At 39.4% G+C, this 72,089-nt stretch overlaps 2 protein-coding genes across 2 annotated transcripts in view; one reads left to right on the top strand and one right to left on the bottom strand.

The window, feature by feature from the left end:
• The window catches only part of LOC140561869 (uncharacterized), a 7,569-nt gene extending 126 nt beyond the window's left edge, over window positions 1-7,443 (top strand). The window contains exons 2-3 of the mRNA XM_072687120.1: window positions 829-1,608; window positions 5,795-7,443. Of these exons, the coding sequence (XP_072543221.1) occupies window positions 947-1,608; window positions 5,795-6,422 (1,290 nt within the window). The 5' untranslated portion in view covers window positions 829-946 and the 3' untranslated portion in view covers window positions 6,423-7,443. The remainder of the gene's footprint in view (window positions 1-828; window positions 1,609-5,794) is intronic.
• Window positions 7,444-12,088: 4,645 nt separating this feature from the next.
• LOC140562075 (uncharacterized) lies at window positions 12,089-25,788 on the bottom strand. The gene is made up of 5 exons (XM_072687453.1): window positions 25,767-25,788; window positions 23,802-24,777; window positions 20,289-20,328; window positions 19,436-20,214; window positions 12,089-14,861 (listed from the first exon to the last, which is right to left on the bottom strand). Exons 2-5 carry the CDS (start codon window positions 24,630-24,632, stop codon window positions 14,112-14,114), a joined length of 2,400 nt encoding a protein of 799 aa, XP_072543554.1. The 5' UTR covers window positions 24,633-24,777; window positions 25,767-25,788; the 3' UTR covers window positions 12,089-14,111.
• Between the last annotated feature and the right edge of the window lie 46,301 nt (window positions 25,789-72,089).

Here is a 72,089-nt window from a genome sequence, read left to right on the forward strand (position 1 = left end):
TAAGCTCACTGGCTCATGTCACACGCTGTAGTTTCCTCTGGAGAAACTGCATCATCTGAGGAGCCCGTCAGGTGACTGAACAGGAGATAAACAAGACATGAGGGCTGGGGGTTTAATAACAGTGTTGGGCTGCTTTTAAGATGTTCATGAACACAAACGAGACAGACAGACAGTTTCCACCAGCGTTTGATGGCTTCAGATGGTCTAATTAGCTAAAGATGGTCTTTGATGATCAAGGTGGTTGAAAAGCTGGTCACCAGACACTGCTGTAATGTTCAGCTGTTTTCAAGTAGTGTTTTCATCCCATGCTAAATATTGTACTGCTGAGATCCATCACAGTGGATCTGCTCACCTACGATTAGGGCTTTTTCTTAAATCATGATCATATCCCTGGTCTTGCTGGTTATGCTTGTCATGCTGGTTAACCAGCTTGGTCATGCTGGTCATACTGGTTGACCAACGTGGTCTGGTTGGTCATGCTAGTAGATCAGCTAAACCATCAAACTCAGACAAAAACATACCCAGTGTTGGTAAAGAGCCAAGCTGAGTCAACCAAACCATCTTATCCAGCTTTTCCAGCTTGAACTGGGAATGCTGTGTTTTTTCAGCAGCGTTCATTATTAACTTCTTAAGAAGAAATTTCGTATTTCTTAGTATACATATGCTGTTTTTACTAAGATTTTGACTTTCACCAATATGGTTCTTATTTGGGATTGTAAACAATTCTGCACTTTAAAACATGAATCTAACATAGACATTTTGTTAGGACTAGATGACTTTGTGTAGAACAAATTTAGTTTTGAATATTGTTGTTTTTTTCTTCTCCAGAACTGAATGGCATCATCTGGCAAGTAGTCTTCTGCTCCACGTGTCTTCCTACACAATTTTTAATTTGCCTATCAGGAGATATACACTGCTGAGATCAGGAGATATTACAAATGAAAATATGGAATCTATAAGAAGCTCTAGTACTCAGCAGACCTCTGGGCTTCATCACATCGATACATCAGAAAATAAAAGCCTCGAGGGAATCCCTTACTGCTCTTTGTGTGGAAAGTTTTTTTACCAGCAGAGTAACCTCAAAGTACACCAGCGCATTCACACTGGAGAGAAACCGTACTCCTGCTCAGACTGTGGGAGGAGTTTTACTGTACAGCATCATCTCAAAACCCACCAGCGCATTCACACTGGAGAGAAGTCGTATCGCTGCTCAGACTGTGGGAAGAGTTTTACTCTGCAGCATCATCTCCAAACCCACCAGCGCATTCACACTGGAGAGAAACCGTATCAGTGCTCCGAATGTGGAACCAGTTTCAGTCAAATGATTAATCTCCAAACCCACCAGCGTGTTCATACTGGAGAGAAACCCTACCACTGCTTAGAGTGTGGGAAGAGCTTCAATCAAATGACTAATCTCCAACTCCACCAGCGCATTCACACTGGAGAGAAACCGTATCAGTGTTCAGAGTGTGGGAAGAGTTTTAATGTACAGAGCAACCTCCAGAAACACCGACATATTCACACTGGAGAGAAACCGTATTACTGCTCGGACTGTGGGAAGAACTTCAGGCATTTGGGTACTTTAAAGAGACACAAATGCATCAAAAGATGTGGAGAACCTTAAATTTGTTTATCAATTGAATAAATATGCTCATCACAGTTGTTAATATGGATGATCTAATGTGTCCTATTTTGATATTGTGAGGTATTTATTAAGCCTTTACAGTTCCTTTTCAAAAGTATCCAACCCTGTTGTTTATATGTTCCCTATTGACCTTATACCCTTCTAGCCCACACCTGGTATTATTAGACAGCATGGTGCTAATAGGTTCATGTATATCTGCTCCAGAGAGTCCTATTCCATTGAGAGTACCTCTTAACAGGGAACCACCAGCGCATTCCCACTGTAGAGAAACCATATTACTGCTCAGACTGTGAGAAGAACTCAGAACACAACTTTAAAGTACTTTAAAGAAACACAAATGCATCAAGAAGGCTGAAACCTATGCTTTGTTTGTTGTGGTGATGTTGATGTGATTAGTGCACACTCCTGTGCAAAAGTTTTAGTCCCCTAATCACATTATTATAAATCATTTCTCAGATTTGTTTACTGTATGAACTCTAGATCACATTAGACATAAATATTGTAAAAAAGAACATGTACTTCTATTTCTGAAAAAAAGTAGTTGACATCTTGTGAGCTGGTTTAAAGAACAAAGCTTGGTTCCAGATTTCTACTGTACTTCATTAAGCACTTTCTTTACAATATTAAACTTTGTATGACTTGCATGCCTAAATGATTATTATGTGTACTAGGGGTGACGTAACATTTTATCAATTGTCAATATCAACACATATCAAAACATTGCTGATAAAAGCATTTTTTATTCAGTTTTCTGACACAACCCCAATCAACAAAACACACTCCTGTAGTCTGGCTCAACGTCACACCCAACATTCTTGTTGGATTGATACACTTAATTCAAATGACTAACTCCTTATAGCTTAATACTCGTTAAGCTCGTGATAAGATGCTCTTATGCTCTTAACAAGCCCATTTACCACCCTGTTATTTTACCTCAGAATGAATCATGACAGAAGTCACATAGCATAACTTTTGTTTTTAGCACTGTAATAAGAAGATAAATATTTTATTTTGAATTATTCACAAGTCTGGATAGCGCTTGTGTTCTTTCTGTCTCTGCGTAGTGAGTGGTTAGCTATCTGAGGAAATTGTTGCTGGTCCACAGCTGTAGTTTACTAGATCAATTTCATTCGTGTTACAAACTATTACAGGCTTTTGTGGCCTGGTAGTTAAGCCCTGTGCTTGGCAGAACTGTTTTCTGATATTCTGACCATTGTTTATGTATTCTCTGTGCACCCACTTAGATCACATAATATTTTATTTTTGGTGGTGTTATTATTACTATTTATATATATTACAATTTTGTGGCATAACAGCGTTCTGTCCATTAGGCACTGGAATTAAGCAATGGACTTTTAATTAAGTAAGAAATGAAAAATATATATATAAATGTTTATAAATATAAATGAATCAATATAACCATAATCATCAAAAAATCAGTCACCAGGATTAATTGTTTAATAACAATTAATTAAATAAAATAAATTAATTTATTTTGTATTTCTCAGTATTTGCAAATTACTAAGATAAGTGAAAGTAAGGAGATGATTTTGTCTAGCTCTGCAATGTCGAAGGCTTTTATTTTGTTCAGCCGGTGCTTTTGTCCGCAACTCTGCCAGGTTTATTACTCTACAGTTACTACTGCGGTCCAGCAGGTGGCGCTGACTGTGATTGCTGAGTGTTCCTCTAACCCCGGTAGAGCAGAGAAGCAGTAGATACACAGTGCTGCTGGAGGGAGTGGAGCTGGAGCTGGAGCTGGAGCAGGAGCTGGAGCTGAAGGTGGAGCTGGAGCTGAAGGTGGAGCTGGAGCTGAAGGTGAGGAGATCTTCCACAGTCTGTTCACACTGATCCTGGTCCTGAAGCGGTTGAGAGAAGATCTGTAGAGGGTTCGTTCCTGTAGAAATGAAGGCGACACAGCAGCAGCCTTCATCCAGACCTGTCTATAAAGACTACTGTTAGCTCTGTTGTTTATTTGGCAGAAGGGTTTTGCTGAAATCCAGTATTTAGTGCTGTGATGTACTGGAGATCAGAGCAGGTTTGATCTGTTGTCACTTCTGCACACATGATGGAGACCTCATTCATCAGCATGAAAAGAAAGTGTGTTTCCCCACGTGTCTCCAGAAGACCTGTAGGAATGTTTAGCTAGCACAGGGGTTGCAGTGCACTATTTTACTGTGCAGCAATGCATGAACAAGCATGATCTCCATGGAAGATCCATCAGAAGGAAACCTTACCTGCAACCTCAGCACAAAATCCTACAGTCTACCAAACAAGAGGTCATATCCTGCTGAAAGTGCAGTTAGGATATCTGTTAACTGTAGTCTGCAATATTAATAACTTCAATCATATTTTTCATATTAAATAAGTAGTTATAAAATATCTAAAAAAAAAAAAAAGGTGCAAGCTTAGTGTGCAAACTGTGCTGTATTTATGCCCATGCTTATAACCCAAATACTGTGTTTAATACTCTATAATTACAACATGAAATATAATTGATGATAACTATATTATTGTAATTGTATGTTTTACTTTGGGACATGCCGTGAATCTGGCACAGATTTTTAACAATGAATGAACCGATAGAAATGCCTCAAAATTACTTAAATATTAAATTAAATATTTTTTACATTGAGTTGTAATCCTAAAGATTTGACTAATACTTTTGGGGGGTTTCTGAAATCAACACAGGGTCAGAATTATTCATACATGGTTAACAGTATACATACAGTACACCTAATATTTGGTTAAATCTCCCTTAGCAAGTTGCACCTTGACCGAATGCTTTTAATAAAAGGGTTTGGTTTTCTGATACAGACCTGGCTTTTAAGCACAGTACACATTCACTATATGGACTAAAGTATTTGGACATCTGCTCATTCACTGTTTCTTCTGAAATCAAGGGTATTAAAAAGAGCTGATCCTGCTTCTGTTGGAGTAACTGTCTCTGCTGTCCAGAGAAGAAGACTTTCTACTAAATATTGGAGGAGCATTGCTGTGAGTATTTGATAGTTTAAACCCCTCTAGCCCATGCCTGGCATTAGGCAGCATGTTGCCAGTAGGTTCATGTTGATCTGCTCCATAGAGTTCAATTCTATTGGCAGTACCTCTCTACAGGGACTAGACAAGCTGTGTGTGCATTTGCACATCTGTGTCAGCAATGGGTGCAGCTTAAAGTAGCTGAATGGGTTCTTTAGAAGGGGTGTCCACAAACAAAAAGGGCAGAGTACAGAATATAGTGATGCAAAGCCTGCTCTCTTTCCTACTGGTTTCTACATATTCCTTATTGACACCGACAGCTGCATGTTTTCAGAGATACTTATTGATCCCCTTTTCCAGAATAACAATTCTCTCAAAGCACATTCCTTATTGAGTCTTAGATCTGTATCTAGAGAAGTAAAATATTAAGCTTAGTTATATTTATCTCCATAGAAGACACTTGGAAATTTGGTTGGTTGGAACTCAGACCCATGTTTGTCCACATGTATATCATGTAGTCACTTAGTAGGGCAAGTGGGGTCTTAAACTCCCTTGTCTTGTAATGATTTTATTACCATCTGAATCTTAGAGTTTTATAACCGAAGAGATGTGTACATTTTTTATTACAGATGACCGTAACCTGTGATAAACAAATCCAGTACTGGATTTTCAATACAGGGTATTTTCCTTTTATTTTAGTCTTAGTATAGTAGTAAGACTATAGTCTTAATCCAAAGTCGGGATTGGACTGGACTGACATCAAGAAAACCAGTTGAACATTCTCTGATTGTTGTATTTCAGTTCATATTTCACAGTTTCATATTTTTTTCTGTTTTTGTCTCCAGAAATAAATCGTGTCCAAGCGCAAGTCTTCTTTGTCTGCTCTACTGCTCTACCTTCATGCATAGGTTAACCTCACCTCTACCAAACCTTGTGAAACATGGACATGTTTGGAACAAGTGGACAAGTGGAATATGCCACACTGCAGAAATCAGGAGATCTTTCATTTGAGAATGTGAAATCTCAGCAAGGTTCCTCTGGTGCTCTCCACACGAACACATCTCAGGAACAAACCCAGAAAAATGCAAGCGATGAGAAAGTTCACCACTGCTCAGACTGCGGGAAAAGCTTTACTCTACAGTGTCACCTCCTTCGACATCAGCGGATCCACACTGAAGAGAAGCTATATCGCTGCTCAGAGTGTGGGAAGAGCTTTACTCTGCTTAATTATCTAGAACGTCACCGGCGCATTCATACCAGAGAGAAGCTGTATCACTGCTCAGACTGTGGGAAGAGTTTCAATCAGCAGAATAATCTTCAGCTCCACCAGCGCATTCACACAAGAGAGAAACTGTTTTACTGCTCAGAGTGTGGGAAGAGCTTCAATCAACAAAGTAACCTCAAAGCCCACCAGAGAATTCACACTGGAGAGAAACCGTATCACTGCTCAGACTGTGGGAAGAGTTTTAGTCAAAACATCAGTCTCCAAATCCACCGCCGCATTCACAGTGGAGGAAAACCGCATCGCTGCTCAGAGTGTGGGAGGAGATTTACTCTAGAGCGCCATCTGCAGAGACACTGGCTAATTCACACTGGAGAGAAGCCGCATCCCTGCTCTGAGTGTGGGAAGAGTTTTAGAGAAGTAAATACTCTGAGACAACACCAGCGCATTCACACTGGAGAGAAACCGTATTACTGCTCAGAGTGTAGGAAGAGCTTTAGGCATTCGAGTACTTTACGGAGACACAAATGCATTAAGGATGAAGCAGAAACTTTTGACATTTGTTTGACAATTGAATAAACATGCCTTTCTGTATGATTTTTTTAAAGACTGAATATCATTGATTATTTTAACACTGTAAAAAAGGTCCTAATTTTCATCTTTCTTTTTCTTATTTTGTAACTGATCAGCAATAACATTAAAACCACTTGTCCAATGTTGAGTAGGTCCCCCTTGTGCCAGTAAAGCAGATGTGTCCCCTTCGAGACATGGACTCTGTGTCCTGTGGTATCTGGCAGCAGTAGTTCCTGCTCCACCTTATTCAGTGTTGACCATAGGTGGTTGGGTTCCCCTTTTGAGTCTTGGTTCCTCTCCAGCTTTCTTTCTCTCCATCTGAGGTAGTTTTTTGGTAGGTACTGACCACTGCATACCAGGATGACCCCACAAGACCTGTCTGATGTTTTGGAGATGTTCTGACCCTGTCATCTAGAATATCACAGTTCTTGTCAAAGTGACTCAGATTCTTAGGCTTGCCCATATTTGTTGCTTCAACACCTTCAAGAACTGACTGTTCACTCGCTGTCTGATAGATCCACCCCTTAACAGGAGCCACTGGAACCAGATCATCAGTGTTCTTCACTTTACCGATCAGTGATTTTAATGTTATGTCTGATCAGTGTATGTTTGATTTAGTAATTATAATTTTGTAGCTCATTTGTTTCATAAATGAACAACCCTAATGTAAACAAAAATAATAATAAAAAAATGTTCAAATAATGTTTGGTCAAGATTTAAGTTCTGTTGAATTTGAAATATGAACTATGTATCATGCAAACAGTTTAGCTCATGTAGTAAAACATACTTGAATAAATATTTTAAAACATTTTACACTTGAACAAAATCTGTTCTGATTTGTCATAAAGTGATCTTTGGTACATCATTAGGGAAAAGATGTGTACATGTATTAAACTGTGAAACAAAAAATTCTGTTTTCATTTAGGGCTGGTGTTTAAAACGATTTTTTGAGTTCATCTTGAGAGCATTCAAAGCCTATAAAATGCAGTTTGAGCCATTCTTAATTAAAACCAATTCAATAATCTGATATGATTTAATTATTCAACATCTACAGGCTGCGGTGTGTTTGGAACTGTTCACTTGGAGTATATAGTGACTGACCTGAAAATGACCATGAGTTGAGCAGCAGGTCAGAAATGTCTGAAACACTATATGGTACATTTTTACAACCAGTGTCCATTTACTGTAAAGTTAACTGTAAGTGTGTATGAGTTTAGCATGTGCAAGGTCATGATCAATGTACAAGACCAAAAATCTATTTGAAAAATAAAATGTATTTGTCAAGTTGCCGATTTCACTTTGTTTACTAGCTTTTACAAAAACTAATGAGAATAAAAGATGAGAGTAAAGGTTATATAATAATTGTCATGATATGTTATGATATATACATCAGTCATTGTCAGTTTTTATTATTATTATTATTAATAATAATAATAATAATAATCTCCCTTTTCTCATCCTTTTGTATTTTGTACTGGTATTTTTAACAGATTCTAACCAAACCATTCAGATTTCTGCTCAGCAGTCTTTTATACTGGTATGCTAGTATACCAGCACCACACCACTTTGAGTCACTTGGTTTTTGTGCTGGTGTAAAGGTGAGGGGAAAAGTTTGGCACATATTCCCCTACAGCAGTAGAAACATGATTATATACAAAATAAAAAGAATACAGGTTAATATATAATCTGTGAAATATAGAGATGTTTATATTACTATTTATTTACTTATGAGCATTAAGTCTAAGTGTGATTGAGTTTAATTCTTCTGTCTGTAAACTCTTCTGATGAAGCGCCTCTGATTTCTGTGGTCCCTATACTGATGTGAACAGCTTATAAACCAAGGCCAATTGTATGACTGCTGGTATAACCTGCCAGCAAATCATAGCGCTGGAGTTGAGGTTTTGTAGTAATATGGGTGGGGTTAAAAATAAGCCAGATCCATCAGACTGACGTTTTTAGTGTGATTCCCCGGCAGTCCTGTAGATTCTCCTAAATCTACTACAGTGAAGAACATTAGATACAAAGTGGTGTTGGAGGGAGAGGAACAGGAGCTGCTGCTGGAGGTAAGGTGATCTTTTACACTCCTTCACTCTGTCCAAATGTTTGTGGACACTCCTTCTAATGAATGCATTCATCTGCTTCACGTTGCACTCATTGCTGACACAGATGTGCAAATGCACACACACACTGTAGTTAGAATATAATTAATAAAATTAATGATGTCCTGGTGCAAGACATTTGCTTCTCCTCTCAATCTTCTTACACAGTATACCCTGACCTCCACAAACTGAGGAAACTGTGACAAGAGGATTGAGGATTGTATCACACTGCTAAAATCAGGAGGGGTTATATGAATGGAAACAGACAAAAAGATAAAAGATCTAGCAATCTTTTCACATTTAAATATTAGATCAAATTAAAGATTGGCTAAAAATATTAGCAGTAATTAACAGTAAATGGCTGAATATTGAGAAATGTAATGTTTAACAGGTCTCTCGGGTCTTCCATTTCTAGGCAAATTAAGTTATTGTAGACTGAATGGCTGATAGGCTGTCCAGTTGGTATAAAACAATGACTTGCAAAGTCATAAAAACAATGAAAGCATGGACAGTGCAACGTCTGTGAAGCAATCACAGGTATAGCGCCACTGCTGGCTGTTTGCAGTATAATGTGTAGCTCCGACCATCCCCATAGGTTTCAAAACAGCCCATTTTCCATCTCATTGCACAATGTTCCTTATTCTTTTTCAGACTGGCTGGATGTTATTTCACTACAATTTGCTGTAAAAGTATACCCTCTGCTCTACAGTCAAGAAACTGCCCTCTGAAGGAGCTGGACCTCAGTAACAATGACCTGCAGGATTCAGGAGTAGAGCTGCTCTCGGCTGGACTGCAGAGTTCTCACTGTAAACTGGAGACACTCAGGTGACATTTCTGGGAATCTATTCCTAATAGGTCTTAAATTAACAGAAAACAGTGGAATTCTTGATCATTTTCTAAAATTGAGACCGTATTATACAATCTGGGTGTCTACCTTCAACAATGGAGGATATGACTGAGGGTTAGGTTCACCTTTGAGTCAGGATTGTATGCACAGTCTATTTTTAGTGTGATTTGCAAACATATGCTCAGATTTTTGCATTTAGTTTTTTCCTATAAATAACATTGTTATTTATTGTCGTTTTATTGTATAGTATTGTATTATTCTCTTCCTTGGCAATCTAGCTTTCTGTAATTTTGGGGGAAAATCTTGTGAAAGTCTTGGGTCAGCTTTACAACTGGCAAACTCTGTATAATAATGAGCAGGACCTCAGTAACAATGGAATGGATTCAGGAGTGGGGCTTCTCGCTGCTGGACTGAAGAGTTCACACTGTAAACTGGAGATTCTCAGATAAGATTTCTGTCAATTAGTAAATTAATTAAATAATAAAGAAGCTTTGATGTAAAAAGTGTATTTCTTAATGCAAATCTTAAAACCTCCCTGCTTTGCAAGTTTAAATTTGCCAAGTTTACTTTTTAAGTTAAAATATTTATTGTAAAACTGCAACATACAAAGAAGGATTGTAATAAAACATATTTTACATTTCAAAACATTTTGCAAGCTCCTACACGGATTGGTTTGGCTTTGATAAATGAATGCCCATTTCCCATAAGAATGTGTTACCCTCTAACAAAACTCCGAAGCTCAGTTATTTGAGCATGGATGTGGCATCCCTCCCCACCCACTTTATTCTGATAGATTCTGATAAGTCACTTTAGTAAGTGTTTTATGACTGACTGTGCAAAAACATAGTACTTCCTGTCTGTAAAAGTCAATTTGTTCAAGCACAAATGATCTTATAGCGAAATGTTTAATGTATAGGTTTTGGACGCAGATAAGGGCACTACACACTACCTTCAGTTTAGCAAGGGCTTGTTAATGAGCTGATTAGCTTTAAACACCGAACTGTGCATAATAGAGAGTCCTCCAGGACCAGGGCTGAGAAACACTGCTGTAAATAGTTATTAGATCATGTTGCTGAAACGTTGTGAGAATGTCAGAAAAAGAATCCTTTATACCATCTGTGGGACCTTACAAAGTCTAAAGACATCATTCCATTTTTAACATGTTAAGCTTTCCACTATTTAATGTGGTTAACACTTCCAGTCACATTCCATCATCAAAGGGAATATAGTGTGATGCTGTATGCATGATTTGCTTGTAAAGGTTTGAACACTGCTAAAGCAATAAATCATCAAACAAAAGCATTCTGTATTCACTTCATTTCTAGCAGAAGTTAAAAATGAAAGCGATATACTGTACACACACGTAACAGTTCTGACACGCCCCCTGCTTAACGGGGCAGCTTCTAAATGCAGTAACACAGAAAGATGCTGTAACACGGTGAACACCTTAACTGTGTCTTAAGAAACAAATATTGTATACACATACACACAGTCAAAAGTTAGGATTTTTTTTTCTTATTTTCTACATTGTAAATAAATATTGAAGATGTTAATACTATGAAGGAACGCATGAAATTATGTAGTAAATTCACATCATATTCATTTACAACATATTAGCAGAACAGTAAATCTTCTATTAGGGCTGGGCGATATGGTAAAAATATTATATCACAATATTTAAAGACATTTTAATGATTCACACTATTTATCACAGTCTAAGCAAAGCTAGCATTAGACACATCATTAGCAGGGTTAGTGTTCAATCTATTTCCACCTGCCTAGTATTGTGCGGTTCTGACTCATGCATGGAGACTCAACAATCCCTCTGAAAGTGCCCTGAGGTATCTAGAAATATTCAGAAGTTGGCAGCAGATACTTAAAGTCCTGTATGTTCTCATGTGGGACCTCCTTGAGCATCCATAAAGCTTAGGTGCTTTAGACCCTGTCATCGGTTCACCAGTTGTGCTTCCACAGTTGTCTAGAACGTCACAGTTTGGTTCTTGATAATGTGTCCCAGATTCATACGCTTGACCATTTCCCCTGTTTTGACACCTTCAAGAACTGACTGTTCACTTGCTGTGTAATACATTCCCCCCTTTGACAGGAGACACTGGAACCAGATCATCAGTGTTCTTCACTTCACCTGTGTCAAATTGTCCTTTATTTATTCAAGAAAGTCATACAAAAGTCTAAACAGGAAGAAGTTGTTTCAGCTTCTTATCATTACCGTTTCCTGCTGTTTATCCTGAACTGTCAGGTTGTGTCCAAACAACCTAAAGGTCAATCCACAATTAACCTAACTCTAAATCCAGGTCTTCTTCTCAGAGACCTGGAATCAAATTCCAGGTCCAAACACCTGGAGAATTAGCATAGAGTGAGGATACATGAGGATACCCTAAAAAACCGTATAGATTTCAGATAGTATTTTTTTTTTATAAAAAGGTGTCCATGAGCAAAAGCAGATGGTCTGTCCACGTGCAATGACTGCAGACCAGCCGTACCTGAGGCATGCTTTCATGCAAACATTGCGACAGGCTTAGTTAATTTAATCTAAAATCATTATTAAATCTGATGACACTGAAACAGATGACTTCCCCATTCTCACGTGTCTGCTTGTTTGCTTCAAGCTCAGTGACAGAAACAATACCTGTACATTTATGTTCACAGAAACAATATAAAAGGCTGTTAGTGTTCAACTGTGTACCATTAAGGTTCACTACATTTACTTTCCCATCTACAGTGAATTCCCATTTGTCTGATGTCCGTCCCCCAGAGCTCTTACTTGTGAATGACCCTCAGGTAGGATAGTGTAGGGTTAGGTCTTACCCAAGAACTGTTTACCCAGCCAGGGAATCAAACCCTAGTCTGCCATAGAGGGCAATGTTGTTCCTCACTATGCTTCACCAACAGCATCCCGGGGGAAAAGATGCATTTTTGTAATTGTTCTTTTGGTGTTCTGTCACTAAAGGTACTAAAGACATAACCTTGAGGATCCTATCCCAGACAAGTAAGTAAGTTACACTCAGAAACAAATGTACTGAACTTTTAGCAAAGTTTTCAAGGCACAGCTCCAGTTCACACTCACACAACAAAGTGCCAAAAAGTAACACCATAGAAAAAACACATTTGGTTTCCTAAAGGTTAAAAGCACTTAAATATCTTAGTCATTGATAATTTTCTATTTTATTTCATTCATATTTATTTTTGGATAATGTAATTTGTTTTTCCTTAATGTAAATCACTCTGAATGACCTTATACAAATATACCTAAAATACATCTGAAAAACGTAGGTTTAAGAAACCTTTACAGATTCATCCTAAAACATCAAGGCACCCTTTGAGTTTAGCATTATTTTGAGGTTCTTCAAACCTTAAAATTTTCTTCACCCTATCTCTGCTTTTACAAATATTCTCCAAAAACAATACCCTGCACTAATCTTGTTTCCAAGTATTAGAACTTGGCCAGTTGGTAAATCAGGGCAATAATCAGGGTAAAATGCAATATAGTGTTTCTTACACTGGTGCTTCAAAAAATAGTTTTCGTTATGTTTCTCTTGTGAACTCTTGTGACTCTTCAGGATCAGCATCAGAAATAAATATTAAGGAGTGACATTTTTTTGACCAACCAGGCTTTTAAGGCATGTTAATCACAATCATACAATAATCATAAAATAATACATAATCTCTTTTTACAGTATTAACACCTGCTTTCATCAGAAACTCTCATTGCAAAGTTACATCATTCATAACAACCAAATAAATCTAGATCCAGATCTCTCCCGTATAAGGCTTTGCACAATCATATATAACAATGCCATGCAGTGTGGCAGGATAGACTAGTCTGCCAACACATACAGTAAAACTATAAGATCACTTTGTTTTTAGTATGGTACACAATGAAATTCTGATATGTTTTGTTCTTAGTCTACAATTTAAAAATTGGAGTTTCATAACGTGTTCAGTAAATTAAAATTAAAAGACTCTGATGATTTGGCTACCAGTCACTGATTTCACAAGTGTTTAACCAATTTTCATTCATTTCCAATGAAGCGCCACATCTTCTCAAACTGCCACTAACACCACCGCTGGAACTCAACGTGCATAGAGATGGAGAACACTAACTGCTAATTCTGTCAGCTTATAGACGCCTTGCTGGCTAGCATCTCTCTGTAAATATATGTATAATTCATAACATATGTATACTTTTATCTGTTATTTAGTTATTTTCTTTTATTAGTGATAGTATTTAATATTATTATTACTTGCTTTGGCAACAGTTGTTATTTACAATTCATGCCAAAAAAAACTATTTGAATTGAATTGAATTGAATTGAGAGAGCGAGAGTGAGAGTGAGAGCAGTTATGCTCTCTGAGACTTCCAGTCACTGACGGATGGCTGTAGCATCACCAGGGCTTGAACCTGCAACATCCTGATAACAAGACTAAACCACTTCTATTTCTAATATATGTGCACAGTGGTCTACACTCTGGAGCGATGGGTTTTAGTTTCTGTGGGGTACCCATGTTAAATAACAATTTTATAGTGTTATAAATATGCTACCTGCTCAAACACATTATGGTAGCAGCACCTTTCAGTCTTAAAATGGCAGGTTTAAATTAGAGAAGGTCGCCACCTGCAAAACTTAAATGAGCTGAATGCATTTATTTGAAGGGGTGTCCATAAACATTTGTCAATTCGATCAACCTCATGAAAATCTGCATTACTAAAAATATAATTATTATTTAGTTTTACTCAATTGAGTCAGGTGTTTCCTCCTCTGTCTTGGCACATCTGTGAGTCTTTAAAGTACTTAAATGCCTAAAGCATTTCCCACAGTCTGCACAGTAATACGGCTTATCTCCAGTGTGAATGCGCTGGTGAGACTGGAGGCTACTCCGCAGGGCAAAGTTCTTCCCACACTCTGAGCAGGGGTACGGTTTCTCTCCTGTGTGAAGGCGCTGGTGTTTTTTGAGAGTGCCCTTGTCTCTAAAGCTCTTAGCGCAGTATGAACAGTAATGTGGCTTCTCTCCAGTGTGAATGTGCTGGTGCAGCTGGAGATGGCTCTGTTGGGTAAAGCTCCTCCCGCAGTCTGAGCAGTGATAGGGTTTCTCTCCGGTGTGAATGCGCTGGTGGAACTGGAGGTTGTTCCGTTGGTTGAAGCTCTTTCCACACTCAGAGCAGCGGAATGGTTTCTGTCCAGTGTGAATGCGCTGGTGTGTTTGGAGATTTATCAGCTGATGAAAACTCTTCCCACAGTCTGAGCAGTGATACGGTTTCTCGCCAGTGTGAATGCGCTGGTGGGCTTTGAGATTACTCTGTCGAGTGAAACTCTTCCCACACTCTGAGCAGCAGTGAATTCTCTCCGTATTGCTCTGCACTTGTCTGCGAGACACATCAGTGATGAAAGAACCACAGAATGTTTGCGTCCCAGAGCTACTTTCAGAGGCCATTCTCACACAATGTGTAGAGTATTTCTCTACGTGTGGGTGTGTGTTGACCTTTTTTTAAAGCGTTGAGGCAAGTGGACTCCTGCAGCAGGAAAAGAGAAGCAGCAGGACATTGTTTATTTTCTATAAGACAAAAAAAATCAAAAAACAAAAACACAAACAACATTCAAAACTCATAAAAGCAATGTTATGAGATTTCCACAAATAAACAATAAAGACAGTTCATATGGATTGAGTCAAGCTCTAGCTTGTTTATTTTGTTTTATTTATTTTATTCATTTTAACAACAGCTTTATGGACATCTAGTTCTGAGCCCTAAGTGAGCGACCCAGAGAAGAAATTACTTCAGAGGTGGAAGAACAACCTTGAGAGGAACCAAGACACAGGAGACACACATTCTCCTCTGCAGATCAGATAACAGCTGACAGACTAACTATTGGACACACAATAATAATAATAATAATAATAATAATAATAATAATAAAAACTAATACAGAAACGAGGTTGAGTCTAATTCTACATAGAAGTTCATATTTAACCATTGAAACCAGAGAATGGGACCAGGGAATGAGTGGAAGATGCTGGTGGGGTTTTGTGGTGAATAGAACATTTAGGGGGCTCCATGATTAAAAAAAAAAAACAAAACATTGTCTTAGTAGACCAGTGTTAGGACATATCACATAAAAAATATTATTCACATTTTACTGTGCAGACAGGAATTGGCGGGAGAATTCTAAACTAATTCTGAGCCTGATCCAGACTCAATCCTCTGTGGGGGTTTTATTTTTTTTGTTATTGTATTATCAGCCACAGGTAGTGTTGCTTGAACCCAGATACTGTTGAATTTTCATATTGTAGCTGCAGTGTGATTGGAGATAAGAGATACTTCACCTAATACTGGACAAATGTCAGGAACGAGGCAAGTAAAACAAATTTAGTGCAATTCGAGCAAGCACACGAGCTGGGAAAGAAATGAATCCCTATTTGCAATTTAAGGCACTATTGAGTTTCATAGTCATTGTCCAAAGTACAGTTCCACAGTGTTTCTTAGGGCACACACTACAATTTGTAGTGAACATTGTAGCTCACTACATCACAGAAATGACAACTGCAGGGTAATGCAGCCATGGACCAGGATTTAAAAGTGCAGCCCAGACATTTTGTTGACCTTTTTTTTTTTTTTTACTCATCCTTTAAAACAATTTTTAAAAACTTTACAGTGGGGTCCCCTAAAAAAGAAGCGTCTGTCTTATTGAAAAATGAAAGCAGGTGTGTTCATGAGATTGGTGAACACTGATGCAGATTGATGATGAGACAGTGCCAAAATGTATTTAGCAAATTAGACAATTTACTGCAATTTAATAAACTTTGTATTTCCAAAACACCAACTCAACACCTAACTCTAGATTTTATTCAGTCATCTTGGAGCATTTCTATTGGTCCAATTTTAAAACCATTTAAAGAACACTTGCCAGATTCACATTATTCAACATGCAGGTTTTTTGTTTTTTGTGCTACAGCCAAAGCATACTTAAATAATGCCTAAAAATATCTAGTCGACCTTGAAAGGAATACACTTACTTTACGTTCACATATTCGTCCATGTTCTTCCACGGTTTATTTCTACACGTTCAAGAAACAAACTGTAAACAGAAAAAGGATGCAGTGATAAAGCATTCAGAGACACATAGCACATCAATACTGAACCGAAGTTCAAAAGTTCACTGTATTAGAGCATCATCACAAAAATAACCACTACTGACTGCTGGCAGGCATGGCGCCCTGACTGCTGGGGTCCCCTCTACCAGTGTCAGACCAGCTGCCACCCACCAGTCCGGCCACCAGGCTCCCCCTCACCCATGCCAGACCAGCTGCACACCCTCCCGCCACTGCTACCTGTCTAATGACCATGTTAAAATGGACTGCTACTATTAATATCACCACTATTACCCATCACTGCCATGACTATATTAAGTTCTACTACAGCATGATTATTATGTTATGATTATTATATTATGATTATGATTATGCAGTACAACAGTTTAGATGGTTTGGTGACTTTTATTAATAATTAATAAGTAGTTCTGATCAGAGGAGGATGGGATGGGTCCCTCTTGTGTCGCTAATTTTCCAAACCCATCTAGAAACACATTCCTATCCAAAGCATTAGCTAGCATTAGCATTAGCTAGCATTAGCATTAGCATTAGCTAGCCCGCACAGTTAGCTAGGTCAGCTAGGGCTGTTTTGATGATGTACTCACTGCATTCTGCTTTACTGAAAGAGTATAAGACACTGTAAACAGACTGAAGGAGGTGGAAGATCTCCCCACCTTCAGCTCCAGCTCCAGCTCCTGCTCCTGCTCCTGCTCCAGCTCCAGCTCCAGCTCCAGCTCCTGCTCCAGCTCCTGCTCCTGCTCCTGCTCCAGCTCCAGCTCCTGCTCCTGCTCCTGCTCCAGCTCCTGCTCCTGCTCCAGCTCCAGCTCCAGCTCCACTCCCTCCAGCAGCACTGTGTATCTACTGCTTCTCTGCTCTACCGGGGTTTGAGGAACCTCTTACTGAATCAGCGCCACCTGCTGGACTGAACCCACCCCTATTCCGCCCCCCGATTGGCTAGTTGTTCATGCCAGCAGTTTTCCGATTGGCCAGTGGGGAAGGCGTTCGAGTCACCATAGCAACCACAGAACCCAGTAGAGACGACTAGGAATGCTTACAGTGTACCGACCGTTTACACTACATGGACAAAAGTATTGGGACACCTCCTTATTATTTAGTGTTAAAGAGAATTTGCGAGAGGATTTGATTTGATTGCATTCAGCCACAAGTGTGTGTTAGTGAGGTCAGGGTGTTGGAGGATGATCACCACCCCACCTCATCATCTTCAACTCCCCAACTCATCCCATCCCAAAAGTACTGGATGGAGCTCCTCCACCATCATTCCAGAGAACACAGTTCCTCCACTGCTCCACAGCTCCTCAATGCTGGGGGGCTTTATATACACCCCTCTAGCCCACGCCTGGCATTATTAGTTAGCATGGAGCCAATAGGGTCATGATGTTGATCTGCTCCAGAGAGTCCTATTCTATTGGCAGTACTTCTTCTCTGCAGGGGCTAAACCTGTAAGATCTGTGGCAAAAATGGGTGCAGCATAAAGTAGCTGAATGTGTTCATCAGAAGGAATGTCCATAAATATTTAAAACTTCACGTCAACTCACAGTTCGAATGGCTTTTGCTGTCTGCCACTTGACGTGTTCAGTCCGGTCTGTGCTCCGTCTGAGCAAGCGTTCACACTAGCAGGCGACAAATCTCTTGCCCCAAGTTCGTCTCTTGTGGGTGTGTACGAGGCCACTTGTGGTGTCAAATGTGGGAAAGTGCAAGGTACAAATGTGATAGCCAAAACAAATACCACAATTATTACATGAAGTTGGGGACCTCAGATAACCAGTTATTTTAAATGTCACCTCTACATTATCACACCTACGAATCGTGTATTCCCATAGGAAATGACTGGTCGCTTGTTGCTCTGCCGCCTGCTAGTGTGAACGCAGGGTGAGCCAACATGGAGGCAGCACTGACTGGTGCAGTTTCAAAACAGGAGATATTATATTAATACACTGATTAAAGAATACAACACAAGCAGGAGATGGTAATGGTCTTTTTTTATATTTGTTGTTTTGCTAACATGCTAGCTGGTCTCTGAAGCTGCTGCACTAAAACGGAGGATTGCTTATACCGCTGATTTCTGGCTTCACTTGCATTTCTACGAGTAAACATGTTAAATGACATGGAGTGTACGACACATCGCAGATTTCACTGAACAACAATAATATAAAAAACATAGAGGTCAGGACTAGGGCTGCCACTATTTTTCTAATTAACAATTATTTTTCTATCAATAATTTAGTCAATAATTTGATTCAATTAAACAATAAATTTCAGCATTTAAAATTCATTTGATTTTATATAACTGTAAATAAAGGTTTACATAAAATATTAGTGCAAAACTGTAGGTTTAAACAAGACCTTTATCACGACACTGATCAGCAGTGCAGTGGGGAGTTCTACTTTATTGATGCCTTTTCCTACACATAGAAATATGCTTAAACTAATGGCAGAATAAAGAAGTTAGATAGAGTAGCCCAAAGTGCAGAACACACAAATGTAAAAGCCCCAAAGATTCTAGCCTTAGCCTTTACTCATAGTCACTGGAGATTCTAAGGCAGCAGGCAGACGAATATATTAGCGACTAATATAATGCTGCTGTGGTAGTCCTTGACTTTGCCCGGTGTACAAACTACCTTTTGGTTTTGTACAAATGTCAGGTTCTCTCATATTTTAATGCATTGGGTCTTTGGCACCCTTTAAAAACAACCAAGTTGGACCTCATGGAGCAGTTACATAGTGGTAATAAGAAAAATACATGTGATGTGTAAACTTAAGTGTTTTAGAGACCTTCAATGCTTAAGTCATAAAATAATGCATCAGCTTAAAATATCGATGTTGGCGCATTTAAGCTAATCACAGCAGCCCTAGCCAGAATCTCTTCTTAAAATATCAATGTATGTGTATTCAAAACACTCAAACTGCTGAAGCTACTTCTAATCACAGATCAGTGACGAGGCTTCTCATGTGTGAATGCGCTGGTGTAGTTGAAGATTTTGCAAACTAGTAAAACTCTTCTCACAGCCTGAGCAGTGATACGGCTTTTCTCCAGTGTGAACGCGTTGGTGTCTTTGGAGATTAAACCGCCTAGTAAAAGTCTCTCCACATTCAGAGCAGTGATACAATTTCTCTCCAGTGTGAATGCGTTCATGTATGTGGAGACTATGCTGTAGAGTGAAGCTCTTCCCGCAGTCTGAGCAGTGATAGGACTTCTCTCCTGTGTGGACATGCTGGTGTCTCTGAAGAGTTCCTCGTGTGCTGAAGCTCTTCCCACACTCTGAGCAGAGGTATGGCTTCTCTCCAGTGTGAATGCGTTGGTGTGCTTGGAGATGACCCCTTTCCCTAAAACTAGTCCCACAGTCTGAGCAGTGATACGGTTTCTCTCCAGTGTGAACAGGCTGGTGTCTTTGGAGGTTATACCGTCTAGCAAAACTCTCTCCACACTCCGAGCAGCGATACGGCTTCTCTTCTGTATGAGTACGCTGGTGTGCTTTGAGGTTACCTTGTTGATTAAAACTCTTCCCACACTCTGAGCATTGGTACGGTTTCTCTCCAGTGTGAATGCGCTGATGTGCTTGGAGATGACCTCGCTCTCTAAAACTCTTCCCACACTCCGAGCAGTAAAATGGTTTGCCTGCTGTGTCAATGTGCTGGTGTAGTCCGTGAGATGTGTGGAGACTACCAGAGGAGGCATGCTGAGAGCTGGAGCTTATTATGGAGGCCATATTGTCATGTTTATTCTGTCCTGATTATAGCAGTGTAGCATACTCCACTTGTTGGCATGCCCTGGTGATTTATGTTGTGTAGAAAAGCCCAAACTTGGACCAGGATAAGTGGGGCACCAGGAGGTCATTGATGTCTAGAGAAAAACAAAGAAACAAACAGGAAAAACAATATTTACATGCAAGTGTCACACAGAACTATTGAGGCTTGTACATAGCAAAGAAATATGTCCAAATGTTTGTGGACACCCCTCCTAATAAATGCATTCACAAACACAGCTAGTCTAGTCCTTATTGAGAAGTACTGCCGATAAAATAGGACTCAACATGAACCTATTGGTACCATGCTACCTAATGGCAGGCGTGGGCTAGAAGGGTACGAGCCCCCCAGCACCAAGCTGTGGAGCAGTGGAAGAACTGTGTTCTCTGGAATGATGGTGGTGCACCATCCAATACTTTTGGGATGAGTTGGGGAGTTGGGGTGGTGATCCACCAGCATCCTGATCTTACTAATGCTCGTCACTGAAAGAAATCAAATCCTCACAACAATGCTCCATCAAAAATCTAGTAGAAAGTCTTCTTCTCTAGACAGTAGAGACAGTTACTCCAACAAAAGCAGGATCACTTTTTAATAGCTTTGATTTCAGAATAAACAATGAATATGCAGGTGTACTTTTGTCCCTATAATAAATGTATACTTGTGCAAGTCAGGTCTGTGCCAGAAAACCAAACACTTTATTTGAAATTATCTGGTCATGGTGCAACTTGCTAGTTTTTATTTTGTGTTTAATGGACTAGCTGGTCTGTTTGATCATGCTAGTTGTCAAGTCAAGTTGGTCACACATGGTCATGTTGACTATGACCATAAACAAGTTTGGTCATAGTGGTTTACCGCCTTGTTCAGGCTGGTCATTCTGGTACACCAGCTAAATCAATAAAGTTTTGCATTGGTTAGAAACCAGAAGATACCACAGGCCAGATGCTTCCAAATACAAAAAGTCAATGTGGATACCTAGATACACAATACTCAGCATGCCTGAATGTTAAACCAATTAAGTAAGACGTGAGTACAATAGTAAGTCATAATAAGTGTGAGATAAGTGCAGACACCACTTAGGTGTCAGGACAGAAAAATGTCTTGACTAACATAGCACATGCTTTTGTTTAAGTTTCCTAGTTTACCCGGTCCACCAACATGACCAATTCGACCAAGCTGTCCACCAGAATGAGAAAGTTTGTTGACCAGTATGACCAAACCAGTCAACCAGAATGACCAGCTTGATAACCAGCATGGTCCAGGTCATGCTGATATACCGCTAGTCCATCAAATCCCTGCTGGAAAACAATAGCTGGTTAAGGTTGAGGAGCATGTATGCTTTTGTTTGAGTTTGATGGTTTAGCTAGTCTACAAGCATGATCAACCTGACCAACCTAAACAACCAGTATGACCAAGCTGGTTAACCAGCATAACCACCCTGGATGACCAGCATGACCAGAATCACCAAGCTTGCAGACCAGCATTACCAAGCTTATCAAGTTGGTCAACCAGCATAACCAAGAATAAACAGAGCCAAATTCAGCATACAATATGCTGGTCCAAGGTGGTTAACCAGCTAGCTTACCAGTATGGGGTATGTTTTTGTGTGGATGACCACCTTGCTTTCCAACCACCTGGACCATAAAAGACCAGCTCAGACCATGTGAAACCAGTAACCAACAGAAGCTGGTGTTGATGGCTTTTCAGTAACTTCAAGTTCAAGTTAGGACACAGGAGAGCAAAACTATATACCAACCCACAAAAACAATAAATGAGGGGGAAAATAAATATAGGAGTAAATATTGTTTGAACACATTTTTATCCAAAACCAACCAAAAACTATTGTTCTGTCAAACAATAACCCTTAAATAAACAGCATTAGCCTACACTGTAGATCAAAGGCTGTTTAGGAGCTGGTTTGAATCCCACTTCACTGAAAGGATATCTCCAATCAGGTCTCTAAAGATCAGTGAAACAAGATCTTGAAATAAGTGTAAAAGATCTCCTTACCCTCAGCAGCCACACTGTATCTACTGCTTCTCCGCTTTACTGAGGTTAGAGGAGCACTATTGCACAATCGGCGCCACCTACTGGACTACAAGGGCGTTACACTGAAACCATGAAGGGTTTTCTATATCCCACCTGTCTTGGGACAAACCCCGCCTCCTGCACCATGATTGGCTGCAATCCATATAAACATTCCGCTAATTGGCCAGTTGAGAAGTCGTGCACAGTAGTTTGTTCAGGCACTGACATAATTTATTAAACATTTGATCAATGTTTCTAGATTATATTGGTGTACAATACATTAAAACAAGCTTTGATCCCTTGAAGACTCCACAAGACCTCTGAAGATGTTCTATGGTATCTGGCACCTGGCAAGTCGTTAGCAGACGATCCTTGAAGTTCTGTAAATTGTGATGTGGGGCCTCCATGAGCATGACACCACAGAGCAACCATGACCCTGTTGCCAGTCCACTGGTTGTCCTTCTTTGAACCACTTTTGATAGAAACTGACCACTGCATACCAGGAACACCCCACAAGACCTGCCTGATGTTTTGGAGATGTTCTGACCCAGTTGTCTAGAACATCACAGTTTGGTTCTTGTCAAAGTGTCCATTTTCCTTGCTTATATGCCTAATATATTCACCCTTTGACAAGAGGCAAGCTACTGGAACCATCTGTGTTCTTCACCTGACAGAACTTTTATTGTTATGACCAATTGATGTATAGTATTTTAGGGCAAGTGCAACAATATGAGAATAGATTAGAGGGTTTATGAGCTGAGTGAAAACACAGGGGACATAAAACTTCTCAGAATCATATTTTAATACATGGTAAAGTTTACCTTTATTTCATGTGCAGATGCACTACCTTTACCTGTGCATAGCATTTTCTCTGTAATCCATATAACAGATTTAGTAATTTTAGAAAAGTAATAAAAACTGTAATGTTAATAAACTACCAAACTACTATTATTCTAATATTAAGAATGATATAGAGCCATTAACATCACCATTTCTGGCATTAAGTGTGCTATGGAGAGCATCCTAACATATTTAGGACTTCATGTTTAGGCTTGCCTGTCTCGACCTAGAACTTGACCGTATTGCCTCAGGACCTATTTGGAAAACCGACTTGAGACTTACCCTTACTGAATTAGGCCATTGACCATATTTATTCAGGACTGAATGGGAAACACTGTTAGTACTGACTCAGGACTGACTTGGAACACAGCCTGAGACATGCCCATATTGACTGTTCACCCAAAACAGCTGGAAGCCAAACCCTACACAACTATTCTGGTGTGAATTTGCATGTATGTACGCTGTGCTGTTCTGCTGCCTCTCATAAGACAGACGTTTAACCTGTTGTAACTTAAATGTGATGCTACTGACAGTTACAATTCTTTCTTTCATTCTAGTTTCTTTAGGTCCATCAATTGGTAATATAACCACTGTACACAGATATACAAATTAAACAGAAAAGAGAAATTAGGAACTGCTTTTTTCAATATTAACCAATGCCTTCTTTAGAATTATTAAAAATACACAGGTCATGAAGCATGATCATGTGTGAATGCGCTGGTGTAGTTGGAGATTTTGCAAACTTGTAAAACTCTTCTCACAGCCTGAGCAGTGATACGGTTTCTCTCCCGTGTGAATACGCTGGTGTCTTTGGACATAATATTGTCTGGTGAAACTCTCTCCACACTGTGAGCAGCAATACAGTTTCTCTCCAGTGTGAATACGCTCATGTATGTGGAGACTGTGCTGTAGAGTAAAGCTCTTCCCACAATCCGAGCAGTGATACGGCCTCTCTCCAGAGTGAACGCGCTGGTGTCTTTCCAGCGTTCCCCGTGCACTAAATCCGTTTCCGCACTCTGAGCAGCGATAGGGTCGCTCTCCAGTGTGAATGCGCTGGTGTGTTTGGAGACCAGTCTGTCTAGTAAAACTCTTCCCACACTCTGAGCACTGGTATGGCTTACTTCCTGTGTGAATGCGCTGGTGTCGTTGGAGACTACTCAGTGCAGTAAAGCTCCTCCCACACTCAGGGCAGTCATATGGCTTCTCTTCGGTGTGAACGCGCAGGTGTCGTTGAAGGTTACTCTGCTGATTAAAACTCTTCCCACACTCTGAGCAGCAATACGGCTTCTCTCCGGTGTGAATGCGCCAGTGTGCTTGGAGATGACTTCTCTCTCTAAAACTCTTACCACACTCTGAGCAGGGATATGGTTTCTCTCCTTTGTAAATGCACTGGTGGGTTTGGAGATGACCCTGTTGACTGAAACTCTTCCCACACCCAGAGCAGTGCTGATTTACCTCATTACTTTTATTGATCTCTGTTTGTCTGTGAAATTTGTGGAGAGTTTGCGGAGTTCTGGAGCTTCTCTGGGATGCCATTTTCTCAGGTTAACCCCTCCAGATTTTAGCAGTGTAGGATATCCTCTTGTTGGCACCTACTCAAACATTCTGGACACAAATGTAAGCTGGTGGAAAGTAAACACTTCAGGACAGGACAAGTCTTGTGCCTGGACATCATTTATTTCTGGTGGACAATAAAAAGGAAAGACACGTAAAACCTCAAATGTAATTCAAGCAAAGTATTTCATAAGAGTAGACATTTAACCTAAAATACATAAATAGGAGACATGCTGGTGTTCAATAGAATGGAATACTGAACATAGTACATTGGACCATTGATACCACTGAGCATAGTACCTTTATATAACATAACTGGAATTTAGTCACCCTAGGCTATTACATCTATATTTAAGCTTGATCATTTACTCAGTCAACCAGCATGGTCATCTTGTGCAAATGGGTGAACCAACATGAACCTAATATTCAATCTCGTTGTCCAGCATGACCTGCATAATCAGGCTGGTTCATCAGCATGACCTGAATAACTTAGTGAGTCAAGCAACATGAACAAGCTGGTGAACCAGTGTGACCAGTATGAGCAAGCTGTTTAACTACCATAATCAAGCTAGTTGTCCAGGATGACCAGCATAGTTAAGATGGTCTTTCAACATGACCAGCACAACTTGGTGGGTCAACTAGCATAATCTGCAAAAACAAGCTAGTTGCCCGGCTTGACCAACATAGCCAAACATCAAAAAAACAATTCAATGTACCATCCAACCACAAGTTAGTTATCCAGCATTACCAGCGTAACCATGCTGGTCTACCAACATGACCATCATTGGTCAACCTGTATAGCAAAGCATCTTACCAGCATTATCAGAATTACACTGTAATCAGCTCCTAGATTGTTGTCACTTGCTCATGAAGTTTTATTCCAAGTGTCAATATACTGCTCAAATCCTTAATATGTAGATTTTCCAAACCCAACCAGGAAGAAATATTACTTTAAAAACATGATATTAAAAAATATTATTATTAAAAACAAAACAAAATAAGAGTTAGCATTGGCCTAAACAGCCAAGCTGGTACACATTTAGTTTACTACCCTAATAAACAAACATCTCTCCAACTACCAGAAGTGTAAACAGAGGGTGTGGAAGATCTCCTCACCTTCAGCAGCAGCTCCTGTTCCCCTGCCTCCAGCAGCACTGTGTATCTGCTGCTTCTCCGCTTTACTGGGGTTAGAGGAACACTCCTACAGAATCAGCGCCTCCTACTGGACTGCAGGGGCTTTACACTGAAAACACGGAGTGTTATTCTATATATCCCACCCGTATTAAGACACTGTGGTTGGCTGTAATCCATAGGAGCAGCCATCTAGTTGGCCAGGTTGTTCACATCACAGAAGTCGTTCACATCACCATAGCAACCACAGAACAGAACGGGAGCGCTTTGAAGTCTGACCTCCATTCAGAACAGCTGAACTCTTGTCTATAACTGTTCATGGAGAAATGTGGTTTAAAAAACAATCCCATAAATATTTATTTTATTATTTATTAATTTTTTTTGTAATATTGGTGTGCACAGAAAAGCAAGAAAATGAACTATGCCAGAATTTGACTGGTTAAAGTTCCTACATCTGCATTATCTTTCCATATAAATGTTTTTCCCCACAGGGAAATCTAAAATATGTCCATATATGATAAAGACAGATATATATTTCAAAGTTATATAAAGTCATAGTTTTATATATAAAACCACATGGCCCCAACAATCAGCAGCCATGGGCTCATCTAAGCAGCTGCTGAACACTACCATAACTGATGTTCACAGAGCAACAGAAGTCTATGAGAAGATTAAGGAGTGTTTTCAGGAATTGTTTCCTCAGTTCCTACTGGAATTAAGAAATGACGGTTAAAAAGAAACAGTGGAGATAAAATAAAAATATCTGCTTTAATAGAAGAGTCATCAGAAGAAATCCTATTCCTGCATCCTCACCACAAAATGTAGAGCCAGATGTTTCTAAAGGAACATTTAAATGAACCTGATGCATTTTGGAGACAAGTCCTGTGGGCTGACAATGTTGACTCTGATTGAATTGCAGAATTCATCTGGAAAAAATATCATTCTTTATCATTCAACATTTAAATATATTGAAATTTACAGTCAAGTTCATGCTCAGAAATTTTAATCACAACAACAGCAGTCATTATGAAATGTTTCATTACATTTTGACCATTCATTTTCAACAAAAACATCAATTGGAAAATATATGGAAAAATCCATGTGCCAAGTGCCTGTAGCCCATTCTTATAGTACATGTTAAATATAGTGCAGAATGAAAAGTTCCAATTTTTGTGGAACAATAATAATAATAATAAAAAAAAAACAGGCAAAAAAGAGATTTTCTTACTGGAGCAACAGCTGCCTTCACTTTTCAAATGACCAAAAAATGAAAGGCATAAGGTTTTGCATTCCTCTTTCTAAGCTAAGCAGCGACATATCATGTGTGAATGCACTGGTGTATGTGGTGATGTGGTGATTTTGCAAACTACTAAAACTCTTCCTGCACCCTGAGCAGTGATACGGTTTCTCCCCTGTGTGAACACGCTGGTGTCTTTCAGCATTATATCGCCTTGTAAAAGTCTCTCCACACTCGGAACAGTGATACAGTTTCTGTCCAGTGTGAATACGCTGGTGTACATGGAGACTATTCTGTAGAGTAAAGCTCTTCTCACAGTCTGAGCACTGATATGGTTTCTCTCCAGTGTGAATGCGCTGGTGTGCTTGGAGATGACTTCTTCCTCTACAGCTACTCCCACACTCAATCATTATTTATCAAAATTTTTGTAACTGAGTGTCTTGCTATCCCTTTCTGCTGTGACACTGAGAATTTCCCCACTGCGGGACTAATAAAGGACTATCTTATCTTATCTTATCTTACTCTGAGCAGAAATACGGTTTCTCTCCAGTGTGAATGCGCTGGTGTATTCTAAGACCACTCAGTCTGGTGAAACTCTTCTCACATTCTGAGCAGTGATAGAGTTTCTGTTCTGTGTGAACTCGCTGGTGTCTTTGGAGGCTACTCTGTGCAGTAAAACGCCTCCCACACTCAGAGCAGTGATATGGTTTCAGTCCAGCGTGAACACGCTGGTGGAGCTGGAGATTTCTCTGGTGATTAAAACTCTTCCCACACTCAGAGCAGTGGTAAATTCTTTCACTGCCTGTGTTTTGTATTTGTCTGTGCGATGTGTGGAGAGTGCCAGCGGAGGTTTGCAGAGTGCTTGAGCTTCTCCTGGATATCATGTTCTCATGATGGAGGCTCCTGCTGGCACCTACTGATGTGATTTGGGCCTTAATTTAAGCCGTGAAGGAAAGCAGACACTTGGACAAGGAGAGGTCTTGCAGCAGAACATTGTTTATTTCTAGAGCAAAAGACAAAAGAGAAAATACTGTATATAAAATGAAAACAAACTGTTACATCACATAATTCAAAGTGTTACAAACATAACTCTTGGCCAGTATAGAATAATATATGTTAACATTTGAGGTTTAATAATTTAGCTAATTTAGCAGCTTGACCACTGATTCAACAGCAATGTCCAGTATGACCAGCTTACATTTACATCTTCTCCATATATATATATATATATATATATATATATATATATATATATATATATATATATATATAAACCTCAGCTAGTTTGAATAGGCTAAAAATTCAAAGATACCTCTAGGTTTAGACACTACTAAACACAATAAGGTCAATAAGGTGACCCCACTACTACTCGCCCAAGTACTCTCAGAAGAGGTGGGTCTTCCAAGAATTGACAGCTTGACAGCCAGCTTGGTCAAACTGGTAGACCAGCTAAACTATCAAACTCAAATGAAAATATACGCTATGCTACTGACCAGCATGACCTGCTTGACCACAATAGTCCACCTGTATGACCAGACTGGTTAATTTTATAGACCAGCAAGTCCATCCAGCTCAAAAACAAATGCTATGCTGGTCAGGAGCTAAGATGGTCAAGTCAAGTCAAGTCAGATTTATTTGTATAGCTTTTTACAACTGTTGTCGTCACAAAGCAGCTTTACATAATTAGTACTTTATAAAGAACAGAGACAGAGAAGAAAGAAGAAATAACATGAAGGATCAAAGACCCCCGTGAGCAGCCAACGGCGACAGTGGCAAGGAAAAACTCCCTCAGAGCTGGAGGAAGAAACCTTGGGAGGAACCAAGACTCACAAGGGGGACCCGACCCGTCCTCCTCTGATCAGAACTATTTAAACATTAATGACAAAAATGACCAAACCAGGTACAACAGGCAGTTAATAGTGGTGAATAAGTGGTGAACCATAATAGGATATGTTTTCTCTTGGGTGAAACCAGCTGAGCTATAACACCACTGGGGACATTGGGGTTCGATTCCCAGTCTGGATGACTATGCTGCACTACACCAATAAGACTCCTATTTTGGGCAAGACTCCTAACAGTACATTGGCCCAACGCTGTAATACCAGTAACCTTGTAAGTCGCTCTGGATAAGAGCGTCAGCTAAATGCCATAAATGTTGATTTGTAAGAATGGCCCAAAATAGAAATAATAGGATACATTAGCACGTGGAAAAGTTTGCCTGAAAGAAAATGGACAAATTAGTATTAATATGAATCCATGATTTTTGTTCACATCTTCACTAATGCAACAAATTACTATTTTTAGGTCAAATAAAAGGCTGAATTAAAGCTATACATTATATTTATATTTGTACAAATCGCCAATAATGTCTCTAAGGACAGGTGTAACAGTGTAACCATCTTAAACAGAGTGACAGAGTGTAGATCTTTTACCCTCAACAGCAGCTGCAGTTCCACCCCCTTCAGTAAGCCCCCTGCAGTCCAGGACGTGGCGCTGAGCTTACTCGGCTGAGTCTCCAATGGCTCTCAGCTCCCTATGTAGTGCACTATGGAGGTCACAAAATAGCGGCTTCTGCGTTCAAATAGCACATTGTGAGTCTAATTCAACGTCATTTTCAGTTAACCACAGGCGGCGTGTTTCCCTGATAACACGAGTTGTTTGCGTATAGAAGCCCTAGTTTAATGCAGTTGGTAGTGCCCTTGATAGGGACCACGGTGCGATTTGCACCGCAGCCAGAGTATAAAAGCGGAGGCGTGGCCTGCTGGACACATCTTCTGCTTCTCTGCTTTTTACTGGGCTTAGATAAACATGGGTACATAATCAGCGCCACCTTCTGGACTGCAGGGGCTTCGCATTGAACACACGAGAAGCGCTATGTTTATATCCCACCCGTATTTAGACAAACCCCGCCTCCTGCATTACGATTGGCTGCAAGTCATACGAGCAGTCCTCCGGTTTGTCAGTTGAGAAGTCAACTGTCAAAGTTTTACGTTTTTTTCCAGTGCATTACATTGTGTCAAACGTCAAGACGAATGAACCAATAGAAATGCTCCAAATATTACATTGACTTCCACTGAAAGTTAAGAACGCATGTACACAGGTGAATAAATTGAGTAAAATATTAGATTGTGACCAGGCACTTTTGGTAGCCATCAACAACTTCTGTCAGAATTCAGGTGGGATTTTCTTTATTCTTGGCACATTTTATAATATATATATATATATATACACACACAAACAGAAGCACACTGCACCAACTGTCAAGCATGGTGGTGGTAGCATCATGCTCTGGGGGAGTTCCAACAGGCCAGTGACCCCGTTTTTTGTTTTCTGGCACAGGCCTGACTTTTAAGCACGTATGTTTGGTAGGGGTGAAGTCAGGACTCTGGGAAGGCAATTTCAAAAACTTAATGCTAGCCTGCTTTGTTCATCACACTCAGCTGGTCTCAGCTGATGTGTGTTTGGGGTCACTGGCCTGTTGGAACTCCCCCAGAGCATGATGCTACCACCACCATGCTTGACAGTTGGTGCAGTGTGCTTCTGTTTGAATGCTTCACCTGGACTACAGTCTATGGCTGTCCTTTGCAGATCTGCACTGGGCACTTGGACATTTCCATTGTACTGTGTATTGGTTGATCAAATTAGTGCTGTCATTCAAGCTTTTTTATGTGTTACAGTGAAACTACCAGTTGTAGTCAATCATGATCACTAACAGGAGGTCTTGGCTTTGGTAAGCAGAACTTTCAGCACCACTGCATTAATTGTGGTAACCACTGCACAAAAGTGTCTTTTTTGTTTGTTTGTTCTATTAAAGAGTGTGATGTTACTTATTCTGTTCCAGAAAAAGAACCCAATTTTGCCATGAACATTTGTTCAATGATGAGTGCATGTAAACTTCCCACTACAACTGTGTATACACTATATACCCAAATGCTTGTGGACATACACGCGTAACACCCAAGAAAGCCTTAATGGCCTTAATTAGTGAGGCATGACCACATGACTTCATAACACGTACAATGTAGTTATATGTACCCATACTTTTACTCCTCCCTTACAATTATCTTTAAAGACAGAAAAAGGAATGAGTCCTTTCGTGACCTTTATAACACAGAATTGTCTCAGCAAATAAAAGCAGCAGGCATTTACACTGTTTAGATCAGACTGAGCTTATAAATGTCAACCAATCAAACATTTATCTTTTGAATCAGTGTGAAAATGTAACTAATGTATGGGACTGAAACGTCAGTGCACTGGAAGAAGGATGGAGAGATCAAGGATGAAGTTCAGCACCTCACTCTCAGATACAGTGTATTTAAGTATTCCACTTCTTTAGAAGTCAGCAGATTTGCCTGTATTACAAATTAAACTTTTATATGTTGTACTATTTATTTAATATTTTGTACTATACTATTTTACCTCAAAAGACCTAAAATAAATGAATTTGATGTAATTTTGGTTTTATGTTTGAAAATATTCTGAGAAATGCTGTTTGCATAGGTGTTGCCTGCCCAAAAATTATACAGGTTAAACGTTATTACCATAATGAGAAAAAAACATCAGCCTCAACCTGACTACCAGTAAGGCCAACAATCATTCTGAAGGAGTTGTAGAGTTCAGTGGCTGCGACTGGAGTGAAGAAGCACCAGTCAATCATAATAAAGAGGTCTGGTACAACTGGGATGGTATGGTATGGGAGGGGGGCAAGAATTAAGCTGTTACTGAAGAAAAAACATATCAAAGCACATCAGGAGTTCTAAAATAGGGGATAACGATAAAAATGGAGCATTCTAGCCAAACTCCAAAACACTATGTATGATGCAAACCTAACACTGTCCATTCACTGCCCTCCCTCTGGCAGACTAGTGTTCGATTCACACCTGGACAACAATAAAGTCTAGTACCTGTTCAGTACCTGAGTGTTTTAGTATCTGAACATTTAGTACCTTTAGTACCTGATCATGTGGGACCACAACAGTCAGGTTTGCAAACAGCAAACAACAGTGGCGATGGTGCACCAAGAGCCCTTCCAGCTTCAAGTCCGGCTCGGCTCGACCCGCCATCCTTTAAGATCCATGGAAGACGAGCGTCCAGACTTTTTACTGTCCTGCACCGAAGTGGTGGAACGAATTTCCCCCGGGTGTCCGAACAGCAGAGTCCAACGCTCACTGTCCTCAAACCCAGACTGAAGACCCTCCTCTTCTGAAAGCACTTGGGCGAATAGCAGAGTGGTCACCTTATTGACTTGTGTTTATTGGAGTCTAAACTTAGAGGTATCTCTAAATTTTAGTCTATTTAAACTAGAGGTTTTTCTTTGGTAAATAGCAAAACACTTTTGTAAGTCGCTCTGGATAAGAGCGTCTGCTAGATGCCTTAAATGTAAATGTAAATGTTTTACATTAATTTTTATTTCTCAATTTCAAAGGTTTTATTTCAGAAACTAAATACAGAATACATTTTTTTTTTATTAATCCTGCCCCATTAAACAGCACTGCTTATTAATTGTATTTTCTGGCAATACACAGTGTTCAGGTCATTATTACAGCTGTATAAATTCTGGGCCAAAAGAATTAAAAAAAGAGTAAAAAAAAAAACATTATAAAAATTGTGAAACAATTCAGCATGTGTTTAAAACGTGTAAAGCAATACAAGCTTTGAGCATCACACAGGTCATGGAAGACATAAAAGGGGTCAGTAATAATATGTCCCTTTTGTGGTGTGTGTGATTTTGCCTAGGGCACCGAACAGGACAAGGCCACGTCTTCTGGTGTGTCCACAACTCATTAAACTAAAATACATCCATTATTTCCTTTGTCAGAAGAACATCTCAAGATAAAAGAGCCAGACTTGATTCCACAGAAGGTGACGCTTTAAACAACCTTAATCAAGTTTAATAGTCTGCCCAAGGGAAAGATCATGACACGGTGTTCTCACTGCTGTACTCCAACAGACTAGCAAATCGCAAAACAGCTCCAACACTTGCTATGTGTAGACCAGCCCCTAGCGTCAGTAAATAACTCGTCTGCAGTTTCATTTCAACTGCTAGAGCTTGATTGTTTCTTACGATCATTCTCACAACATTATTTTATATATTTTATTAGATTACACAGAGCCCCCTAAACCATTAAAGTCAAAATTAAAATAAAGTATTGGGACACCTGCTCATTCATCATTTCTACTGAAACCAAAGGTATTAAAAAGAGCTGATGTTGCTTTTGTTGGAGTAACTGTCTCTACTTTTTCTAGATTTTAGAGGAACATTGCTGTTAGTGAAGTCAGGATGTTTGATGATCACCCCACCTCATCATCCCCAACTCATCCCACTAAAAGTACAGGATGGAGCTCCACAATCATCATTCCAGAGAGCACAGTTCTTCCATTGCTCCACAGCTCCTCAATGCTGGGGGGCTTTATACCCCTCTAGTCCACGCCTGGCATTAGGCAGCATGGAGCCAATAGCTTCATGTGTGGCATTTATCTGCTCCAGAGGGTCCTATTCTATTGGCAGTACTTTTCTACAGGGACTAGACAAGCTGTGTGTGTGCATTTGCACATCTGTGTCAGCAATGGGTGCAGCTTAAAGTAACTGAATACATCCATTAGAAGGGTGTCCTTCTAAGGGGTATCAGTTACACAGTACAGCACAGTAATACAGTACAATAATAAGGTAAAGTATAAAAAAGTAGTCCATGGCATGCATTAACTATTAACTGAAAGTTATAAAATATGATTTCACTTATATACTAAAAATATTTACTATAAATAAATAATACCATAATTTATAGATAAATATCTCACTTACTACAATTTGGAGACATAGTACAGTTCTGATTTATTAATATTGTCAGAAATGAAAAATGGAGATGTATGGAGATGTTTGTACATGTACACGTGTAACACAGTTAACCTCAGGGGTTAAGGTTAACAGTGCCCAATTTAGGGGGTGGGGGGTGGGGGGGGTAGGATAGGAGGATAGGAGACTGAACACAGCACTGGATGCCTTTATCACACAAATCATTTACATTTAAAGCATTTAGCAGACGCTCTTATTCAGAGCAACTTTCACTGTGACTTCAAAGGGCTGAAGGCCTTAAACACCTGTTAGTCAAGAACATGCCCCTGAGCCAACTTTTAGCATCTTAAAATAAGAGTTCTGATCAAAATGTGCTCCTAATGCTAAATCTGGTTCAGATAAACGGCCATTGCTGTGATCACTGTCTATAATACACTGATAGAATGGCATATAGAGGCGTTCCCAGACTACTGGTTGTAGTGACACAGTCACAGCCTCTTTGCTTGACCAGTCATTTGCCCATTTGTATTAGAATTTCATGATGAACAGACCAATGGATGTAAAACTACATTTTGGAGATATGTCCAAATGCTTGTGGACACCTTTTCTAATGAATGCATTTAGCTACATTAAGTTGCACCCATGGCTAAAACATCACTGGAACGATGCTTCATCTAATACTTTTGAAATAAACTGGAAAGTTACTTTGACTTTTTTCCCATGATTATTAAATTGGAAAATGAAATTAGGCGCAGTGACGCCACTGCCATACAGTGATAATAATCCTTATTATTCTTACATTGTTATGCACGAAATTTGGAAAGTGGAGGATTTAGGACAACCCCAGGCTATAAAGTCTTCCCCTCCCAAACATAAAACATAAAACAGTAGCGTTCTGTCGTCCTCATTCACTCTACAGCCAGCAGGTAAGACGACTGCTCTCTGACATTTACAATAATACTCACAGTCAGAATTAGAATTTGTAGAAATGGGCATTTTAGATTTTTGTTGTTAAAAGTTGTTAAAAACAGAAATACTAATAATAATTAGTATTATTTAATAATGCAGTTTAAAGGCTTTACTGGGTTAATTCACTAAGTTTAATAGGGTAACAGTTATACAGTTAGTTACCTGTAGCACTAAAATGAAGAATTAAAAAGAAAGTTAAAAACTCTATATTAATTTGATTATTAATAATCTAAAGTTTGTCACTCATCCTCATGGTTCATTAAGTAGATGTGTTCATGTTCAACATATACTATCTAGGTTTTTACATTTGGAAAAATATACATATTCAAAATGTATTTATCAAATAGATTTAAAAATACATTTTGAATGTGTTTTTAAAATATGTATTTGGCATATATAAACTATAAACTATATATGAACATAAAATTGTTCATATTAAAAAAGTTCTCAGTTTAAAAAAAGATATATATCAAATGATCCAGCTGCATCTTTACTGTGTATCTGTACCAAGAAACTGGATTTTGGATGTTAAGTTTAGATTTGTTTATACTCAACATATGCTATGTTTAATATATAATTAATATTTAATATTTCCTAATGTTTTAAATATTTTTTTTTTTAAATAAATTCATCCATCTCTACATCCATTTTTATTTTCATGTATTGACATAAGTACATTTCCTAAATGGGCAGCATATACTGAAATGTATTGGAATTAAATGCATTAAATATATTTTAAATGCACTTAAATATTTAAAAATAGATGACCATATATTTTGTTTTTTCACTTTTAGTTTTTTTTAATTGTGTTGAGAATGAAGGTGACTGAAGCACACAGCAGCTGAATACTTAGATTTCTCAGAAACAAAGACATTTCTTGGTCATGTTTGAAGAATCCTGTCAAATCTGGTATCTATACTGCTATTTAACTGATATGCACAGCGCTATAAATCATAGCCTAAAGCTAGTTGTAGGCTGCATAGCTGTGCTAATTGAGACACACCTAAGGCATTTATCCACCCATGTTTACATTAGTGTAACAGCAATGAGATTTGTACACAGCTACCGCTAACAGTATTTCACATCTCACTGCAATATCCACAATCAAACACCATGCCTCGACAGAGCTGCTAAACAAAATTGGTAAAAAAAAAAAATCGGAAGAAAAAAGACTTTAAAAGGCATTTTGCATCATCTTACTTTAATTTATACTGTTTCTGCATTCAGTCAATTCACAGATATTTAAGGGTTTATTGTTTGAACTGGCAGAAGTTCAGCTGATTGGAGTTTTGTACAAAGGTCTTCATTAGTCTTGAAAACACTGATGTACAAAATGTAGTTAGTGTGTTTTTGCCTGTAAAACACTAAGAACCAGTTTCCTTAGAACCGATTAAGCCTAGAAACTGTAATGCCATGGAACCTTGATGCAAATGTGCTTATTACTTATTAGTCTTAGGTAGACTTAGTTTTAGGTAGACTAATGAAATGCTTGTTTCATTAAAATATTAAAATATGTTTAAGTTAAAACATTCATATGCTTAATTTAAAATGATTTATTAAACCCTTGTGAATAGTTATAATAATGCAACTGTGCGTCTGTAGATCTAGGAGGTTCCTCCCCTTGTGGGGTAACCAGTAATCTGAGTGCCTTTTTTGTTGAAAGGCGGGACTATTTCTGTAAACAGACACCATGTTGAATCTCCCGTTCACATTTCAACTGGTCTCCTCATTTATAACGTCTCTGTCTGAAGACATTTTTTCTCCAACCTCATTAAAAACAACTGGCACCTGCATAACTCAATTTTAGTGTTTTTTTCCCTGTATTTCCAGATTAAAAGGATGATAAACTGATAACTACGTTAAAGGAATTATGAAAGGACACAACAAGGGCCTTGTTTCTCTCTGGATAGGTGAGTCTCTTCCTCGCTCTCTCACTTACACAAACACAGAGCTGAATGCTACATTTTTTTATGTGTGTTTTTTAGTTTTTTTGTAATTAATAACAAATGCACTCAAAGGGCTCATATCCTACACTGTCCTTTCTTTCCCCTTTCATTTCATTTATTTGTCCCAAAAACAGTTACACCAGTTTCAGTTTTTTACACAACCACTTCCTCTTAGAATTAAACAAGCTGTACCTTTAAGACTGGTATATGTAAATAAGCTCTGTTCTGATTGACTCTTTTGAAATGTAACAGATAAATGCATATTGTCGCTGACAGGCATAAACAAATTTTTTTCTCTGGCTTATCACTTTTCTCCATAGTGTGAATCAGACAGTTGTTCTTTATATTGTATCAGAATTTCATTGAAATTCATCTCTTTACATCAACTTCTATTGAAAGTTATTGAAAGAATTTTCAATAGATATCAGCAATGATATGTACATCAAAACTTTTTATTTCATTGTGATTATATTTTATATTTAGATTGAATTATTTTTGTAGTGCTATTTTTTTACTTTTATGATAAATGAAATATTGACCATTTATTAATATATTTTTTTGTTTGGTCATTAACTGTTTTTTGTTTTGTTTTTCCACCCTCAGGATTCCTAATTTTACTGCTTAACAAACAGGTACATTTTATACAAACACACACACACACACACACACACACACTGTGGAAGACATGTTTATATAGTCAAATCAGATGGGGTATATCTGCACTCCAGAAAGTACGATCATATTCATAGTTGTTCATATTCTCTTTATTAATAACTTCACATTTAATGTTGCTTAAAATAAGCAGCTCAGTCACTAACTGCACTGCAGCCAAGTTTGTTTACAGGCATTCTAATTTTGCTCTATTAATTAATTATTCTTATTTCAGTGTCAATCCAGCTATACTGATGGTAAGAGATTTTTAGATATTTTCATATCAAAGCTAAACATTGTAATATAACACACCATAATCTCCCTACTGTTAATGTATTTTTATTACATTGCTGTGATCTGTATTATATGTATTTGTCCCACATTTGCAGAATCCATCCAGAGTCTCTCAGGAAACAGGTCTGCAAATACATTAAGCTTTCATGCATCCCAGCATCCCAACAGCTCCATACACTTATACTACAGGCAGATACACTTACACAGGTAGATGATCTCATTTAAATTAATTGTTGTTTATTTGTAAGAGTAAACTTAAAACAGTAGCGGACTATAATGTCTTGCCTACTAGGCACTGTCATACATACATATAAATTAGTTAACTGCAAAATGTAGCAACAAAATAATTACAGGATGTTTTTTCAACTCAAACAGAACAGCAGAAAAATGCAACTCAACCCAGCTGACCAATGGATCCTCAGTGGTAAGAACCAAAACCTGTTAAATCAAGTCAGAATAAATAAATTCTTAATTAAGGTCAAAATTATACATACAGCACATCTTGTATTTGGTTAAACGTCCCTTTGCACCTTGACCAGACACTTTGTGTAGCCATCATCAAGTTTCTGGCAGAATTCTGGTTGGATATCTGATCACTCAGATTTGACAGAACTGAATTCAATTACATTTGTTTGGACCCAACCCTGTGAAACACTTCACATATGTGAGGTCAAATCTTTCAAAAGCACAATGTTATCCTGCTCCGTTTATTCCACACTTCTGTCCAAGTTTCAATATTTTGACCCTGTCATAATTTCAGAAGCCCTTAAAATAAAATCTCTGAATAAAAGTATTGGTTGTTTCTATTGAAGATGTGTGATGCCACTTAATCTGCTCCAGAAAAGTAACTGTCCATTATTAAAAGCCCAATACAGCCATATTTTTCAAGTCTAAGATGAGTGTACACTTCACAATACAACTGTAAGATACCAGCCATCTACCTACCCGGAGAGAGCCTGGCCTATTGTGCCCTCTCAGACTCCAGCTGCTGATGACAAAGAAGCATGGCCCGGGCCATAGAGCTATTGCATCTTAGTGAGCCTCTCAGAAACATGTTAAAATACTCTTAACCCCTGAGTTTAAGTTGGTGAACAATCCACCTGCAGGTCCATGTGGCAGTAGATAAACACTAACCACCTAAACCCCAAAATACCTCTATATTACGATACAATATAATGTGAGCTGGTTCTCTGTTACAGGTGTCAAATGCAATGACGAATATTAGCAGTCATGTGTTATGTGCCGTGTGGAACAATGAAGACTTACCAGCCATTAAACTACAACGTATTCAAGCCAGCCTCACACAGGTTATCCAATCAACACTAAATCTCTCATCAGAATTGGTAAGTGACACGCTTACAGGAAGGCAGATATGACTGTGTTACTTATGATGTTGCTTCTAATTATGATATTTATCATAATTTATTTGTCTCCTTCAGAACACAGAGAGAGATGCTGATGTTTCCATCCTATTTCGTTCTCTGGAGACGCTCAATGGGTGCAAAAGTCTGAAGTTTATGGAGACATGGGTTCATGTGAAGCTGCTGCCTCTACTCCCACACATAACCCAAGAGTTTCTGACCAGATTGAGCCGGATTAACTTCACCTGTGAAGCCTACCGCATCATGTACAGTCATTTCTTACTTTTATTTAATTTATACTGTTTCTGCATTCAGTCAATTTACAGATATGTAAGGGTTTATTGTTTGAACTGGCAGATGTTCATCTGATTAGAGTATATCATTATTAGATATCAGTCTTGAAAATGTGTCTTTGCCTGTAAAGCATTAAGAACTGGTATCCTTAGACCCGATTGAGCCTAGAAACTGTAATGCCATAAAACCTTGATGCAAATGTGTTTATTACTTATCTTAGTTAGTTAGACTAATATTGAACCACTGGTTTGCACGTATACCACCTGGACAAAACACTTGGACACCTTTGTTTTTTCTTCTGAAATCAAGGGTATTAAAAAGAGTTTCTCCTGCCGTCTTTACTGTCCAGAGAAGAAGACTTTCTACTTGATTTTAGAGAAGCATTGCTGCAAGGATTTGATTGCATTCAGCCACAATAGCATTAGTGAGGTCAGGATGTTAGTTCAATACTGGGGGGGCTTTATCCCCCTCTGGCCCACACCTGGCATTAGGCAGCATGGCGCCAATAGGCTCATGTTTACTATCTGCTCTAAAGAACAAGGAGAGGTTGTTGGTTCTGTTAGATCATCTCTTTTTCTGGTGCTGAGACAGTGTTGTACTTGCACCAGAACCCAAGCTGCCTCACCTTCTCTCTCCAGTTTGTCTCACCGTAATGGAGATATACCCCACAACCGTCCTCAGCAAACTAGCTGCCTGAGGCCTGTTGGTTATAAGGTCTAGAACTAACTTGCAGAGTGATGAGCTTAGACTGAGTGAGGGGAGTTTGTTGAGCAGCTTCTGGGGTATGATGGTGTTGAAATGGTCTTTTTTATACCAGCGTGATAAAGCCAGGTGGATGGAAGAGGATATGATACAGTGTAGTAGGAAGTCCTCCATGTAAGCCTTGATCAGACAGTTCAGCCAGTTGTTTGGAAAGAAGGCAAAAGTTTAGAAATGTATACCTAATGACAGTTAACAGATGACTAATCTCTATTACAACTGCACTAAATCAACTGCTATATCCTTTCTAACTTCCAGTGTAAAGGCTCTGAGCATGCACAGGAAATTGATGTCTGAGGAAAAACAGAGACTGATCTACACCCACTTCATCTATGCTTACCTGTCCAGAACAGACACTTCAGGTATGATTAATGAGTTTACTATTTTAATTTAAATACAGCCTTGGATAGAATCATGAACAGTAACGTCCCTTAAAAGAACGATAGTAACACTACACAATCCTCTATAGGAGACATTAATTAATGTTGAAGCGCAAATAGTACCGTTAAACGGCTTCCTTTGTAATCAATGGCTGAGACTGCTGCCCTTTCCTGAAAACACCCATAATTCAACCACACTGACCAGAGTTCCCACTTAATCCAGTTTGAACATGTTCAACTACAGCTAAAAAACTGTCGCTAATGTTTACTTAAACTTCCTCATAATGAAGCTCAGTTAGTGCTGGTCTTTAATCTGTCCAGTCAGAGATGAAGCAGATCCAGTCAGAGTCTCCTTCTCTGCTTAGCTGAACTCCAGCTTAGCTGAACACAATCGGAAGGCGTAAAGATAGACTGCTTGGGGTCTCCTGTACAACAACATATGTTATCACCCAAATTGTAGCATTACTATTACCAGAGATGCTAATGAGCTAACCAAAAATTACACAGTGCACTGCCACAACAACTCCTGATTGAACTAACACACTAGAAGTTATGCAGTCTGTAACTGAATAAAACATAAAATTATATGAACAAAAAATAATTGGATGCTAAACGCACACAGTCAATGGGTGTGTTTACCTTCACTTAATATTCTTATCATAATCGGATTATGATAAAGTTCAATTTAATCATTCAGCATACTCTGATTTCTTAGGTCTGAGTAATGCTGCATTGAAGAGCTACTTAAAAGCTCCTAATTACCACCTGTGAAGTCAGAATTATAAGCATGTCATGTTTAAGTGCTTTGTGTTGGGAGAGACATAAAAATATTGGCTGCTACTGTAACGTTAATTTTCTCTGTGCCAGCAGAGTAGTCAGATTGCTATGGACAGAACAATAAATAACACTATTCTTAATCAGGTTAATGCACACACAGATTTAAATAATGTGCACAAACAACCACTAACAGCAACTGCTCTGTTAAACTTAAAAACATGTTCTATTCAATACTGGTTCTGTTTTCTCCGCAATGTTAAAAGATTGAAGTGTACCTTGATTCGGGAATCTGAGTATCAGAATGATCTCTGAATTTAACTAGAAACTAGAAATTACTACATGAGGGGTTTTTCATGTGTAGCTTTTAAGTTAGGAACTCATATTTACAGTAATTATGATAGAATGTAAACGCTGCATCTGGTCTAGAAATATCTTTAGTGGATACTACTGGATTTCTCACTCTGTGCCTATGGTACTGTACATAAGCAAGCAGTGTTTAACACTGCACCTTCAAGAAACACTTCTGGAGCGACACTGAAACTGAAAGATTTAAAGATGATGTATGTTCATATTATGGCTTGATGTAAAAACATGTGACATTAAGTTTGGGTTTTATATGAGGTTTAATTTGAGACTATTGGTTTGTTGCAAAGCAGAACTTCGATTATTGCCTGACTCATGTAGACGTAGAGTTTTTCCATTATATGATAGCGCAAGTTGTGTGTAAACATATTGATGGATTACGGACCAAATCTGATTTTCTGCAGTGCATGTAAACGCACTCAATGATCAAATCCTAATTGGCTCTGCCTTTTTAACAACCATATTATGAGTATGATAACATTACAGTGAGATATTACATAAATCTTGGAGTTTCATCCTGTATTAGTGTAGTGATTTCGTAAGACACAAACGGATATCCTGTTTACTGTCTGTTCTGATGTCAGATCCAGGCTGTGTTTCAAATATGACTGACATCATGGAATGGCTGGAGAGGAACTTTGGAGTGTTCTTTACAAATGCCACACAGGTACAGCTACAGTGTCAGACTGAACTGTTCAGTTTAAGAATTGTCTAATAACACAGGTTTCTCTGTACGTTTTGACATAAATGTTCTTTACTTCTCTATTAATGCAGTTTGCATCACTGAGATTCCTGAGTCCTTCCCAAATAGCGAAACTTACAGTACATCCTGGAGCACTAAACAACACAAATTTAATCAACATGGTCTTCAGACATCTGGAAGAAGGTCATGCCCTGCAAAACATAAAAGAGTTCTTGACGGTTCTGATCAAAAACTCAACGGTAAAGTCACACGATGAGTGCATCCCATGATTTCTGTAAAGAGAACTTTCCCTCTCTGTCATTTAGTGTGATGCGATCTAGTCATAGATACACAAATATTTGTAGACACCCCTACTTAAATATAAACTATAAAGCCCCCCAGCATTGAGCTGTGGAGCAGTGGAATAACTGTGTTCTCTGGAATGATGGTGGAGCTTCATCCAGTACTTTTTGGATGATTTGGGGATGATGAGGTGGGGTGGCAATCATCCAACATCCTGACCTCACTAACACTCTTGTCACTGAATGCAATCAAATCCCAACAGTAATGCTCTGCTCCAAAATCTAGTAGAAAGTCTTCTTCTCTGGACAGTAGAGACAGTTACTCCAACAAAAGCAGGAGACACTCTTTTAATACCCTTGATTTCAGAAGAAACAATGAATGAGCAGGTGTCCCAATACTTTTATCCCTATAGTGTTTCTGTTAGTAGAAACTGATTCAGAAACTGCCTTCATGAACAAAAGTGTAATGTCATTTTACCTTTTCTCTTCTTCCTTTTAAAAGATCCTTGAAATTAATCCCGTGGTTAGAGACATCATGATGAATCGGACATTCAACATCATCCTTGATAATTTCCCAGACTTTTCGAGGGCTGACTGGAGAGACTGGTTCAACATCACACTTGTCCCTCTACTCCCCAGTCTGACTGCAGAGATGCTAACAGCCATTATAGCAAAGGTTGACTGTGCCAGTTACCAAATAATGTGAGTAAAAGAGTGAATATCTTCATTCAGGTTTTCATTTGGTTTTCAAACTGTTGTACAGCCCTAACATAGATTTTAATTCTCTTTAATAGTGTTATAGGGTTAAACATGGCTTTTGAGCAAATGACACTGATCAGAAAACAGGAAATTACACTTGCTATGATTCATTACCTGAAGGAGTCTCCAAATATCAACAGTTTGGGTAAAGGTTCCTTGCTTATTACATTTGGTGATGTCTTCCATTCATTTATAATACAGAGTTCTGTTTTAGATCATTAACTCAGTGTTTTATTGCAGGATTGCCTTGTGGATCCAACATGAACACCATCAGTACCTGGCTTTGGGTGAACTTTGGCAAATATGTCATTTATGTGACCCTTCAAGATCTGAAGTTGCTCAATCATGATTGCTCCAATGTCAGTTTCTAATGTAGTTCTTGCAATATTTACTGGATTTACAGTAGTCATGATTAATGTGCTTGTAGTCATGCAGAAATGAAAGACTGTTCTCTTATCTTACAGATTGCATCACTCAGAACAACTACTGGACATCAAACTCCAACATTCACAGCTGAACCCACAACATTTTCTGTCTCAAGAACACCTGCTGAAACATTTAGTAGTACTAAGCCGATGTCCACAACTAAAACGAGTCATTCTTCCGTAACATTGCCAGAAACATTAAGAACAACCCATTCCTCACACACAACAGCAGAGACAACAAAAACATCTGAGTATTTACCTTTAAAAGAAACAACAGACATGAATGTTACATCTGAATTTCCAATAACAGTAGGATCCACAATTACAACTGCAGAACTAACCCCAGCACTAATGGTATCTACACAAATGCCCACAAGTACTAGAGAAGATGCAGCTTTTTTAAACACAAAGACCACTGAACTTCTCATTTCAAGTGAAACTACTAAAACTCTGGATGAACTAGAACAGACCCATGTAACCATAACTGCCAATTATCAGACAGGTGAATCTTCTCCATTCCAAAGACCAGAAACAGACATTCAAACCATACCAACCACAGCAAGAAGTTCACCTGAAAACACAACAACAGCATCAAATTCAGCAGCATCAATCAGAATCCAGACTCCAACAGCCATTATGGGTTTCATAAGTTCTGTTTCTGGCACAGCAGTAGAAACTCTCAAAACTACTATGTTCAGTTCCACAGACAATTCAACTCCAGGTCCAAACACTGCAATTCAAACAACAGAGCAATTAAAAGAGATAATAACAGCAGCCAATACCGACATTTTACCCAAAACAGCAGAATCTGGAACTTCATCAGAAACAAAAACAGAATCTGGAACTGCCCCAGAAACAATAGCGGAGTCTACAATGTCAACAGAAACAAAAACAGAATCTGAAAGCTCACCAGAAACAGCAGCCGAATCTGGAACTTCCCTAAATACAACAAGAGTTGAATCTGAAACTGCACCAGAAACAATATCAGAATCAGAGACTTCACCACAAACAACAACAGCAGAATCTGGAAGTTCATTAGACACAAAAACAACAGCAGAATCCGGAATTTCTACAGAAACAACTAGAGTAGAATCTGGAAGTTCATTAGACACAAAAACAACAGCAGAATCCAAAATTTCTACAGAAACAACAAGAGTAGAATCTGGAACTGGATCAGAAATGACAGCAGAATCAGGAATTTCATCAGACATAACAACAGCAGAATCTGGAATTTCACTAGCAACAATGGCAGAATCTGGAACTTCAAAAGAAACAACAGCAGAATCTAGAACTGCACCAGAAACAAAAGCAGAATCTGAAAGCTCACCCAAAACAACAACAGCAGAATCTGGAATGTCCCTATATATAACAATAGTAGAATCTGAAACTTCATTCGACACAAAAACAGCAGAAACTGTTAGTTCACTAGAAACAAAAACAGAATCTGGAACGAGACCAACAGCAGAATCTGGAACTTCCCCAGAAACAACAGCAGAATCTGAGACTGCAACACAAACAATAACAGCAGAACCTGAGACTTTACCACAAACAACAGCAGAATATGGAACCACATCAGAAACAAAAACAGAATCTGGAATGTCACCAAAAACATCAGCAGAATCTGGAACATCACCAGAAACAAAAAAAGAATCTGGAAGCCCACCCAAAACAACAACATCAGAATCTGGAACTTCTCCAGAAACAAAAACAGAATCTGGAACTGCACCAGAAACAACAGCAGAATCTGAGACTTCATCTGAAAAAACAACAGCAGAATCTGGAACTTCATCAGAAACAACAACAGAATCTGGAACTCCATCAGAAACAAATACAGAATCTGGAATGTCACCAAAAACAACAGTAGAATCTGGAACTTCACCAGAAACAATTACAGAATCTGAGACTTCAGCACAAATATCAACATCAGAATCTGGAACTTCTCCAGAAACAAAAACAGAATCTGGAACTTCACCAGAAACAAATACAGAATCTGGAACGTCACCAAAAACAAAAGCAGAATCTGAGACTTCACTACAAACAATAACAGCAGAATCTGGAACTTCACCAGAAACAAATACAAAATCTGGAATGTCACCAAAAACAACAGCAGAATCTGAGACTTCACTACAAACAACATCAGAATCTGGAACTTCACCAGAAACAACAGTAGAATCTGGAATGTCACCAGAACCAGCAGTAGAATCTGTAACTGCACCAGAAATAAAAGCAGAATCTGAGACTTCACCACAAACAACAGCAGAATCTGGAAGCCCAACCAAAACAGCAACAGCAGAATCTGGAACTGCACCAGAAACAACAGCAGAATCTGAGACTTCATCTGAAAAAACAACAGCAGAATCTGGAACTTCATCAGAAACAACAGCAGAATCGGAAAGCCCACCCAAAACAACAACATCAGAATCTGGAACTTCTCCAGACACAAAAACAGAATCTGGAACTGCACCAGAAACAAATACAGAATCTGAAATATCACCAAAAACAACAGTAGAATCTGGAACTGCACCACAAAGAACAGCAGAATCTGAGACTTCACCACAAACAACAACAGCAGAATCTGGAACTTCATCAGAAACAACAGCAGAATCGGAAAGCCCACCCAAAACAACAACATCAGAATCTGGAACTTCTCCAGACACAAAAACAGAATCTGGAACTGCACCAGAAACAAATACAGAATCTGAAATATCACCAAAAACAACAGTAGAATCTGGAACTGCACCACAAAGAACAGCAGAATCTGAGACTTCACCACAAACAACAACATCAGAATCTGGAACTTCTCCAGAAACAAAAACAGAATCTGGAACTGCACCAGAAACAACAGCAGAATCTGAGACTTCATCTGAAAAAACAACAGCAGAATCTGGAACTTCATCAGAAACAACAACAGAATCTGGAACTCCATCAGAAACAAATACAGAATCTGGAATGTCACCAAAAACAACAGTAGAATCTGGAACTTCACCAGAAACAATTACAGAATCTGAGACTTCAGCACAAATATCAACATCAGAATCTGGAACTTCTCCAGAAACAAAAACAGAATCTGGAACTTCACCAGAAACAAATACAGAATCTGGAACGTCACCAAAAACAAAAGCAGAATCTGAGACTTCACTACAAACAATAACAGCAGAATCTGGAACTTCACCAGAAACAAATACAAAATCTGGAATGTCACCAAAAACAACAGCAGAATCTGAGACTTCACTACAAACAACATCAGAACCTGGAACTTCACCAGAAACAACAGTAGAATCTGGAATGTCACCAGAACCAGCAGTAGAATCTGTAACTGCACCAGAAATAAAAGCAGAATCTGAGACTTCACCACAAACAACAGCAGAATCTGGAAGCCCAACCAAAACAGCAACAGCAGAATCTGGAACTGCACCAGAAACAACAGCAGAATCTGAGACTTCATCTGAAAAAACAACAGCAGAATCTGGAACTTCATCAGAAACAACAGCAGAATCGGAAAGCCCACCCAAAACAACAACATCAGAATCTGGAACTTCTCCAGACACAAAAACAGAATCTGGAACTGCACCAGAAACAAATACAGAATCTGAAATATCACCAAAAACAACAGTAGAATCTGGAACTGCACCACAAAGAACAGCAGAATCTGAGACTTCACCACAAACAACAACATCAGAATCTGGAACTTCTCCAGAAACAAAAACAGAATCTGGAACTGCACCAGAAACAACAGCAGAATCTGAGACTTCATCTGAAAAAACAACAGCAGAATCTGGAACTTCATCAGAAACAACAACAGAATCTGGAACTCCATCAGAAACAAATACAGAATCTGGAATGTCACCAAAAACAACAGTAGAATCTGGAACTTCACCAGAAACAATTACAGAATCTGAGACTTCAGCACAAATATCAACATCAGAATCTGGAACTTCTCCAGAAACAAAAACAGAATCTGGAACTTCACCAGAAACAAATACAGAATCTGGAACGTCACCAAAAACAAAAGCAGAATCTGAGACTTCACTACAAACAATAACAGCAGAATCTGGAACTTCACCAGAAACAAATACAAAATCTGGAATGTCACCAAAAACAACAGCAGAATCTGAGACTTCACTACAAACAACATCAGAATCTGGAACTTCACCAGAAACAACAGTAGAATCTGGAATGTCACCAGAACCAGCAGTAGAATCTGTAACTGCACCAGAAATAAAAGCAGAATCTGAGACTTCACCACAAACAACAGCAGAATCTGGAAGCCCAACCAAAACAGCAACAGCAGAATCTGGAACTGCACCAGAAACAACAGCAGAATCTGAGACTTCATCTGAAAAAACAACAGCAGAATCTGGAACTTCATCAGAAACAACAGCAGAATCGGAAAGCCCACCCAAAACAACAACATCAGAATCTGGAACTTCTCCAGACACAAAAACAGAATCTGGAACTGCACCAGAAACAAATACAGAATCTGAAATATCACCAAAAACAACAGTAGAATCTGGAACTGCACCACAAAGAACAGCAGAATCTGAGACTTCACCACAAACAACAACAGCAGAATCTGGAACTTCTCCAGAACCAAAAACAGAATCTGGAATTTCACCAAAAACAACAACACATGCTGAGACTTCACCTGAAAAAGCAACAGTAGAATCTGGAACTTCATTACAAACAACAGTAGAATCTGGAACCTCATCAGAAACAAAAACAGAATCTGGAATGTCACCAAAAACAACAGCAGAATCTGGAACGTCACCAGAAACAAAAACAGAATCTGGAAATGCACTAGAAACAACAGCACAATCTGAGACTTCATCTGAAAACACAACAGCAGAATCTGGAACTTCATCAGAAACAACAGCAGAATCGGAAAGCCCACCCAAAACAACATCAGAATCTGGAACTGCACCAGAAACAAATACAGAATCTGGAATTTCACCAAAAACCACAACACATGCTGAGACTTCACTACAAACAACAGTAGAACCTGGAACCTCATCAGAAACAAAAACAGAATCTGGAATGTCACCAAAAACAACAGCAGAATCTGGAATGTCACCAAAAACAACAGCAGAATCTGGAACGTCACCAGAAACAAAAACAGAATCTGGAAATGCACCAGAAACAACAGCACAATCTGAGACTTCATCTGAAAACACAACAGCAGAATCTGGAACTTCATCAGAAACAACAGAATCAGAAAGCCCACCCAAAACAACAACATCAGAATCTGGAACTTTTCCAGAAACAAAAACAGAATCCGGAAATGCACCAGAAACAACAGCACAATCTGAGACTTCATCTGAAAAAACAACAGCAGAATCTGGAACTTCATCAGAAACAACAGAATCGGCAAGGCCAGAATCTGAGATTTCACCACAAACAATAGCAGAATCTGAGACTTCACCAGAAAACACAACAGCAGACTCTAAAATGTCAACAGAAACAACAACAGCATCTGAAAGCTCACCAGAAACAGCAACAGAATCTAGACTGTCCCTAAATACAACGATAGTAGAGTCTGAAATTTTATCTGACACAACAACAGCAGAAACTGTAACGTCACCAGAAACAACAGCAGAATCTGAGACTTCACCACAAATGACAACAGCAGAATCCGAGACTTCACCACAAACAACAGAAGAATCTGGAACTTCATCAGAAACAAAAACAGAATCTGGAAGCCCAACCAAAACAACAACATCAGCATCTGGAACCTTTCCAGAAACAAAAACAGAATCTGAAAGCTCACCCAAAACAACAGCAGCAGAATCTGGAACTTCCCTAAAAACAACAAAAGTAGATTCTGGAACTTCATCAGAAACAACAGCAGAGTCTCAGACTTCACCTGAAAAAACAACCACAAAATCTGGAATGTCGCCAGAAACAAAAACAGAATCTGGAATGTCACCAAAAACAACAGCAGAATCTGGAACGTCACCAGAAACAAAAACAGAATCTGGAATGTCACCAAAAACAACAGCAGAATCTGGAACGTCACCGGAAACAAAAACAGAATCTGGAAGCTCACCCAAAACAAAAGCAGCAGAATCTGAAATTTCACCAGAAACAAAAACAGAATCTGGAAGCCCACACATAACAACATCAGAATCTGCATTCACTTCAGAATCAAAAACAGAATCTGTAACATCACCAAAAACAACAGCAAAATCTGAGACTTCATTAGAAAAAACAACAGCAGAATCTGGAACTTCATCAGAAACAACAGCAGAATCTGAAAGCTCATATAAAACAAAAGCTGCAGAATCTGAAACTTCACCAGAAACAAAAACAGAATCTGGAAGCCCACACAAAACGACATTGGAATCTGGATCTTCAACAGCAAAATCTGAGACTTCAGCAGAAAAAACAACAGAATCTGGAACTGCACCAGAAACAGCAGCAGAATCAAAAACAGAATCTGGAAGTTTTCTAAAAACGACAGCAGAATTTGGAACATCGACAGAAAACACAGCCACAGAATCTGGAAGCTCATCCAAAACAACAACATTTGAACCTGGAAGTTCACCAGCAAGAACAGCAGAATCTGGATCTTCAGTACAAACAGAGAAGGCAGAATTTGGAACTACTCCCGAAACAACAGCAAAACCTGGAACAACACCAGAAACAAAAACAGAATTAGGAAATTTAAATAAAAGAACTACAGCTGAATCTGGAACTTCAAGCGGGAGAACTACAGCTGAATCTGGAACTTCAAGCGGGAGAACTACAGCTGAATCTGGAACTTCAGAAGTTCAATCTGCATCGATTTCAAGTGGAAAAACAACAGAAAAATCAGCAACTTCAAAAGTAAGAACAACAGCGGAATCTGCAACGTCAAAAAGTAGAACACCAGGACCTCTAACTTCAAAAGGAAGAACAGCAGATGTTAAAACTTCAAAAGGAAGAACAACAGCAGATTTTGTAACTTCAAAAGGAAGACTGACAGCTGAATCTGTATCCTCAAAAGGAAGAACAACACCTGAACCTGTAACATCAAAAGGAAGAATAACAGCTCAATCTGCAATTTCAAAAGGTAGAACAACACCTGGACCTGTAACTTCAAAAGGAAGAACAGTAGATGTTAAAACTTCAAAAGGTAGAACAACAGCAGATTTTGTAACTTCAAAAGGAAGACAGACAGCTGAACCTGTAACATCAAAAGGAAGAACAACACCTGAACCTGTAACATCAAAAGGAAGAACAACACCTGAACCTGTAACATCAAAAGGAAGAATAACAGCTCAATCTGCAATTTCAAAAGGTAGAACAACACCTGGACCTGTAACTTCAAAAGGAAGAACAGTGGATGTTAAAACTTCAAAAGGTAGAACAACAGCAGATTTTGTAACTTCAAAAGGAAGACAGACAGCTGAATCTGTATCCTCAAAAGGAAGACAGACAGCTGAATCTGTATCCTCAAAAGGAAGAACAACACCCGAACCTGTAACATCAAAAGGAAGAACAACACCTGAACCTGTAACATCAAAAGGAAGAATAACAGCTCAGTCTGCAATTTCAAAAGGTAGAACAGTAGATGTTAAAACTTCAAAAGGTAGAACAACAGCAGATTTTGTAACTTTACAAGAAAGACCGACAGCTGAATCTGTATCCTCAAAAGGAAGAACAACACCTGAACCTGTAACATTAAAAGGAAGAACAACACCTGTAACATCAAAAGAAAGAACAACACCTGGACCTGTAACTTCAAAAGGAAGAACAGCAAATGTTGTAACTTCAAAAGGAAGAACAACAGCTGAATATGCAACTTCAAAAGGGAGAACACCACCTGGACCTGTAACTTTAAAAGGAAGAACTACAGATGAATCTGTAACTTTAAAGGGAAGAACAACAACTAAATCTGTTACCCAACAACAAAGTTCAACAACCTTTAACTGCAACATTTTGCTCTCTAGAAATGATGAAAGCACTACCAACAGATCTTCATTATCAGATTTCTTGTCTCCACAACAAGTAGCTGATCTGGCCTTACATTCTGCAGCAGTGAATAACACAGAAATCATCAATGCTATATTTCACTGTCTAAGGGAAGCAAATGCTCTGCAGAGAGTTACAGAATTCTTGGAAAGTCTGGACAATAATAATAAGGTAAATTAAAATAATGTCCACATCCAATGTGTTACTGTTAGAATAACATAAACAGAAGTATTAAAACATATCTGCCATCTCTCTATTGTAACTCTATATACAGAAGGGTTGTGTATATACAATCCCTGCATGAAACATAGTTGTAAAATGACAAACTACAATTGATAAATTACATTTCTTTTTTCCTTATTCTAGTCGGCACAAATACAACCAGTGGCAAGGGACATCATGATGGAACAGACATTTGACATAATCAGTGGTCATTTCTCAGAGTTTTCTAGAATTGATTGGAATGACTGGTTTTGTATCAGACTAGTCCCTCTCCTTCCCAGTCTGACTCCAGAGATGTTAAAAACCATATTAGCAAAGGTTGACTGTACCATTTATCAAATAATGTGAGTGGATATTTTATTGTTGTAAAAGACCTTCTGTCCTTTTTATATAGATACAATTTTTATTACATTAGGAAAAAATATTTACCAAAAATGAAAGTAATGTTTTAATGGAACGCTTTCTTAACAGTGTTAGTGGACTGAACATGGCTTTTGAAGAAATGAGTTTAAGTATTCAGAAGGACATCACACTTGTTTTGGTGAATTACCTGAGGGACACTCAGAAAGTCCATGGTTCAGGTAATTTCTTAGGACCCTGTTGACAGTCTCATCTTTATATCACATCTTCATTCCCTTCTTTATGTCTAAATTCTGAGCTGTTTTAACATTTACTTGTTGACTGTTTTGATGCAGGATCACCTTGTAGATCCAACACCAATACAGACTTGGACTGGCTTTGGTTAAACTTTGGCAAATTCTACATCCATGTGCCTCTGGAAGACCTGCTGTCGCTCAATTCTGATTTCACTAAGGTAAGAGTCATAAATCATTGCAGGAGATTCACTGGAAGGATCAATGTGATAAAGTTCATATCAAAACTAATAATTATTACCCCTCAATTGTGTTTTGCAGTTTGCATCACTGGAAGACTTTAATGCATCCCAGGTCTGTGATCTGACCCTAAGTTCTAGAGCGCTTCAGAACAAGGATCTGATTAAGGTGGTTTTCAATCGCCTGAAAAAAGGAAATGCTCTGAAGAATGTTGATGAGTTTTTGGTGGCCCTGGCTAAAAGCTCAAAGAAAAAGGTCAGTTACCTCATTCGGGTGGTGCTACTGTAATATGACATGTAATTGTCTAGAGCTAAAAGTTGTGAATTTCTTTGTACAACAATGAGTAATTAAGATTCTTACTGTCATTCTTTTCAGCACCTACAGATACATCCTGCAGTGAGGGACTTCATGATGGAACAGACATTTGACATAATCAGTAGTCATTTACCAGAGTTCTCGAGAGATGAGTGGGATGACTGGTTTTGTGTTAAACTGGTACCTCACCTCCCCAGTCTGACTCCAGAGATGTTAAAAACCATATTAGGAAAGGTCGACTGTGGAATTTACCAAACCATGTGAGTGGGTGTTCTATTGTGGCAGAAGATCAGCTTCCTTTTTATACAGAAACATTTTGGTGTGAGGGGCAGAAACACATTTTCTATCACTTTCTTGAAAGTATCTTTAAACATATTAATGCAATTTGAATTGTATTGTTCCACAACAGTGTAAAAGGACTGAACATGGCATTTGAGGAAATGACTATGGGTGTAAAGCAAGAAATCACACGTGTGTTGGTGAATTACCTGAAGAAGTCTCAGAAAGTCAATCATTTAGGTAATTCCTTTAGACCCTAATTATTGTCACATCTTTATTTGCCTTCTTTCTTTCTTTTTGACAATATCTTTTCCCCATGCTTTTTTTGCAGGCAGACCTTGTGGATCTAAGGTGAATGCTTCCTCTGACTGGGTTTGGGAAAATTTTGGCAAATACTTCTCCTTTGTGAGTCTGGAAGATCTGCAGGGGCTAGATCCTGATTCCTTTGAGGTAGGAGTCTCAAAGCACAACTAAGCATTCCCTCCTAACATGTGAAAATACTTGAGACAGAAACAAGTCATTGTGCCTTCTGAATTTTCTTTTGCAGTTTTCACATAGTACGATAGCACCAAATGAAGGACCATCAACCAGAAGTCAGACCGCTACATCTACTGCTAAACATTCAATAAATTTTGTCTCTAGCACAGCAATGCATCTTGAAAATCCATTAAAGGTTTCTAAAGCTAAAACTTCAGCATCATACCCTACACATGCTGATTCTTCTAGAGTTACAAAGTCCACTAAAGCCCAAAGTTCCACTACTGAAACATCAACCAGTCCATCATCTATTACTGCTGACAATCAACCCATGACAATATTAGCAGAAGAAAACCACACGCCATTTAATATCCAGTCTTCAACATATGAAAGCCTGGGGAAAAATACAACTTCTGCAAAGGATCCACTTGAAACTTTGAAAACCAGCAAGTTGATGGACAATACTAAAACCACAATTACATCATTCTCAACTGTGACAACTAATACAACTCAGACAGCTGACAATGCCACTGCAGTAACATCTGGACCTCCCATTTCAAATGGTTCACCATCTACCCAAGCTACAATGAATGTGTCAGTAGCGGCTAAAGAAGGAGAAGGGGTTGTTGTTTTACGAATAAGCATCCAGCGAGTCTTCATTCCTGCTTACAACAATACTTCCTCAAAGGAGTATAAGACTCTGGCCCTCAATGTCACTACTGAGGTAAACAATGACAACAATTCTCTATAAAAGGAGTGTCCACAAACATAGTGTGGATTAATTAGCTGAAGTATCAGAACTCTCTGATTTTTCATGTTTGTCATTAAATGTTGTGCATCTTTTTAATTGTAGCTGAACCGAAGCTACCAGGAGGAGTTTCCACTCACATTCGTCCGATCTTTCATCCTAAACTTAATTCCCTGGTACAGTATTTAATACTTTAATTACACTGCAGTGTAATTTCCCATATCCAGGGCTCTGCAGTGATCTGCTCAATGTTGTGATGCTTAAAGAATCAACTTAGACAAATGTTTGCTTTACATTGACTGTGTTATCTACTGTTAAAGACAACCCAATAAAAATAACTGAACATGTAGGTTGGTGTAAATTCAGCAAAACTTTAGTTTTGCTAGATATAATATGTCAGATTTATTACGTGCCCAGGCAAATTTACTAAGATCCTCATATACTGCCTAAATCATTGCTAGTGATTGATAGGCCTGAGAAGATGGCAAAAAACATTTCTACAAAGTTTTTTTTATAAAAATTATTCTACAACATGTTTTGTCGCACAGGCAAGTCTTTATAGCAAACATTACAACTTTCATTGAGACAAACGGATGCAGGCAGAATCCAGCTAATAAGATAGTGTGAAATTATTCATCTAACCTGTAAGATTGCATAAGCATCTGCTAAATTACTATTTGTGTGATATTATGTGGTTTTTGGCATTTATAGATTCATTACAAACAACTAATATTATGTGGTCAGGATGGTCCACCCCAAGTATATTTTTATGTAAAGGTCTAAGCTAGCCAAAAAAAAAAAACAAATAAAAAAAAAACATGATGCATGATGTTTTCTAAAGAACATTTTTTTTTTCAGTGTAGAGAAAGTGAGCAGAAACAATAATAATCATACAATGTCTGCTTCTACTATGGGTTTCCAATAGATAATCATGAAAAAAACCCTCACCATTTATTCTCCTCCTCTCTACCTACAGGCCTGATTCAGTGGGTGTGGACACTCAGCTGATCTTTGTAAATGACACAGCTGTTCCAAAAGTATCAGACACGGTTAATACTCTGAGATCTGCAGTACGTTCTTCTAGAGTGAACCTCAACATTATTCCTTCCAAAATCACTGTTGGTGAGTCTTCAGTATGTTATTCCATCCATAAATGAAATCTCTATTCACATGTATTCAATTTCATAAACATACACACACACACACACACACACAAATATAGAGGCTTGTTTAGACAGGGCCACAGAAAAGAACCAGACAGAGCAGTTCAACAGAAAATATCCCGAATGGGGACTTTTATTCAACGAGCCATATTACCCAGGATGAAGGTGCAAAGGCAGAGGTTAGGAAGAGCAGCCTTACGCAGGGTTTGGCTGGAACGGTCACTTGGCCTCATTCTCTTGAGAGAGAAGAGAAAGAGAGGCAGAACAGAGTGGAAACCAAACAGCACATTGCATCATGGAGCAAGGAACTCACGTGACTGCTCTCTGTAGGAGCATAGGAATAGTGGGTGATCAGGACCAGATGGCTTCATCACCGCTTTCCAGCTGCGGGCCTTTAGGCTACTCCTTCTTCAAGCCACAAGGTTTGTTAGTTTAGTGCTGTTTAAAACAGAGGTGCTGAATTGCTGACCGAGCTGTCAGCACACTGGACAGCATGCACACTCTGGGGAGTCTTCTGGAGTGTGGGGCCATGGCGGATGATATATATATATATATACAGTATATATAGATATACTTCCACAGCATGTGGAAGTGTTCAATTCTATCAGCAGCTCACCTGATTTACCATCATTTACCAAACCAGGTGTTGAAGAAGATCTCTAAATTAGACTAGACTCCATGAGGAGAACTTTGGGAATGTTCTTATAAACACAGTGATGAAGAACCACCACCATGTTCTGTAGGAATGTTATTAATGTTTATTCTAATATTAGTGTTAGATTATAGTCAATTTGATACTGATGTTTTACAAAATTTTTAAATGAAAGTAATACCTAGTTTTAATTATATTCATCTCACCTGCCTTCATGTTTCCTCCCATTGCAGTGGACCAGGACATATCATCCACTACAACTACCAATGACATGAACACTGCACTCTACAAAGAGTCTGAAGGCAGTTTTACAAAAAGACCGTTCAATAGTTCCAGAGCATCATCTCTACCGAGCATTCTGACAGTCTTATTTGTTATGGTAATTTCCTACTGCCTCATAACTGTTGTGTCATAATGAAGTTAACAGCAACCCCTAAAGATTCCACAGCAATCAGCAGCACCTAAGCAACCTTATGGGAGTAACTTAAGCTGCACATTCACTTTGTCTTATTATCAAGAAATTCATATTTACGTTATTTTAATATCAACATTATTTTCATAGAACTCAATGAGCTTCATTTCTGTGCTGGCACAAGTGCAATACACGTGCGGAGTGGGAGCAAAATAAACAACCGTAGATATTACTATATACAGTGCAAATGTGCAAACAGAGGCCAAAAACCAGTACCAAAAAACAACAATAAATATGAAGCACAGTGGATGCAATAATCAGCACCAAAACAGCACTCTGGAACACTGTGATTTATAGGCATTTCAGTCATGAATACATGAATTCTCTTAGTTACCAACAAAATACATTTCATTCATTTCAAAATTATTTTATTAAGAAGTAAAAAAAAAACTACAACCAGAGGATTGACGTCTCATTAGGTGTTCTACTTCTACACATGGCAGGAGAATTAATATAAAATAGATTTTTACATACTTTGGTCTTCACTTTGTTTTCTAAGAAGTCCATGTTCAGGAGAGAATCTCTCCCATAACACACAGCTCATTATTAAACAGCAGTTTATACAGAGGACTGTAGCAAACCCTCCCTACAATTATTTTTCATTATGATATAATTCAGTTTCCACTGTTAATTAATTAGATTTTTTTCCAGTATTATTTGATGTAGTGACATTTTCATTTTAATTTAATTTATTTTCTTGAAATATTTGAGACTTTAAAGGACTTTGAGTTGCACTTGTTGTAAAGTGCTATATAAATAAAATGATTATTACTATGACTATTAATATAAATATTTATTGTATTATGATTTATTATATTTATAAGAATATACTGTAAAATAGCTCATCATTAAATTTTCATACATAAAATGTTACATCATCACAATTATTATCTTTGCTTCTTTAACAAAGTCTGTTAATGTACAGATTGATTTCACCACAACTATTTATCACACATCATACTACTAATATACAAATTAAATAATTATCTTCAACCAAAGTTGCCAGTTTATCAAAAATATTGGAATATGTTGGAAGAAAAATCACAGCTGTGTCTTCCCTGCACCTCTCTGCTGTTTAAGGAAATGAGAGGAATGTGTTCTGATTGGCTGTTGCTGCACTTACAACCTTAATGTATACACTGTAACTATGCCCCTGTTCACAGTTGCTTTGCCACTCATGAAAATGTTAAAAGTATATCTGTTATGCCCACATACACTAGTACTGCCCTTGGATTGCACTTGTGCTACGGCCACGAAAATAGACCTCATTAATGACTCATTGACTTATTAACTCATTAACGACTGTTTAACTGTTGTGTGCTAATACTGAAGACCACTATCTGCAGTATTTGTGAAATACAATGGAAATGGGACACTTAAGACTTCTAACTCTTTAGCAGATCACAGTCTCTAGTGGTGCTCTCTTTCTCTCTCTTTTTCCCTACAAACATACATAAGAGTAAAAACATTCAGTGCAAATGTTTGATCTTAAGTAACCTTGCTTATGTCTGGATGACCTGTGTCCAGTGTTTTATCCAACTATTATTCTCATTTCTTGATTTTGGTGAGATTTGCTGTGATTAGATATATATCCATTATTAAACATGATCTACTCTAATCAATTATACCAGTATCATATCAGTTTTTTTTCATATATGGAGGTAATTATGTAGTATTTGTAATATTTATTTAGAAGCCACAGCGACCTAAACATTCGTTGAAAGTTGTCTTCAAGGAATGTGGTGATATTTTGGGTTACACACCTATGAATCAGTCAATCAATAATAAATCAATTTTTAAATGGATATCATTTCCAATGATGGTTGCACAATTAAAAAAAAAAAAAAAAAACATAACCCTTGTGTGGTTGGAGTGCAGGGCAAGTGGTTGGTTTGACCTAGACCAAGAATACAAGGCCCTTCAGAAGTAACTTAAATGAGGTTAATAATAGGGGTACGCCCATTTCATACCAGTTAATGTTAATTGGCCTAGACTGCAAATTTAACATGAATACTGCATTTTATTCTGCTGCACAGTTTCTACCTAGAAACTGGTATTTTTTTTTTTATAATATAGGAGTGTATTGCATCTGGTGTGAAATGGGCCTTAGTTAAGGCTCAGTCTTTGAGTCAACTTTAGAAAGCATTCCCACACTGTTAAAATAATGAGATCCTTGAGAAACCTTTGGATGTTATTCAATTTGAAACTGTGGAGGAGCCTCTTAAGGTGCTCTGATGGACTTTAAAAAGATAACTTTCTTCTAAAAACCTTTTCTTAAAGATTCATCAAAGCACCTTAGGAAGTGCCTACACAAAGTGCCTTCAAATTGAAGAACTTCCAAAAGTTCCACAAAGATCTTATACTTTTGACAGTGCACCAGCTCTGAAATCTAATGCTGAGATTGAGTACCCCCAGACAACTCTTTGTTTTCCTCAGGCCATAAGGACTAGCACAAATAGTTCAACTACACTCATTTTATATTATTCTTTTACTTTTAATCAAATTAATTATTTAATAAAATTACTTACAGTTGAAGTCTATGTGCATTTGGTATGGACATGAATGTCAATATCAGTAATAATAGAACAGTTCTACAAAATAAGTGAAAGCCCAATATTGCCATTCTAGCAATCATGTCCATGATGAGTGTATGTAAGTGTATGTAAACACCCCACCACAACTATATTTGTGACCTTATTTTTCTTCCTGCATTAAAGCTGTTTTTTCTGGATATTCCTTGAATAAATGTGGCAAAAGCACTTTTTTGACTGTTTTTCTAAAAAATAGGTGACTACGATTCTTTTATTGATGAGTCAATCATGAGTTGAAACATTGTAAGTTCTTGCCAGTGTGTCATTTTTTTTTATCAGACAGAAAACAAATTAAATTGAGGTGAAAGTTGAAAAATAGTACACAAATTAGAACATGATTTATATAATTAGTCAATATATTTTCTGTTAGTTCTGATAAGTTAAGTGAATTGGAAATTAACTTAAATGCCATAAAAGTAAGATAAGATAAGATAAGATAAGATAAGATAATCCTTTATTAGTCCCGCAGTGGGGAAATTCACAGTGTAGCAGCAGAAAGGGATAGCAGGACACTCAGTTACAAAAAATTTGGATAAATAATTTACACTATATACACACAATATAAATAAGAATTAAAAAAGCAATAAACAATATTATTTACAGTAAAAGACTCTTAATTGCACATGGGGATGGGATATTGCACATAGTATTCCCTGAACATGAACGTGTGTGTGTAGTTAAGTGTGTGTGTATGTGGTCCGTTGGGAGCAGTGTTGGTTGTGCAGTCTGACGGCAGCAGGAAGGAAGGACCTGCGATACCGCTCCTTCACACACTTGGGGTGAAGCAGTCTGTCGCTAAAGGAGCTGCCCAGTGCTGCCAGAGTCTCATGCATGGGGTGGGAGCTGTTCTCCAGCATGGATGCCAGCTTGGTTGTCATCCTCCTGTCTCCCACCACCTGCACTGGGTCTAAGAAGCACCCCAGGACAGAGCCGGCCCTCTTTATGAGTTTGTCCAGTCTCTTCTTATCTGCCATCGAGATGCTACTTCCCCAGCAGACCACTCCATAAAAGATGGCAGATGCCACCACTGTGTCGAAGAACGTCCTCAGAAGTGCTCCCTGCACTCCAAAGGACCTCAATCTCCTCAGCAGGTAGAGTCTGCTCTGGCCTTTCTTATAGAGAGCAGCAGTGTTGACTGACCAGTCCAGTTTGTTGTTCAGATGAACACCCAGGTATTTATAAGAGTCCACACTCTCGATGTTCATACCCCGGATGTTCACTGATGGAGGGGGGTGTCTGCACCTGCGGAAATCCACTACCAGTTCTTTGGTTTTTCCAGCGTTTATCTGCAGATGGTTCTGCAGACACCAGTCCACAAAGTCCTGAATAAGTTCTCTGTACTCGCTGTCCTCCTCATTGGATATGAGGCCGACGATCGCTGAGTCATCAGAGAACTTCTGGAGGTGACAGGTTGGTGAGCTGTACATGAAGTCAGCAGTGTACAGGGTGAAGAGGAACGGTGCCAAGACCGTTCCTTGAGGGGCTCCTGTGCTGCTGACCACCAAGTCAGAGACACAGTCCCGTGCCCTCACATACTGTGGTCGGTTGGTGAGGTAGTCCAGTATCCAGTTTGACAGGTGACTGTCCACTCCACAATGTCCCAACTTGTCCTTTAGGAGGCCTGGCTGTATGGTGTTAAAAGCACTGGAGAAATCGAAGAAGGTGATCCTCACAGTGCTGCCGGGCTTCTCCAGGTGAGAAAGAGCTCTGTGTAGAAGATAGATGACAGCATCATCCACCCCGACACCAGGCTGGTAGGCGAACTGAAGAGGGTCCATGGATGGGCTCACCAGAGGGCGGATGTGGTTGAGGACCAGCCTCTCCAGTGACTTCATTAGATGGGAAGTCAGTGCCACCGGCCTGTAGCTGTTTAGGTCCTTTGGGTGCTGTGTTTTGGGCACAGGTACCACACAAGATGTTTTCCACAGCTGTGGTACTCTTCCCAGTTTCAGGCTCATGTTGAACAAATGCTCAACTACCCTGCACAGCTGATCAGCGCAGGACTTGAGGAGCCTGGCGCTGATTCCATCAGGACCTGTAGCTTTCTTAGGCTTGATCTTCCTCAGCTCATTTCTCACCTGGGTTGTTGTGAAGGACAGGTTGGAGCAGGGGGGCTGGGTGCTGGAATGTGTGAATGGGTGGTTGATGCTGCCAGACGATGAGCCATTAAGGGATGATGGTGGTGATGATTGTGAGCCAGAAGTTCTGAGAGAAGAAGAAGGGGGAGGGCAGCATGATGGTAGTGCTGCTGAGTGGGGATACAGCAGGGGTGTCTGTGTGGGGGCAGGGCTAGGTGATTGATCAAATCTGTTGAAAAATAGATTGAGATCATTCACCCACTTCTGGTCCCCCACCACCTGGGAGTTGGACTTTGTGTGGCCAGAGATGGTTTGAAGGCCTTTCCACACTCCCCTGATGTTGTTCTGCTGCAGCTGTTCCTCCAGCTTCCTCTTGTAGCTGGCTAAGTAATTGATACATTTTAATCAACAATAAGTCTATTATTTTTGTTTAGCAGTTTTAGAGTGAATAACTTTTTTATGAACATTGTAAAAACTGGTTTGTCTGAACAACCTAAAAATGACTAGGTTATAAAATTAAATAATGTAAAACACTACGGTTCATTCAAAGTATTTATTTGAGTTAAATACATGTAATTCAGTTGCTTGTTAGCATTTTCTCAGACCTTAATTAAGGCCAGGTCACACAAATTTTAAAGCTTTATAAATACTCTACACCGTTGCCAAATGCATTCTATCGAAAGCAATCAGTTAATTTAGGTTGTACCCATTGCTAGACACAGATGACAAAGTGCACAAACAGCTTGTATAGTCCCTTTAGAGAATTACTAAAGGGGTATTATTATATTATATTATAATATCAGAGGGGTATAAAACCCCCGAGCACTGAGCTATGAAACTGTGTTCTGTGAAGCATGGCGGTGGCTCTCTGATGCTCTGGGGCTGCTTTGCTTCTCTGGCATTGGAAACCTGCAGCGTGTGGAGAGAGGGCAAGATGGATTCAGTCAAGTATTAGAAAATCCTAGGAGAAAACATCAGACCTGTGAGGAAGCTGAAGCTTAAGTATCATTTGACCTTATACCAGGACACTGATTCTAAGCATACCTCAACATTCACCAAGGCTTGGTTTCAGAAGAAGTCCTGGAAGATTCAGTCGTAGTTGTCACAGTCGCCTGACGTAAATTTCTTCATGGGATTTTAAAAAGATGGTTGCAGCAACAAACCCAAAACTATTAGTGAACTGGAGGCCACTGCGCATGAGAAATGGGGTAAGACTCCTCGGGAACACTTCCAGAAGCTAGTGCCTACACTTTTACATGCCACTGTATTACACAAAACAAGATGAGAAAAGCAGAAGCTACAACAGCTAGAGATAGACGGGGCCAAACCTGCAACACCAGAAACCCATGAGGAAAGGAGAGGCATACCATACAGCATGTTTACAAAGGAACTTGGTAATATAAGATAAGATAAGATAAGATAAGATAGTCCTTTATTAGTCCCGCAGTGGGGAAATTCACAGTGTAACAGCAGAAAGGGATAGCAGGACACTCAGTTACAAAAAATTTAGATAAATAAATAATTTACACTATATACACACAATATAGATAAGAATTAAAAAAGCAATAAACAATATTATTTACAGTAAAAGACTCTTAATTGCACATGGGGGTGGGATATTGCACATAGTATACCCTGAACATGAACATGTGTGTGTAGTTAAGTGTGTGTGTATGTGGTTAAGTGTGTGTGTATGTGGTCCGCTGGGAGCAGTGCTGGTTGTGTAGTCTGACGGCAGCAGGAAGGAAGGACCTGCGATACCGCTCCTTCACACACTTGGGGTGAAGCAGCCTGTCGCTAAAGGAGCTGCCCAGTGCTGCCAGAGTCTCATGCATGGGGTGGGAGCTGTTCTCCAGCATGGATGCCAGCTTGGTTGTCATCCTCCTGTCTCCCACCACCTGCACTGGGTCTAAGAAGCACCCCAGGACAGAGCCGGCCCTCTTTATAAGTTTGTCCAGTCTCTTCTTATCTGCCGTCGAGATGCTACTGCCCCAGCAGACCACTCCATAAAAGATGGCAGATGCCACCACTGTGTCGAAGAACGTCCTCAGGAGCGCTCCCTGCACTCCAAAGGACCTCAATCTCCTCAGCAGGTAGAGTCTGCTCTGGCCTTTCTTGTAGAGAGCTGCAGTGTTGACTGACCAGTCCAGTTTGTTGTTCAGATGAACACCCAGGTATTTATAAGAGTCCACACTCTCGATGTTCATACCGCGGATGTTCACTGATGGAGAGGGGTGTCTGCACCTGCGGAAATCCACCACCAGTTCTTTGGTTTTTCCAGCGTTTATCTGCAGATGGTTCTGCAGACACCAGTCCACAAAGTCCTGAATAAGTTCTCTGTACTCGCTGTCCTCCTCATTGGATATGAGGCCGACGATCGCTGAGTCATCAGAGAACTTCTGGAGGTGACAGGTCGGTGAGCTGTACATGAAGTCAGCAGTGTACAGGGTGAAGAGGAACGGTGCCAAGACCGTTCCTTGAGGGGCTCCTGTGCTGCTGACCACCAAGTCAGAGACACAGTCCCGTGCCCTCACATACTGGGGTCGGTTGGTGAGGTAGTCCAGTATCCAGTTTGACAGGTGACTGTCCACTCCACAATGTCCCAACTTGTCCTTTAGAAGCCCTGGCTGTATGGTGTTAAAAGCACTGGAGAAATCGAAGAAGGTGATCCTCACAGTGCTGCCGGGCTTCTCCAGGTGAGAAAGAGCTCTGTGTAGAAGATAGATGACAGCATCATCCACCCCGACACCAGGCTGGTAGGCGAACTGAAGAGGGTCCATGGATGGGCTCACCAGAGGGCGGATGTGGTTGAGGACCAGCCTCTCCAGTGACTTCATCAGATGGGAAGTCAGTGCCACCGGCCTGTAGCTGTTTAGGTCCTTTGGGTGCTGTGTTTTGGGCACAGGTACCACACAAGATGTTTTCCACAGCTGTGGTACTCTTCCCAGTTTCAGGCTCAGGTTGAACATATGCTCAACTACCCTGCACAGCTGATCAGCGCAGGACTTGAGGAGCCTGGCACTGATTCCATCAGGACCTGTAGCTTTCTTAGGCTTGATCTTCCTCAGCTCATTTCTCACCTGGGTTGTTGTGAAGGACAGGTTGGAGCAGGGGGGCTGGGTGCTGGAATGTGTGAATGGGTGGTTGATGCTGCCAGACGATGAGCCATTAGGGGATGATGATGGTGATGATTGTGAGCCAGAAGTTCTGAGAGAAGAAGAAGAAGGGGGAGGGCAGCATGATGGTAGTGCTGCTGAGTGGGGATACAGCAGGGGTGTCTGTGTGGGGGCAGGGCTAGGTGATTGATCAAATCTGTTGAAAAATAGATTGAGATCATTCACCCACTTCTGGTCCCCCACCACCTGGGAGTTGGACTTTGTGTGGCCAGAGATGGTTTGAAGGCCTTTCCACACTCCCCTGATGTTGTTCTGCTGCAACTGTTCCTCCAGCTTCCTCTTGTAGCTGGCTTTCCCCTCCCTGATCTTCCTTCTCAGTTCCCTCTGCACAGCTTTCAGCTCATCCTTGTCACCAGATCTGAAGGCCCTCTTTTTCGCTTTTAGGAGAGCCTTTATATCTGGATTAATCCATGGCTTGTTGTTGGAGAAACACCAAACAGTCCATGGCTTGTTGTTGGAGAAACACCGAACAGTCTTGGTGGGCACGGTGTTATCCACACAGAAGTTGACGTAGTCCGTAATGCAGTGAGTGAGATTGTCAATGTGCTCCCCATTAGGATCACACAGTTCTTCCCACACCGTTGTTTCGAAGCAGTCCTTCAGAGCCTCCTCAGACTCCTTAGACCATTTCTTCACTGTACGGGTGACAGCTGGTTCCCTATGTACAATGGGTTTGTACACAGGCAGAAGATGAACCAGACAGTGATCAGATCTTCCAAGGGGAGGGAGAGGTGATGAGTTGTATGCCTCCTTTGTGTTGGCAAAAAACAGGTCCAGTGTTTTCATGTCTCTGGTGTGGCAGGTTACATACTGGGTGAAGGTGGACAGAGTGGAGGATGGAGAAGCATGGTTGAAGTCTCCGGAGATAAGGAGGAGGGCCTGCGGGTGCTGTGTCTGCAGCCTGCACACAGCTGAGTGCAGGACATCACAGGCCGAGTCAGCGTTAGCAGAGGGGGGGATGTACGCAGCGATCACGATCACGTGCGAGAATTCCCTCGGCAGATAGTACGGCCTCATGCTAACGGCTAACAGTTCAATGTTCTTACAGCAGATCTGCTCCTTAATAGTGATGTGCCCAGAGTTACACCATCTATCATTCACACATACTGCCAGTCCGCCTCCCTTCCTCTTACCGCTCTCCTCCGTCCTGTCCGCCCGGCTGAGGTGAAAGCCTTCCACAGATACGGGCGTGTCTGGAGTCAGCGTGGTTAGCCAGGTCTCTGTGAACACCATGATGCTGCACTCCCGGTATTCCCTCTGATGTCGCGTTAGCGCCGCCAGCTCGTCCATCTTATTGGGGAGCGACCTCACGTTCCCCATGACTACAGAAGGAAGAGCGGGCTTGTAGCGTCTCCTCCGGGCGCGACACAGAGCTCCAGCCCGGCTCCCCCGCCGCCTCCTCCTCAGCTCGCGGGGGATGTCGTGCCTCTCTCGCGGCAGCACAGCAGCGCTGCTGAGCGCTAACAGCTGGTCCCTGGTGGAAACAATAGGCACGCGACTCCGCACGGGATCTCCGGACACGGTCGTAAACAAGGAAAAAAGTAGCGTAGAAACCAGAGAAATCACCACGCTTTTGGTGTCCATTGTGCCTAGAGTAGTAAGAAACACTAAACTACCAAAGAAACTTAACTTAAAAACTTCTAAATTGGAAAAAAGTTAGAAAAAGCTCAGAAGTGAGCAGGAGCTGCTGCAACAGGCTGCCACCTCCGCGGCGCCAGCTTATTTTTATGAAAGATAGCAGAGCATAACTCTAATGATGGACAGTATAACCAGACTCTTAAGTTCATCAATGTTAAGCTTCATTAAAATATGTCTTTGTATGTATATGTTTGATGTGGAGTTCTTTTATTTACATGTCTAAAGTGATGTTTAGTTTTTGTGTTGCGTTTGTGGTCCTTAAAGCTTTAAAGGAATTAAAATGTTAATATTAATACATTTTAATTATTCATGTTGACATTTTTATGTGAACATGAAGCTATTTAAAAATGTCCAAGAATTGCTGTCATCTTGTGACATTCTCCCCTTGACCTCTCAGTGACATCACAACCTCCTTACCATTTTATCTTCAAGGGACTGAAGACTCCTGCTGCATGTTCAGCATTTCATAATACTAATTTCACTTAATATTTCCCACACTGTCTCCATACTTAGCTGAGGTCAAGCTTAAAATGTCCACCCTTGCATTGTAAAATATTAAGGTAATAAGATAAGAATGTAAAACAATATTTCTAAAAACAAAATAAGATCATCTTGAATAATTCAACATGTCTGAAACTGTAGATCAACCATATATTCATCATGTCAACTGTCAACTGTCAAGTGCCAGCCCAGTCAATCTCCCTCCTATCATGCATCTTGGTAACATGCATTGGGTAGATATATACATGACTTTTTTTGTTGTTTTGTTGTTTTAAAATAACATTAAATAATAGTTCCTAATAACTTTTAAACTGTTTATTTAAAAAAAGGCAACCAAATGTTACATTTTAACTACACAAGCTTTAAAAACGAGTGGCCATCTTGTCATTCATCACACTGTGGTCAGTGTGTAAGTATGTGGAAGAACATTAAATTTAAGAACATTAAATCATTAAAATAAGTAGCTCAAAAACATTGCTTAAATCATAAACATAAAATAATTGCATCATAAAACATCATAACATATCAGTAATCACTTTGATTATAGCACATTCTAAGACTTGAGTTAATGATATCAAAAAAGCTAATTAAAGTAAGGTATTAGCATACCTGGAGTTTGGAGGTATTGACTAGAGCCAAGGAACATGATAGAGGGGGGGGGGAGCAACCAGCTATTAATTCCAAGGATTCACTTACTTTTTCCACTACTACTTTGAATGTTAAATAAGCATTGAATAATTTATGACAAATTAATGCAGAAAACCATAAAATTCCAAAGGGTTCACATACTTTTTCTTGCCACTGTATATTCACAAGCACTGCAGCTATTTAAATGTAAGCAAACGCAGGTAAACACAGGTCTACACCAAATACCAAAGCATCTTGTGTCCTCATTAAAACAAATCCCCTGTCTTCTACATTATATGACTGACACTGTGACAAAATACATTAGCTTTTGTGAGGAACTGTGTGCCACCCAAGACCTTGGGTGGACATTCAGCAATAATAAGCCATGGTTCACAACTACAGTCAAGTCAAGTCAGATTTATTTGTATAGCTTTTTACAGCTGTTGTCGTCACAAAGCAGCTTTACATACTTAGTAATTAGTAAAAAACAGAAAAAAGAAATAACATAAGAGGACATGAAAGATCCAAGACCCCCAGTGAGAAAGACAACAGTAACAGTGGCAAGGAAAAACTCCCTCAGAGCTGGAGGAAGAAACCTTGGGAGGAACCAAGACTCCCAAGGGGGACCCATCCTCCTCTGGTCAGAACTATTTATAAACTATTAATAAAAGTTACCAAACCATCTATACTGTTCTCTTAATATAATAATCATGGTGTAGTAGAACTTAATATAGTCATGGCAGTGATGGTCAGAGTAATGAGAGTAATGATGGGAAATAGTGATAATATTAATAGTGGCAGAACATTAACCATTTAGATGAGTCCATTTCGGTTTCAACATGGTCATTAGACAGGTAGCAGTGATAGTAGGGTGTGCTGCTGGTCTAGCATGGGTGGTGGTGGGGGCAGGGCCTGCTGGTTGGACTGGTAGTTGGCAGCTGGTCTGACGCATGTAGAAGGGACCTTTGCGGGCAATCTTCCAGCAGGTCGGGCTGGGTGACCATTTAATCAGAGAAGGTAAAAAGAGAGAGAGTTAGTTCTGAGAGGATTTTATGAAGAGCAGAGAATGTTGTGCAGTATCAGATTGTGTCTGATGACTCCGGCAATTCTGACTATAACAGTCTAATTAAAAGGAGAGAGCCAGAAGGTAACACAGACACGGGAGCTCCCTGAAACACTAGCGTCCATCTGCTCCACCGTCCACAAACCTGAGTGATCATGCGCAAGCAGCAAGACGACAGCTTCAGCATCTCAGTGGAACACCTGGAACCCCTGGACCTACAACCTTTGTCTAAGAAACATTAATTACCAAAAGCTAAACTAAACAGATGAGTTTAAGCCTAGAATTAAAGATTGAGACTGTGTCTGAGTCCCAAACATTATCTGGATGGTTATTCCAGAGTTGGGGGGCTTTATAAGAAAATGCTCTTCCCCCTGCTGAGGTTTTCTGAATTTTGGGAACTACTAAGAAGCAGCACCCTGAGATCTAAGTAATCTTGGTGGTTCGTAATATGTAATAAGATCCTGCAGGTACTCAGGAGCGAGGCCATGTAGGGCTTTATATGTTAAAAGAAGAATTTTGTATTTAATACAGAATTGAACTGAGAGACAATAAAGTGCTGATAGAACTGGACTGATATGGTCAAATTTTCTAGTTTTAGAAAGGACCCTGGCTGCAGCATTTTGCACCAGCTGAAGTTTATTGAGGTTCCTGCTGGAACAACCTGACAGTAGTGGTGTTACAATAATCTAGCCTTGAGGTAATAAAAGTGTGTACTAGCTTTTCTGCGTCCTGTAGAGATAAGGAGTTTCTTAGTTTGGCAATGTTCCTAAGCTGCATAAAGGCTGTCCTACTAATATTGGCTATATGTTGCTCAAATGATCGGAGTCAAATATAATGCCAATATTTTTAGCTGCCAGACCAGGAATAATGGAAGCATCAGCCAAGTCTAACATTAAGTCTGATGGTTTATTTCTAGAGTATTTTGGACCTAAAAGGAGAACTTTGGTTTTGTCACTGTTGAGGAGAAGGAAGTTATGTGACATCCAGAGTTTTATATCCTTTACACAGTCCTCCATTTTCTGTAGTCTAAATTTATCGTCAGGTTTGGCTGATATATAGAGCTGTGTATCATCTGCATAGAAATGGAAATTAACACCATGTCTGCTTATAACTGAGCCCAGTGGTAACATGTATAATGTAAATAATAGCGGTCCTAGAATAGAGCCTTGAGGAACTCCATATCTTACTTTTGTGTAATTTGAAAATATATCTTTTATCTTTACGAACTGATAGCATTCAGTTAGATATGATTTGAACCACGATAGGGCTGTCCCTGTGATTGCAACCATTTTCTCTAATCTTTCTAGTAATATAGTATGATCTATTGTATCAAAGGCTGCACTGAGGTTCGAGTAGGGCTAATAAAGATACATAGCCTTGATCAGAGGCAAGAAGAAGATTTGTAATCTTCAATAGACAATTAGACAATACACTAGGATCAAGATTTGGTTTCTTTATTAAAGGTTTTATGACTGCTAATTTAAGGGTATATGCCCTAGGCCAAGGGATGAATTTACAATTGTTAAAAAAGGTCTGATTATAATTGGAAGAATTTCTTTTAGTATTTTAGAGGGAATTGTGTCAAGTGTACAGATTGTACAATTTGCTAAGGATTTTTTTTCTAGTTCTGGCTGTGGAAGTGGTTAGTGGGTAGTCGTTCTACAACTAAGTTCTGTTCTAAAGCAGCTCCACCAGGTGACGGCCATGTTTGATTTAATAAGCAGGGTTGGATTTTTTGTCAAATATTTTCTATTTTATTATTAAAATAGTCCATAAAAACGTTACTGGTTATAGATGTTGGAATCTGGGGTTGAGTATCTGCCTGGCTTTTAGTAAGTTTAGAGATCTCAGTAAAAAGAACTCTGGGATTGTTTTAGTTTTTCTCGATCAGCGAGGCCAAATACACTGAGCAAGCTTTAATGAGTGCCTTTCTATATTGACTAAGGCTGTCCTTCCACGCAGAGTGGAACACCTCTAGTTTGGTCGTCCGCCATTTACGCTCTAGTTTCCGCACTGTTTGTTTTAAGGTAGGAGTTTGATCACTGGACCACGGTGCGAGCCTTTTTTGCCTCATCATTTTATTTTTAAACGGTGCTACTTTGTCTAAGGTTGATCGAAGGGTATTCTCTAGATCGTTTGTTAATTTAACTAGCTCCGTTTGGTCTGACGGAGTGTAAGCTAAGGTTGATAAGGGTGGGAGGTTTTTAGTAAACTGTACAGCGGTCATTGGGGTTATTGTGCGCTTTAGACAGTGTTTGGAGGATGAATTAACATTTTGCCTAAGATGTAGCTCAAAGGAGATTAGATAATGATCTGATATTACTGAGCTCTGAGGTAGAATATTTAGATTATTAATGCTAACACCCAGGGTCAGGACTAAATCTAGGGTATGATTACAGTAATGTGTGGGTCCAGTTACGTTTTGGATGATACCGACAGAATCTAAGATCGATGCAAACGCCTTTGTTAAGGGATCGTCTGCTTTTTCAAAATGAATATTAAAGTCTCCTAAATTTATAACTTTGTCGCTGCATACTGCCAAGTCTGCAGCAAAATCACTACATTTAAGAATTCAGAGTCGGGCCCTGGAGGCCTATAAATATTAATTAGTGTGAATGCATTTTTATTTGTGGCTGGATTTGATATATTAATAGAGAATCTCAAAAGAAGTGAAGGTGTTACAGTGTTTTAGAATAATATCAAGTGTCTTTTGGTGGATTATGCGGGGTATGCAGTAAGCAGATCATCTGTGGGGTGGTTTCATTTAGTGCTAAATATTGATCCTGTCTAATCCAGGTTTCAGTGAGGCAGAAAACACCCAGTTTCTGATCACATATAATTTCATTTACAATGACTGCTTTCAATGTTAATGATCTTTGCATGAATATGAATAATATTAAGTAGACCGAGCTTTAGGTCTGAGGTGCTGCTGTTATCGTTTGATTGCGAGAATTTAACACTGATTAAATTATTAAAACGAGCTGATCTAGATGTTCTACATTTGGGTTTAATTCGGGGCACAGACACAGTCTCAATACGGTGAAACCTGGGTGACGCCTCAAAGCAGCTCTCAGACGGTGGGTTTAGCCGGTCTGTCTGCGGCCTGGTCCTGGCTCTGGATTGTCAGCAGCCTTTTACACTCCTCTGCTGACTAACTAGCAGACTATCGGCAATGCTGCAGGAAAGTCGGGCAGCACCCTCCTGCGTGGAACGGACGTCATCTCTACCTAAAAAAACAGGCTTGCCCTCAAACTTTAACCAGTTATCTATGAAGCCCACATGATTTTCAGAACACCACTTGGACGGGGCCAGAGCAAATTACAGCATCGGACATCGTCTGGGCCAGTTTAACCCCCTCTTTAATGTTATCCTTAGTTACTTCTGACTGTCGCAGACGAATATCATTGGCCCCTACATGAATAACTATCCTCAAATATCTCCTGTTTGCTAGCCGCTTAAGGTTGCCGCTAATGTCCTAATGTCTGGCTCCTGGTAAAAAGTTAACGGTCACTGCTGGAGCCCCTAAAGGAC

The sequence above is a fragment of the Salminus brasiliensis genome, chromosome 9 (assembly GCF_030463535.1).
Source record: "Salminus brasiliensis chromosome 9, fSalBra1.hap2, whole genome shotgun sequence".
In the NCBI taxonomy this organism is placed as follows: domain Eukaryota; kingdom Metazoa; phylum Chordata; class Actinopteri; order Characiformes; family Bryconidae; genus Salminus; species Salminus brasiliensis.

Bases quoted from the DNA above. Each gene is read 5' to 3' on its own strand.
- LOC140562075 (XM_072687453.1), bottom strand. From the start codon at position 24,632: ATGGCATCCCAGAGAAGCTCCAGAACTCCGCAAACTCTCCACAAATTT. The intron at 20,215-20,288 runs GTTTGGGCTTTT...TGCTATAATCAG, and splicing joins CCCCACTTATCCTGGTCCAA to GACAGAATAAACATGACAAT. The intron at 14,862-19,435 runs TGAGAAGCCTCG...CTTTAAAAAAAG, and splicing joins TACACCAGCGCATTCACACA to GTCAACACACACCCACACGT.